This window comes from Carya illinoinensis, chromosome 16 (assembly GCF_018687715.1).
Source record: "Carya illinoinensis cultivar Pawnee chromosome 16, C.illinoinensisPawnee_v1, whole genome shotgun sequence".
In the NCBI taxonomy this organism is placed as follows: Eukaryota; Viridiplantae; Streptophyta; class Magnoliopsida; order Fagales; family Juglandaceae; genus Carya; species Carya illinoinensis.
This window is the reverse complement of record NC_056767.1, coordinates 26799572-26871660: the sequence shown is the minus strand read 5'-3', so window position 1 is coordinate 26871660 and position 72089 is coordinate 26799572. Positions and strand designations below refer to the sequence as shown.

The following is a 72089-nucleotide window of genomic DNA, read 5'->3' as shown; positions in this document are numbered from 1 at the left end:
GAAAGAAATTCGGTAGATATCATGTATATGCAGTAAGAGTACTGACCATCTCTTAGTACTATATATATATAAGTTAAATTTCATCCTATATATTGTCAAAATAGTACACCCACATGATAATTGATCTGTACACCATACATCCAAAAGGAAATTCCAAGTTAAATTTAATTTTACTTGTACTTCTTTGAAGTGAAAATTATTTAATTTCACTTGTACTTTTTTCAAGTGAAAATGATTTAATTTCACTTGTACTTCTTTCAAGTGAAAATTATTTTTACCTTTTTTTTTTCGACAGCTTCATCGAAAAACAAAATAAAAATTAAAAAACGTACATTGATAGTTATCAAGAAAAAAAAAATATATATATATATATATATATATATATTATTTTAAAAAGATATAATATTGTTTTCATTTTAAATTTTAGAAATATGATATTTATAGTCATACTTAAAGTGTATAAGTCTCATGCACTTTCATTAAAAAGAGTGGATAAATTTAAGATTTTTATGAAAAATTTATTTTTTTAATAGTTGATCTTACCTTCAAAATGAGTGCACATGAGATTTGTATAACTTAAAATTAACTATATCTAGTGCATTAATACTCTAAATTTTATTAAGAATAATCCTAAACGTGCTTAATTACAGTTTTATTTACTATTTTAGTACTTATACGACTCATGATTTTGTCATTTTTTTTTTTTTGAATTTCAACTTCTATTATTGTTAGGATATTAACAACTGACAAGTAGAAAAATAAGTATTTTTGTAAATCTTTCTTAAATATAATATTTAACATTTGAGTAATGGTATATACTAATGTTATATACTACATAACCATCATCTCATTTACATCTTATTATATATAATATGACGTATTTATCATTATTTATTGTCTTTGTTTTGATTCTGTGATGATCAGCAGGCCGATTGTAGCATTTTTCAGCCTCCTAATACGTTAGTAAAATTCTAATACACTGTACTATCGTCTCACTAATATTCTATTAAGTAAAATATGATACATTTATCATTATTAAATGATAATTTATTTAATATTTGAGTAATACTATATACTAACCATCATCCCACTTATATTTTATTATATATAATATGACTTATTTATTACTATTTAATAATAAATAAATATATAATAAATTATTATTTAATAATAATAAATATATCATATTTTACTTAATAGAATATCAGCGAGAGTGTATTAGAATTTTAACGTATTAGGAGGCTGAAAAATGCTGCACTCGGCCTGCTGATCAAAACAAAGGCAATAAATACTGCAGCGGGATGTAATGATTTTGATCACACGAGGGGTACTATATATGGCTGCAACTTTTTGGGGATCAAGTGGTTGTAGGTAGCCTTCCACTTTCCTCTTTTAAAAAGATATTTTGCTGTCGGTAATCCAAGCTAAGAACAGTACTAGCTCCCACGTGACATTAAAACGATTAATCTTGATCATATATATATATATGTATGATGATCATGACAAGCTAGCTGGTAATTAATTGAATATCATATGCATGTTAATAAAAGAGACAAGTATTTATGATGAGTTATTTATAATGAAAATGATTATTTATGATAAAAATTAACTCATTTAAAAAAAATTAATCAGTTCCATGACAAATATTTATAAGATAGGAAATAAATATTTTTCTTGGCGTTATCTTTCTCTTTTAACAATCATGATCAAAGTTTTCAAAACCAGCACGCACCCCATGCATGCATGATGCAAAAAAGTGATAAAAAAAAAAAAAAAAAGTGTCGAAAGTCGAAAACTAGTATTACTTTTACATGAGATTGTGATCATCGTCATAAACGCCCAATACGTGAGAAAGCTGCAATAAATTTATTTCAAATGCATGCTTGTAAGATTATATATACATACATATATATATATATATATAATTATGAAGTACATAAGTATCGTGTAGTCATTTTAAAAAAAAATGTGATTTATTATTAAAAAATTAATTTCTTTTTATATAGATCCTGTATTTATTCTTTTTTTCAAAGTGATTAGTATACGATATTTGCACACTCATGATTACAACTATCATTTCATATATATATATATTTCAATATTATTCTAGTTATGTTACGATGATGAAGAATTTATTTCTTTCATGTTTTGCATTAGGGTTTGTAAAAATCAATAAATAGATTGAAAAACTATTTGAATATAATTTTTAAGGTATGTAGTTAATTTTTTTATTTTTATACCTAATAAAGTTTTACTTTTCTGTACTGAAACCTAGCCAGTAAATAATTAGATAAAAAATTAAAAAGAATTTTATTGTTTTGAAGAAAATATATATTTTATTGGATTGAAGCTGAATTGTTTAAGTTTTAAAAGTTTTTCATTAAAGAGCTTAACCAAACATGACTTAAGAGTACTCTAGGACAAGAAGCTGAAGCTTAATTATTTTCTGACTTTAGTATCATACATACACGACCCTTAGAGATCTTTATAATTATCATGATTATTATAAAAAGAAAAAGAAAAAGAAATCCCAATCTAGAGTACTTCAATTACCACAAATATTGTTTTCTTTTACATTTATTTGGGTAATTTTATTATTAAAATTACGTACTGACAATATTTTTGTTAGAAAAGCGATGGTAAAATGACTATCCACGACGATACCATAGAAGCCGCTAATTTACTCATTTACTTTTTGACAATTTTCAGTGGAGGATAATTGTATTCATTTTTTTTAAAAAAGAGAGAAATTATGTATATGAAAAAACACTACTTTTTGAAACAAAATAAATAAAATAATATTTAATACAGTCATAAGATGTACAAATCCCGCACGCTCATTTTGAAAAAAAAAAAAAAAGTGAGGTCCACAATTTAAAAAAATAATTTTTTATGTAGGTCTCATTTACCTTTTTCTTTTTAAATAGAAATGTTTGAAACTTACATATCTTATAACTACAAATATTATTTTTCAAATAAATAAATAGATAGGAGAACAGTGTGAACAGCTTGTCTATATCACAATTACTAAATAATAATTAATCGCTATATCGACTCATCTCATCATAACAGTATTTTATTTTATCTTATCTCATCATTACAACTTTTTCAAATTTACACATAAAATATAATAAACAATTTAACTTTTTAAAATTTTAAAATAATAATAATATTAAACTATAAAATTCTAATAATATTTTATTCAACATTCATCTAAACTCAATATCCAAATAACATGTAAGTGATAATTAACATCTTATATTTTTTTTGCTTTCGATGGCATATCTTATTTTATGTATGATCACAAATTAATATTATTTTAAGCAGAGACAGAAGATCAGGATATGAAAGTTGTTAGCCAACAAGCGTTCGCTCATATGACCCTTAAAATGTGAGGGAAGTAATGGGGTCAGGGTTGAACTGAGGACCTCATACTTTGGTGTAAAAAATATTAGATTTACATATGTGTTTAGTTTGAAGAATGAGTATTCTTATTCTTAAGGAAATCATGCTCATGCACATTCATATTTCTCTAAGAGTAAGAATAGATATTTCTATTCTTTTGTTTGCTTGCAATCCATTATGTGTTTATTTGAATTATATCAAAACTTCTCAAATATTCAAACTCCACTTAAGAAAAATCACCCAAATTATTAAAAAAAAAAAAACCTAAGAATTACTTACTAATTATTTCAATGAAGCAACATTATAGGAATAAGTAATTGACCATAAAACGAGGATAAGTTCTCATATTATTAATTAGAGCATTTTCTTTCAAACTCCCTAGAATGAAGGGAAAGGATAAAAACCGTAACTGGTTTTCACATATTCAACGAAAAATTAAGACAAATAATTATAAGCTAATTAAAATAAGCTTAGAATTACAATGAAAAGATCTTTGAATGGAGAAAATAAGAAAATAATTGAGCTACACGTGTATGGTGTTTAATATAAGATATATATATATATTAAAGAAATGATATTTGCAATCATAGAGTGCACAAATATCGCATACTCATTTTAAAAAATTTAAATAAATATGAAATTTATATGAAAAAATTAATTTTTTAATAATAAATTTCACTATTTTTAAAATGAGTACGTATTATTTGCACAATACATAACTGTATCTAATATTATTATATGTATTAATATATATCATATGTGTTATATTATATCTTGGCGGGAGAGGGAGAGATTCTGTACTGTGTATGGTGTTTTGTTTGTTTCAGCCAATAAATACGAATAGAAACAAAAATGAAATGGACAAAGGCATCGGGAAATAGTGTGACAAGGGGACCATTAATTATATGTCTCTCTGCCATTCCCCCCATCGCGAAATTATTTGGCTGGCAGAAAATATATACCATGCATTATTCACCCAACATTCATACCCTGATCTCCACTATATATATATATATAATATTAATTCTCCACCTAGTCCATTTTAAACATGTATGATCATAAACCCCAAGCATGGCCGCTAGCTTCCTTAAAAAACCGGCATATTTGCAATATTTGTAAGGTTATTATTCCCTATTCACTAATTCTGATGTGGTTAATTAATATATAATTAGGTTATTTAACCTACCAAAAAGTACCCCAAAAGAAAAATAAAAATTTCATCTGCTTGATCAAATCATACCATTTAAGTTATGTGGATGGTGTGCTCTACATGATACCGATCTTTTTTATTTTAGATAAAACATATTGTATTCATTAATAATGGATGTTACAATTTTGACCTGAAATATATATTACAAGCCAACTATAACATAATAGCTCCCTAGTGCACAATTGTGACTGACATGATTTATTCTATGCTGCAAATGGCCTTTACATACCGACTTGAGAATATAATAACTCATATATACAATAATTAATACTATATCTATAATCGTTTAATAATGTTTGATCATCTCATGCTTCTGAATTTTGGAAAAGAATTTTGATATTTATAAAACTATTTTACCATTTATTTTAATTTATAGTCAATTCAATTAGAGTGTAATTTATATATATCGTTAGTAATGAAAGTTTTTTAATTTAAATTTTAGATTTTACATAAATTGCATATACATAGTTAATTTTAGAGTTTTTTTTAACTAGATATATATTTTATTTGAAACCTGTATTATGCAATTTATTTATATAATACAGGCTGTATAATTATATATTTGTTATTAATATTTGAAACCTGTATAATTATACAGGCTGTATAATTATACGAAAAAGTATTATCAACAAGAGTTATTTGTATATCATTATACTTTTTTTATACATGGAATATCTCTTTTAATTCTAATAATTTATGGACCAAACTAGTTTTTACCATAAATTAGATTCGTGGAAAAAATTTATTTTTTTTCATGGAAAAAATATTTAATAACAAAAATAGTATTCGCCACTTATTATATGTCACGAACTGTCCCACTAAAGATTTTGGTGAAAAAAAGTTTTTTGCCACTTAATCCTAGCTTTTTCCAACCACTCTCTCGTGAAAAAAGTCACAAAATGTTGTAGTGTTGGATTAATGTAATTTTTTTCCTTAAGAAATTATTTAGTTTTAATTAAGATAAAATTTTAAATTCTAAAAGTAGGAACATGAGTTGATTCATCATGATCATTTACAGCCAAAAAACAAGTTCTCTATGCAGTGCCAAATTCCCCATCACAAAGACATGATTTTTAACAAAAAACTGATTACCATAAAAAGCCAAATTAGAAGAAATTAATGCAGAAAATTTAGGATTCTCCAAACGTCAACTCTCGACAAAACATGAGTCACTAAATAATATCACTCGATCTAATTCCCATGTCACATGACATACGTTCGAGAAAATATTTGCGATTGGCCAATTAATTAGCATCAATAAATTAAAAAGTCATCGATCGCTAGAAGTCATCAATAATTCTTTGTGATTTCGTGGCAAAAGTTTAAAGTATTTGTGAGGTGTACTTCAATTTCTTCATTTTGGTAAAATTGTAGTAGTTTTTTTTTGTAGTGTATATTTCCTATATATATATATATATAAGAAAATGTTGGGGGACCAATGAATTGAATCTCCCAAAAATATTTTTATAATTTAATGATTAAGGAAGTGTTTATTAGTGAATTGGTGTTTTTTCTTAAAAAACAAATATGTTTATAAATGTTTAAAAAATAAGTAAAAAAAGAAAAAAAAATTACTCTTATCGGTCCAGCTATCGGCACCATTTATTGGTATTGGCTGTAGCATGACCCTTTCATATATGAGTAGTGCTAGCTATGTGTACTTATAATTTTAATTATCAATTATATTTTATACAGTTACTTTTGCGTACTCTTTACTTATTTTATTAATATTAGTGGTCAAAGTAGTTATTTTATATTAAAAAAATAATGTAACTAATCACATTAACAGAGTATACAAAGAGTAGGCAAAAATGACTGCATATAGAGTTTTTATAATTTTATATACAAGACTCAGTTCATCAGAGTTTTCTTTTTAAATTCAAATTTTAAATTTTATAATTTTTAACATATCAATAATTAGCTGACCTGTCAGCGTATATATTGTTATATAAGTAAAAATTATAAGTACAAGTAATAGTATTATATATATATATATATATGTTTATATATATATATATATATATATATATTACTTGATCATATATAGCAAGATGCACCATTAATTCTCGACTTATAATGATGATTGTCAAAGCTTTCCATTTTTATAAACGCAATTTTTAGTGACTTGATGTGGTAGTACTTGTCACCTTCTTAGCCATGATTCTCACCCCAAAAAAGGGTACTACGGGAGGGAGATGTTTAAACAGAAACAATGAGAGTTGTCTGCGCCCTTTCTACACAATGTAAAAAGAACAATGATTTACAAAGGAAATTAAAGAGAGAGGAAAAAAAGAAAAGAAAAAAAAACAAAGCTGCCTAACTAAGTAGGTACTATTTGTTTAATATGAAGCTGGAAGAATATTGGGGAGATGATGGGAGTTGGATTCTCAAACACATGCAACATCTTGAGAGACTGTCCTTTGCAATCATCTTCCCCAATTGTTGTGGTCTGTTCCGAATCTAATCATACTTCGTTAAGACTTCAAATTACAACTTTTGTATATATATTATAGCAATTAACTCAACCTAACTACATCAAAACCAATCAAATCAACATCTCTTAAAAATACTCTCTCTTTTTCCTCTGTCTCTCCTAACATGCATGCATGAGAGATTATTCATGGGTTGATGACGGATTATAGTAATAATTAATTAATTATCTTTTTATGGGACCTATTGGGTTTCATCTTAATTAATCCAAATATAGATAGATAGCTAAGGGTGGTGAAAATTATGTATGTATGTGCAGGCCGTAGGGTCTGATTGATAGTAATGGAGGTCCTACTTCTTTTTGAACCCGACAGCCACCAAACAGGAGTTCTCTCTTTTATTAGATTCTTCTGTGACTTGAGGAATAATGATATCATGTTGCAGCCATGCATCATGGACTTGATCTCATGAGTGCATGATCAGAACTTCGATTGATCATGATTCATCTTAATTAATTTTAGCTATATATTATATAATATATATATATATATATATTTATATATATGACGATAATACATCCATCAAATGCATCATCATGTTAAACGTGGTTTTTGCAGCAAAGAGTTTAAACAAATGGATCAGAAATGCAGGGAATATGTACAAGCAGAGTCCCATATTATATATTTCTATATATGTGTGTATGATGGGGTGTCTGTGTGTGTGTATATATGTGTGTGTGTGTGTGTGTGGTACTGATGACTGCCATATATGCAATGATGCGAAGGACGTTGAATGCTACATGCCTTGATGTGTAAGCAGCCTCGCAGATCACAAGGCCGGTCTCTGACTTAAAATCATTATGTGTTCTATAATTTCATGCTATTGAAACTTGAATTTCAAATAAATATTCATTGCAAAACAGAAAGGGATCGACAATTCAGAAGAACTGAGATGTAGGAAATTAAAAAATATATATATATATATTAATCAATTAAGAACTTGAGCAAGAATGGCCACTTATTAATTATTAAGATTCTTTTCGATTTTGCAGTTTGTTTTCTAAGCTTCTTCTAGTTTATTTCTTTACAACATGATCACTAGTCCAACTCTAATATATGCGAGCACATGTGGCCGCTCGACAAGCGTCATGTGTTGTAGTCAATTTTTCATTATTACGATGAATATATATCTAGCTAGGAGAATTATTTTTCTTCAAAGCCTTGATTTATATTTATATTTTTTTCATGAATTTTTCCAAAACTATCCTCTAATTAACAGTTTTAAAATTAAAGAGAATTAATAAGATAATTAAAAGATTGTAATATAAAACTAGCTTTTCAGAAGCTCAATATCATTTATCACGTACAAATTTATTGTGTTGTTCAAATGATCTTCAAGACAGTACTCTTTTGTCGGTGTAAAAGGATAAGAAATATGAAAGGTCGGTACATCAATGAGTTAGAATTCTAAGAGGTGGAATCTCAATGGTTATTTACCAAGTTCGTCATGTTCGTTTAAGATTATATATAACTACGAAAGTAACTATTTCATCCTTGAAGAACACCCGACTAAATAGGAGAGATGTGGACACAAAACAGCAAAATCAAATTTGATTGCTAACTGTCTACTTTTATTTGTCAATCGTTAATACATTGTCCGACAATTCTTTTATCCTTTTATTTATTTATTTAATTTTTAATTTCAGGATGAACATGCATGTGCCCTAGCTAGCTAAGAACCTTGGTTTTCACTTTCAGCTCATCAAAGAATTGCCTTTTGACTATAATTAGGCTAAGATTAGATGGTTGTGGGAGCCATTTTTTAGGAACCCTACCCTCGATAGAGAAAACCTTTTTTTCTCAATGTCTTCCTCCGTGGGTAGTTGGCCCTTACCAAACCACATTTCGATCCTTTTGTGTACTTTGTAATGTGTTAATCATTCTATGAATAGTATTATTATTTACAAACATTCCTTAACATTTGTATTAACTCCATCGATCATTAATATAACATCTAATTCTTATAACATTTGTATTAACATTTGAAATCCTAAAATAAAAATTATATTCTAACCCTCTTAACTTTATAGTTTTTATATTCAATTTTTTCTCTCTCATTTTTCAAAATCTCATAAAACATCTTAATTCAAATTAGGGGTGTAAATTTTAACCGGTAAACCGGAAAACCGGCCTGGACCGGTTGTGTCGGTTTTGAACCGGTCCGGTCCGGAACCGGTTTCATAAAATGAAAAACCGGCTGGAACCGGTCCGGTTTCGGTTCCGGCCATTTTTAGACCAGACCGGCCCGGACCGGATCGGTACTATTTAATATGTGTATATTTTTTTATTTATTTAATGTTATATGTTATATATTTTATATTATATATAATTTTTTATATATAATATATAATAATATAAATTATAATTATATATAAGATAGTGTTATTTTAATTTATAAAATAAAAGTTTAATCTCAAACATGAAAATTTAATTGATCATATGCTTTAAATATATAATATTATAAATATATATTATTTATTAATAACATTTTATCATAGATTCATAAGAAGTAAGAACCTAAAAAGAAAGAAAATCACTCAAATATTATTACTAAATTTTAATGGCCTAATACACTTAAAACTCTTTATATTTTTTTTGATAAGTATATAAGACATTAGTAAATAAATATAAATTATATATATTAGCATATAATTTATATAAAGCCATACCAAAGCTATACTAATAGCATAAATTTTTTACATAGCACTTTTTTTTTTGCATAGTAGTCTTTTTATATAGTAGTTTTTTTTTTAAGTAGAATTTTTTGACATAGCAGTTTTTTTTTTTTTTTATTTTATAAACAGATTTTTTTTATAATAAATATATATTTTATTAAAACCGAAAAACCGGACCGGAAACCGGTAAAATCGGAATACTGGTTTAGGAGGGTAATTGGTGCGTAATCGGTTTTGAAAAATATAAAACCGGTATCTACCGGTTCGGTCCTAGATTTTGTCTAAAACCGGACCGAACCAGACCGGTTACACCCCTAATTCAAATCATTTCATTCTTATTTACAAAATATCTAAATACTATTTATATATTTTTCATCTCATCCTATCTAATGATTTAATCTGTGTAATTAAACGATGACTAGGCCTTAGCTATGGTTTGCCCCCTCAAGTTCAAAATCATCAAGTCAAGCATCATATTGAGTGTGCTGATAAAGATAACTATAAATGCTCAAGACACAGAGAATTGCATGAAATGAAAAACATGGAGGCAAAAGGTAAGTAATTATTGTTCATGCATAGTTCACAACAATGCATGAACAGTAGCTTACTTTTGCCCTCCATATGTTTATTTCTATGCCGTTCTCTTGTATATGTATAAAGGGTTAAGATATAAAATTAATAATAATATCTATTTCTTTCCATCAGTTGAAATTTTCAGGATAAATGGTGATTTCACAGGTTCTAAACACGACACTTACACACATATTGAACTTAATTAACACTGGAGTAGAATATATACAAGAATGAGAAGCCAAAAGGACTAGAGGAAAAGAAGTTATAACGTAGACTCTTTTAGCCCGACCAATCCCTTGGGCACAAGTAATCCCCCTATATATCTTATACATAGTGGTAAATCTCTAAATCACCCTTATGATCAAGTGGCTCGAATTTCCATCCAAGCTCTTAGGTCTTAACCTAAACTAAGTCATGAGATCGATCAAGTGAGGTCTCAAATACCGACTAATACTATGCGAGATCGATGCTTACCAAAGCTCAACCAAACACTTGAGCTAATTCCCTTTAAGGGTTATATCATCATGATTAATTCAATCTGGACCTTTCTTCTAGACCTCATAATCCTTATCACTGGAGACACATGGTGAGGTCGACGTCCTTATAACTCTTGTTTGTTTGTGCAATTGATTGGAAAATGTTGGTCGTTTCACTAATAGTCAATAGCTCTATCCTCTTTGAGTGATCAATCGGTACAGAATCCGATCGACCACTAATGGCCGCCGGTTGGAAGACTAGAATCAAGAGTACTATTAGGTACGCAGCCCTAGGGACAATATAGTCAACTCGACACCTTCGCTTTGAAAAGACAATCGTGCCACTTTATCTAGCTATAAAGCTATCTTCCTCACCCCAGGTCCCCAACTCCCCAACCTTAAAAAAAGAACCCAAAAAAAAAAAAAAAAAAAAAACATCACTGCTGTTCTGATGCAACTAGTTTACCATAAAGTAAGCATCTTTTGCACAGAGAATTATGAATTGATTGACCACTATACCCTTGAGGGTGACTTTACATCCAGTTTTGCCTTTTAGAAAGGCTGCTTCAAATTTAATTAAGCAGTCTGCACATAAGTTCCGGAATAAGGGGTACTTCGGTCATTATGGATGTTTATCTCCCTCGTTGTTTTGGAAGATCTTATAATTAGAAGATGAGTTTCCAAAACGGTGTTGTGTTTGGGAGAGGGAGACTGATCAGACAAGAATAGGAAGCTTACGTGTACAGTACTGTACAACGGAGAGAGGTCTCTGTGTTTTTTTTTTTTTTTCCTTTTTGCATGCAAAGCTGTTTTTTTTAACTGTTCGATGAATTATGAGAGTGGTTTTGTTTCTTTGTGAGGGATGATTTTTTTTCCTCTGGAGCCCATTTGCTTGCTGCTTGTGGGATCAAGTTTAAAGCATCGTGATTGGCTCAAGTCCTCTCTCTCTCTCTCTCTCTCTTCTCAAGAAGCTTAATAAGGAGATGAGATGACTCTACGAGAATACCTGTCGAAGATGAGGGTTGGAAGAAAGAAGGGGAACAGAGAAAGCTGAATGAAAAGGCTGAAAGTTTTAAAAAGCTAAGTTTATAAAAGAAAGCTGAGGTAACCGAAAGGGAGGAGCTTTTTTTTTTCTTCCTCTATGTCCTAGCTAGCTAGGGAAGGCTTTTTGCTGTATCTTCTCTCTCTTTCTCTTTCTCTCTCTCTCGCGGCTCTAACCCCAATCTCAAGCTGCTTTAGTTTCTTACAAATTTTTAAGCTTTATATAGAAAGTGAGGGTGTTTGGTTTCCTTCTTAGGTTATATTATTGAAGGTAATCGAACAAAGAGTGAGAATTCACCATCCATGTTAGGCAATAATTCTTCCTCTGTCGTTCCTTCTTCCGAGCCATTTTCTTGCTTGGAAAACGGTAATAACAACAAGAGGAAAAGAAGGCCCGCAGGAACTCCAGGTATAGAATAATTCGTTCCATACTTGGGAGCCCCTTTTTTTCATTTATTATCATGATGGTTTTCCTCTTGGTTCTAAATTTTGGATATGGTTATGTGTGAAATTCATTGCAATAGATCCAGATGCAGAAGTGGTTTCTCTCTCACCCAAAACACTATTGGAATCGGATCGCTATGTCTGCGAGATCTGCAACCAGGGATTTCAGAGAGACCAGAACCTTCAGATGCACCGGCGAAGGCACAAGGTGCCATGGAAGTTGCTAAAGAGAGAGAATCCAGTGGTGAGGAAGCGAGTTTTCGTGTGCCCAGAGCCAAGCTGCCTGCATCATGATCCGTGCCATGCTCTGGGTGATCTTGTTGGGATAAAGAAGCATTTCAGGAGGAAGCACAGCAATCAAAAGCAATGGGTCTGTGATAAATGCTCTAAAGGTTATGCAGTTCAATCAGATTACAAAGCCCACCTCAAAACCTGTGGCACTAGAGGCCATTCTTGTGATTGCGGTCGTGTTTTCTCAAGGTTTTCCTCCAAATCTCCAAACACGTCATGTTAATTTCTTAATTACCTTCATGTGTTTGTTGAAATAATACTCATTCCTTCAAAAAAAAAATTATCGTTTGCTTTATATTATGATCATTCTCTTACCAACAAAATCAATTCGATCTGTATTGGATTTTGGGTTTTCTGGGTAATATTTTTTTTGCTGCCTTCTTCTCATTGCATATTTGGATATAAATTTGTCATTTAAAAAGCAGGACCATCAACTGAACCGGCTTTCATCAATCCCATAAGTGATCTTGGGTTTGACTCAAAAAGGAAAAACTATTTACTCAGAAAAGCTTTGATTTGACTGATGGAACCTTAATCCAGTTTTAACAACCGTTCTGGGAGTTGGAACACATTTCCCAAAGATCAGTTTCCCTTCGTCGCACACAGCTAGCTAGCTGTTGGTTTCAATTCCTTTGGGCAGCAAGATCCCAACAGTAGCTCTTTTGTAACTATTTGCTTTAATTATACACTGTTGTATCCTCCCTTTTTTCCACCCTAAGCAAACATTGTGGTTCTCCGGTGGGTGATATGGACCATAGGGAATATATTATAAATAATTAACGTGGTTTTGCACCATTATTTAATTGATATGCATATATACCATTTAAATCCCAGTCAATTCTTTGTCAAAGCATTTATTTATGTATATTTTTCTTGTTTATTATTCTCTAGTATGCTAATGCTCCCTTGATCTCTTCCTCCCACGTTTTTAATGCCCGTCTTCATCACTCAATACTTTCAGAAAATAAAAATCCTTCGAATCATTCCATGCACTTCTTTTGCTGCTACGTGTAGAATCACAGAAAATAGTTGAATGGTTCTTTTGTCTTTTACAGGGTGGAGAGTTTCATTGAACACCAAGATGCTTGCAGTTTGGGACGTCTCCGGCCGGAATCAGTACAAGCACTACAGCCGGCATGCTTGTCTCGGACGGCTTCAAGTCCGAGCCCATCCAGCGAGACCAATTTTGGCACAGGTCCTTGGCCAACTTTAGTTGTGCCAAAGCCAAAACCACCAGACACGACATTCTTGAACCCTACTGCAGGAGGGAACTCATCCAGGAATATAGCAAGCTACCACAATCTGGAGCTTCAGCTCTCGACCACCTCGAATCCCAATGTCGATTCCTCGGTTTCCCCTAAAAGAGATCATGACACTCATTCTACCCAACTTCAGCTCTCAATTGGGTCATGTGAATTTGGAGAGAAGAATGAATCCAACATCGCTAATAGAAACTCACCCAAGGAGAGCATTAAAAGTGATCAGAAATCTGTAGTGGCTGCGTCAAGGCTCAAAGAACAAGCACGCGAGCAGTTAAAGCTTGCCATTGCCGAGAAGGCTCATGCGGAGGAGGCTAGACAGCAAGCAAAGCGCCAGATTGAACTAGCAAAGCAGGAATTTGAGAATGCAAAGAGACTTAGGCAACAAGCGCAGGTTGAACTAGATAAGGCTCAGACTCTGAAAGACCATGCAATCAAACAGATTAATTCGACAATTCTTCAAATAACTTGCCATGCCTGCAAGATGCAATTTCATGCACTGACAACTGTGCCTTCCGATGAGAATTCTCTGGTACTGAGTTACATGTCGTCCGCCATAACCACAGAAGGCGAAGTAGTAGAGATCGACAATCGAACTGATCATGCAAAATCAGCTAACCCTTAAGATCTCTCTCTCTCTCTCTCTCTCTATCTCTCTCTCTCTACTTCCATATCTCTGTCAACCCTTTCTTTTTTACCCTTAATATTCTGTCTACCAATATACGAAGTGAGTTGTTGTGGCCATATTAGGTTTTGATTAGAAGAGTGATCATGATGTATCTTGCAATTCATGGTGTTGTTTCTTGTTCATAATTAATTTGGTAAATGCGGACGATTATAATGGATTTTGGTAATAAGCTTTCTCCCATATATATATGATATAGGTTTCACTTGTCATTTAGTTGATCTTAATCTCATGCATGTCTTCATTTGCTAGTTTATTAACACACAACAGTACTGCAATTATTTCATCGGAAAAGCTTGTTTGCTGCGTGGGCTTGACCGCCCTACTTAACTGTTGGTCAAATTTTTTTTTTATTTAATGATTAAAGAAGTGATTTTAAATATATTGATATATATTTTTTTTATTTTTTAAAAATATTTAAATATACTAAAAAAATTTTTAAAAAATTAAAAAAAAAAAAAAAACTAGACAGCACGCCAACCAGAGCTGGGCAGTACAGTGGCCGACTCTTATTTCATTAATGAATTACGACCTCAGAAACTTTTTTATTTTTTTAAATAAATAGTGATGCAGTATTTATTACTCATCAGAGAATGTCTTATTATTAAAAAAAAAAAACTCCCATATATAATCATATATTTTTGTTAATATAACATTATGCTGATAATTACTGGCATTAATTTTCTGGATCGACGTTAACTTTTGCTGTTGTTAGATTGTCTTTGGACTATTCGAGCTAGAAGAGAGGAGGGTCTTTGCAGGCCAAGACGGTAACATAATTGAGATGACCCTAGCTCTTGCAAAAGCATTAAAGAACTGTACTGAGAATAATAATAACTTAGTAGCTTGAGAGAGAGAGAGGGTGAGGAATCGGATCGACAGTCCTTTTTCCCACTAGTATAAGGGTTCTGGACACTTATAAATGTGAATAAAAAGCAGCATGTTTTTCAGTGCCACTGTTGTAAGGGACTTTAAAGACAGGCTCAGTCGTCCCTATCAAACAACAAAAATATTGCAAGCGTCTCCCACCTTGCACAGCTTAGACACAAACAAACCCTTATCTGTGATTTCTTTTCACACCTCTCGCACTCACATAAGAATCAGCGCCCGTGGCAGTTCGTGCAGCACAGGAGCACAGCATCTTTTCCAAATATGCAGAGACCATTCAAAGCTTTTGGAGTTGGGAGGAGGAAAATGGCATTGTGCTCGTGAAACTTGATGTGGGTTGGTGTCATCTTTCATTGCTATAACCAAAACAAAAAGAGCCAACAAGCAGCCACAGTCATGACTCATATGCATGTTAAAAGGGCCTTTCTTCCTTTGCTTTTTTCTTCGACCATGTGCGCTTTCTTTTTACCTTCAATGTTACTGCTACGAGCCTCCTAACCTTTTTTTTATTCTGACACATGCATGCTGTACAATTATTATTTATATCTCCCTTTATTTATTAAGCAGTAAAGAGCTGAGCTGTATGAAGAACCCTCGCCTATTCATGGGCCTTGCGAGTTGATATTATATAAGACCGATCGCCAGCCCAGAAAACAAAAAGGAAAGTGAAATTATATATAAAATTTTAAATAATTTTTATATGATATTTTATAATTTTTAAGTAGTTATATAAATTGAAAGTAAGTAATTATATAATTTTCACCTAACTAAGTATTTATGCTTGGATTATACCAGATATTAAAGGTTAAGAATTTTAAGACCGGGCATAATTAACTATTATTTATTGGCAATACACATAGTACTATTAACATAATTAATTTATTATACTCAATTAAAATACTTAAATTAATTAGTTAAGTGTATATTTAGTTTGAAGACAAGATTAAATCATTCACTTAATTTTTTATTTTATATAATTTTTATTTCCAAAAACTTTAAAAAAAGGAAAAAAAAAATGACTTGGACCGAAACTCCGATCCCCATATAGCTAGAGTGACTAGATCAAATCAAAACGGTCTGGTCCAGTCCAGACTTTTGGTAAATTCAAAGAATTGGTCTGGTTCAAAATTCTCTTACAAGACGACCGAGTACGATCGAACCGAACCAATTACATCTGTAATTCTACGTATTGTGCCATCATGAAAATTATGCGGGCCATATATATTGACGTCTGATATGATCCGAGCGTGGTGCCAATCTAGACGACGTTCATCATGTTGGACCTCACCATACAAAAATATTATGTTGCTTTTACTTCTTGATCAGTTCTTCAACATAATTAATATTAAGGTAACAGGACAGTGTAGACAGTGCTAGCTCTAAATAATTTGATGAAGGTGTTCACCTTATTTTTTTATGAACCTGATTTTTAGTGGAAACGAAATTCTTGGTCTACATATACAGAAATAAAATTTACAAACGCCTGAAACACATTTGCAAGTTCAAGTGCGATGAATAGGAACTGAAGCACAACGAGAGAGAGAGAGAGAGAGAGAGAGAGAGAGAGAGAGAGAGAGAGAGAGAGAGAGGAACAAATTAAGAAAACCAAAAGAGGATGTGGATCGAAATACATGAGCATCCCACTTTCGAGATCAGGACAAGATGATCAGGATCACAATTTTTATCGCTTAATTAAACAAATCGTATAAGGTATATATATAGGCATCACCATTAATACATGATTACTAGATGGAAAATGTTAAATATATTTAAGAAAAACTTATAAAAAATTTACTTTTTTACATATCAATTATTGATATGTTAAAAATCATGAAATTTGAAATTCAAAATTTGAATTTAAAAAAAATAACAAAATGAGTCTAATAAGTAAAAATATAAGTAAAACTGTAAGTATATATAACATTACTCAAGCTGGATGGATTATTTGTGAATGTCTTATGGATGCTTGGGGACAAGACGATATTGGTGACTTAACTAAGACCATAAGACTTAGGAGTCTATTCACTAGCAAGGCTAACATGCATGCAGTAATAATACGTACAATATTTTCTATATCTCTATTTAAATGAAGGGCGGCAGTGATGTGAGACTTAAAATTTTTTAAAAATTAATGTTTTTAATTATGAAGTGAAATTATTACATTAGTAATTTGTTGCAAAAGAGTAATAAAAAATTGATGTAAATATCATTATTATCTACAAAATTAAAGTTTCTCATAAAATAGGTTAGATATTCGATCGCATGATAAATTCATAACTCCCATGTCACCTCTGAGCTTGACGTGGGTTTTAAAGTCAGGTTTGGGTAAAAATATATAAATATATATATATATATATATATATATATATAAATATATATATATATATATAAATATATATATATATATATATAAATATATATATATATATATATAAATATATATATATATATATATATATATATATATATATATTTATAAGCCAATGCATGAGTGATAATATTGTACGTACGTCTCCCAAATTACATATAAAAAAATAATTGTTTTTGGGTAAATCAAGTGTTTTAATATTCTAACAAGAGATCCTAGCCACCAGTAGTACTTCAACAAGGCACTGCATGACTTCAAATTTCTTTTCAACCCAACTGAGGTGCTGAATTAGTCACAAAAGGACCAAGCTAGCACCTGTTCATCACAGTTGCTCACCACATCTTATACGGTCCTACAGTGCCATTAGGCGCTATCAAAATGCATCTTATTTACGTTCAGCAAGAAACTTCAACTTTCATTCTCATTCTTAAACTCACCATGTATTCCATGAACAGAGAGTGTGATCGATGAATAATTTATTTACAATGTTATATATAGTCATAGAAGGCATAAGTGCTATGCAATTATTTTGAGAAAAAGTAAAGTTTATTATTAAAAAATTTATTTTTTTCATGTGAATCTAATATTTATTTAATTTTTTTAAAAAAATTACACAGTACTTACACACTTTAAACTGTAAATATTATATATATATCAGTGTGTGTACGTGTGTGTCCCCGCACGCGCATGTGTGTGTTTGTGTGTGGACGGTCCATAAATAAGACATGATCTGTTGATTTGTCCTCTCAATTCAGGGCACCCTACCACTTAGAACCCAAAGTTGTGGTAAGGAGGAAAACTGGGAATTTGCAGAAAAAGATCACACAGATCGATCATATATATCTGTCCCTGCATGCATGCATCATATCATAATTCTGAGGTTTCCGCCATTCAGTGGTCCCTAATTAATTTGCAAGAGAATAATCTATTACATCTGAGAGAACGATGAAAATACTCGAGCCCTAAAATATCTGCCATGCCATCTAAATATATACAGGCTATAATTTATTGCTGCAGCTACAGATTCAGTACTTACTTTACAGCTCTTGCCGTTGACTACAAATTAAACCAGAGGGTACAAAACAAAGATGATGATGATTGATTCTCCTCAACTCTACAGTACAGTACTAAATATTTTCCACTAATATACTGATGAGATGCATGCGTACTGCGTAGATACTCCAAAACTCATCATCAATTTTCCTTACAAATTTTCCTTCCCTTTTATACAAAGGTCAAGGTTTAATTAGGAACTAGCAGCTAGAACTAAATGATTATGGCATATTTCTTATACCGCCAGAATATAATCAAGTGGCCATGGTCATGTTTATTAGATGTATATCAAACACGTGATCATTATTAAGCACTTTGTTATTTAGTTCTTTTCTGGTTTTAAGTATGCACATGATGTAATCGTGTTATATTTTTTGTTTATTTTTTTTTAATAGCTTGTGTTATAATGTATATATATAAACAGAGGGTGGCATTAAGGGAGTTGCTGACGTGAATAAATTCTAATTTTGGCTCGATCTGCTAGGGTTTCCTTAGTTTGTGTGTTGATGGGTGCTATAACTGTTGCCAGGGGCCCCTCCGACTCTTCAGCTAGGAGGTTACGGTCCTTTGTTGATATGGTGGCACAATCCCTACAACCACTTCCAATGGTTGATGGTGAGTATTGTGTGATTTTCTCTAAGGAGGAGGTTGATCGTTCGGTGGTGCCTTTCAAGTATTCTATGGTTCTGAAATTCCTACGGCAACATCCAACGTTAGATGCTATTCATTCTTTTATTCAGAGTCGTTGGGGGTTGGAGTTTAAACTTGTGGTGTCGGCCATGCACAGGCCTCATAACATTTTCGTTCGTCTTTCTAATGAAGTGGACTTTTTGAAGGCATTATTGAGGAAAGTCATTGACATTGATGGGGTGCTGTATAGAGGGTTTCACTGGTTTGTAGGTTTTGATGAAGAAAAAGAGCCTTCGATGGTTCCTGTCTGGGTTGTTCTAGCGGGGTTACCTCCAAACTTTTATCATGAATCGTTTTTGGAAAATATTACAGCTCCAATTGGAAGTTTTTTGCATTAGGATAATCAACTAGATGTCCCACGAGAACTAATGGGGCTAGGGTGTGTTTAGAGATGGATGCGGCCAAAAAACCTTTACGTGGGGTCTAGATTGGAATTTCTCATCAGGTATCTAGTTTGTATGTTGAGATTGAATATGAAAATCTTCCTGCTTTTTGCCCTTGATATAATATCCAGGGGCACAATTCTAAAACTTGCCATTGGAAGGATGGAGGAAAGAAGTGGTGGATCAGAAACAAAAAGAGGGGGAGGAACTGACGAAGGGTTGGATGCCAAAAAGTCAGGATCAACATGTGGAAGAGTCAGGTGGGGCGCTTATGGGTTTATGTGATCATGTTTCTTTGCCAATGCTGGAGTCTGTTCTGGGGTCCCTTTGTAACAGCCCGTTAGAAATTCAATGATGAAATTTTTATTAGCTTTAGGAATCTTGTGAAAATCCCATATCCATTAATCATATATGTTTTATTCTAACTACATAGTTAGTATTATTAATCACTATGGTATCAAAAGTGTGTTTTTGATTATTGAAGATATATAGTTAGAAAAATTTTAATTAGACACATGGAAAGATCTTAGCCACCTCACTCTTCCAAGTCTACTCTCCACCTTTAAAAAATAGCTTAAGCTGATTTTCGTAGATATTATTAGGTAAAAATATCTTGAATTGATTTTTGTAGATATTATTGGATAAAAATATCTTGAACTAATTTTTGTAGATATTATTGGGTAAAAATATCTTGAGCTGATTTTTTTTTTAAATATTATCAGGTAAGAGAAACCTACACTCAACTCTCACTCCAGCCTCATCATCTTTCATATTGTTTTCATAAATACCTCCAGCCACTCCCTGCGAAATCATCTTCCTTTACATCTTTCATTGAAAGAACACCAAACACTCTCTCAGACAGCTTTTAGGTATTCTTTTACACGCCAATTTCGAAGATTTTATAAGTGTTTTATCATAAAATCTCTTTCATACAAGTTGTTCATTTTTTAGTCTAGTTTATGTTAATATCTTATTTGTTTCATTTGAAAATTATTTGGTCAGTAAAATATTATTTAAACTCTAGAAAGGTCATTCTGGGAGATAAACTGGAGAATATGTTGTATTTTGGAGTTTTTAACTAAACTAATGGATAGATCTTGGTCCGAAATTTTTATGGAGTATTGTTAATATGTGTATATGATTATTGGTTTAGGATTTGTTGCATGATTAAAGGTTTTGATGAAATATTTTCTTAAATCTAGAAACTTAAAAACTGGAAGAGGAAAAACAGTTTCTGTTTTGAGAAAGTCTAAATTTTTGGTGGTTTAAACCTATTCTAATGGCTTTGATAATTTTATTGAAGGATTCTAATCCTCTTATATACATGTTATAATATTTTTTGAAGATATTTGATGTTAGTTTCAAAAATATGAAATTTTATGCAAAGAGATATTCGGATAAGCCAAAGTGTAGATGTTCTTAGCTAAATTTATATTTTGGTTAATTTTTAACCATATGATCTTGAATTAAAAGCTTATATATGTTTTAGGACATTTTTTTAAATCATGTGATGGTTTGTTTTGAAAATCATATCTTTATAAGTCATATATCAAAAGGTTGATCAAAACAAGTTAGAAACAAAAATCAATGGAAATAGCATATGGAAATTTCGGCCCTATGGAATTTTAATAGTTGTGATTAGTTTTAAATTTTTCTAAATTGATATTTGAGTTTAGGATAAAATTTACATGAGACATGTAAATTTTGGTGACTTTTGGAGTTAGCATGCAAAATCCTTAAGTTAGGGATAAAACGGTCATTTTCCTACATGCAGAGGGTAAAATGAAAATTTTACTCTTAAGTTAGTATTTTTCTATATTTCAAATTATTAATGATTTATTTCTAACTTTTAGAATCACTAATTACAGTTCCTCGTGATCACGCTTGATCTTTTATAAGAAACATGGAGATCAAGGTAAGTTAGCTTTTAACTTACTAGTAGTCTACTGCATATGTGTACTAAGTAAAGGAACTACAATGTATGTATGTGTGTTATCATATATGCCATGCCATGCTAAGTTATCACATATTTGTCTATTACACAGAATTTATTATGTCATGAGTTTCATCTGTTACACAAGATATATTGCAAGTACATAATGTTAAATATGTCATCTATTACATGTATGTCATGTCATGTTTACTGTTGCAAGTATGTCAGGTTAATTATGTTTCCATTACATGTGATATCATATTATGAAATATTGTGTGTTACATGTTTAAGTCATGTTACGATAAAATCCTATCTCAAGTTAGCCATGTCTTTCAAGTTATGTTCAAATCACGTTATGTTATGTCAGGGATTCTGTTCTTTCATATTCCAGTCACATTTCATCTTGAGTTACATTCAGTTTCATGGGGTCCACAACAACTGTGGCACACGAAGTATGGGGTCACAGTAATTGTGACGCATACACTACGTGAGATACAACAATTATGACATGTAGAATATATGGGGCCACAATAACTGTTGAGTATATATTTAACTGCATTGTGACACGTAGAATACATGGGGTCACAACAATTATGGAGTATGTATTTAAGCAGTTAAAGTCAAGTTTCAGATTAAGTTCATGTTAAGTCAAGTTTCAGATTAAGTTCATGTCAAGTTAAGTTCAGTTCATATTTTAATTTAAATTATGTCAGTTAGACTATGTTGTACATCAAGTTATGCTTTAATTACTTATGAATTTGATTATGCATTCATGCTTTTACTGTCACCCATGCATCATTAGCCTGCGTGAAAGTTTTTTGTTAACTTACTGAGATTTGTAATCAAATCTCACTGTGGTAGTCCTAACTACCATTCTTTCCGAATGGTAGATCTTGTTACAGGACCTGAAAGAGAATTAGGAGCTAACCAACTAGACACAGTTGATTAAGCGACGATGCGATATCAATATTAATATAGTAGTTAATGTAAATTATTACTTGTACGATGGAGTTGCATCTCCAATACTTTTTGGATCATAAGCATTTTGGAATAGTGTTGTGATCTTAGTTGTTCAATGGGTCTTTATATATTAAATATGTTTTAAGCATTTGTGATATTTTCAATTTGGTGCCTAGTATTGCTAAAGAAAAAAATTTATCCGCTGCGAATATTGCATAATGTTAGATATATTTAGGAACATTGCATCTTATATATCATGAACGGGGGCAAGTAATCTTGTGTTGCATGTCTCGACGCTTTAAATATCTGTCCAATCCCAAACGAAATTTGGGGACATCATACCCTTGATCTTGCGGGTCCAAGTAATATTATTGTGGTGGAACAACAGGAAGATGAGGATGAGGAGGGAGATGTAATTGGGCACAGACGGTGATAGTGATTAAGCCTGCAACTGTGTTTGAGCTAGTGGATATGGTTGGGCATGCAGTTGTGGTTGAGGTCGTAGGTGTGGTTGAGTCTGTGATTGTGGTTGAGCATGTGGAAGTGGTTAAGTTTGCGGCTGTGGATGTGATGAGGGTTGACGTAGAGGCTGGAGATGGATTTGAGAGGGTCTCGAAGAATCCTGTGCCTCTAGATCATGTGGTGACTGAGGAGGTGTGTTTAGTGGTAGAAAAATGTCTTTTCCTTCTATTGAAATGTCGATTGCTAATGGGCAGGAGGTCTTTGCAAATGAGGAGATGGTTAGTGATGATATGTGGGATAATTCGAATAAGGTGCAATTGCTTAAAAAAGATGGTCTAGACAATTCAAAGTCACGTGTGATGGTTTTGCATGGAGAGTATGCTTCAGATCCTAAAGGTGATGCTATAGAGTATTTGAGTAATGCAAATGATTGTCTTTTGGATGGAGATTCTTCGAGAAAAAAGAATGTGGTTAAGGGTGGGAACTTACTCAGAAGCTCTACTCAAGTTCCTAGCAGACCCTCTCTCTTGAACTTATGACATGCAAACCTTTTTTTTGGAACATCTGTTGGCTACGATTGTCACGGAGGAGGTTATGTAAATTAGTTGGGAAGTTACGTTTGAATTTTGTTTTGGAGGCAGCCGTTTGTTAATGAGTCGAAGGTCGAAACCTTGAAAAACTCTTTGAAGTTTGATGAATGTTTTTCTAATCAAAGTGTTGGAGGTAAATTATGGTTGCTTTGGGCGCGAAGGGGGGGGGGGGGGGAGGGTTGCATGTATCGGTTATGAGTGTTAATGCCCAACATATCATAGTTTCTATTGTATTTGAGTCTCATCAGCTGTTTGTTTCTGTGGTCTATGCGAAATGTAGCCATATGGACTGCCGGGAGTTGTTAAGGTTGCTGCAATAAGATATGCTGCAAGATGAGCCATGGTTAAGTCTTGGTGATTTTAACATTATTTGAGAGGATGTGGAGCGATGTGGGGGTCATCCTCAATTAAGGGTGGATATGGATGAGTTCAATGAATTTATTGATTCTTGTGGTTTGTCTGAGATGAAGTCAATTGGGAGTAAATTTACTTGGTTGCAATCGTCAGCTAGGGTTGGCATGAAGTTGGTTGAAGTTAGATAGTTGCTTGTTAAATCCGGTGTCTACTTCGCTATTACTTGATGTGGTTTTGATGTATTTATTCTGCTCCAACTCAGATCATGCTCCAATGTCTTTTATGCTGTTAAATTTAGTTTCTCAGTATGGTCCATCCTTCTTCAAGTTTCAACATATGTGAGTTTCTCATGAGAGTTTCAAAGATGTCATAAAAGATGTATGGTAGGTGCAATTGGGGACTGCAGACTTTTTGGTTTAGTAGGAAAGTTGAAGAAATTGAAGATGGTCCTTAAAGAATGGAACCATAGGGTTTTGGGCACAGGGAGGAAAATATTCAATGCTTGGAGAGGAAAATTGAATGCCTGGAGTTCCAGCTCCAGCCATGCTTCTTTGAGGAGGTTGAGTTGACTTTATTATTGGCAAAGAAGGAGCTGGCTGTGTGGCTACAAATAGAAGAAATGGGATGTTTTATGTTCTTTAATTCTTGATGGTTTTTCTTGTATTGGTTAGTCTTTCATAAGTTGGTTGTTTTTGTAACTACGGTTTCCCTCTACCATAAGTGAGGTTTTTTTGATAAAGTGTCGGATGTGCCACCCTCCTTTTTTGGCCAAAAAGTTAAAAATAAAAAATAAAAAAAAATGTGTTGGATTTTTCGCTAGTTTGATTCGGTAACCTATTTCCACTGATCCTCTATTTCCTACTTTGGAGCACTGCAATAACATGATTTTATCATGTATCATTGATTCTGTTATTAAGAATATTGTCGTAAGTGGGATCTATGTTGAAACTGCTCATGAGGTATGGTTTGATCTTAAAGAACGCTTTGATCAAGGTAATGGCCCTTGTATCTTTCAATTAGAGAAGGATATTTTTTTTTTTTTTTATCTCAAGATAATTTGTCTGTTAGTTCATACTTTACATGGATAAAAGGGCTTTGGGATAAATTACAAAATTATTCTCCCATTCCACATTGTTCTTGTGGAGCTTTGAAGGTTTTAACTAATTACCAACAACGTCAATATGTTCTTCATTTTCTTATAGGTTTTATGAGAGTTTTTCAAGTATTAGATGTCAGATCTTGCTCATGGACCCTTTGCTTCCCATCAATAAGGTTTTTTCTCTTGTTTCACAAGAAAAAAAACAACGACGAGTGAATCATATGACCATTTCATCTTTGGAATCTTCCATTTTGTTTTCCAACTCAGTGAATAATAATCGAGTCCCTTCTGGAAAATGATTTACTCGTAAGGATCAACCAACTTGTTCTCATTGTGGAATGACTGGCCATGTTGCAGATAAGTGTTACAAACTCTATGGTTACCCACCTGGTTTTCACACTAAGCCTAAGACATTTTCAACAATTCAGGTTCCAGTTCAAGATCCAGATCCCACACCTTCTATGGCTCCAATTCCTTAGTTACCTATCTCTATAGATCAATGTCAAAACTATTGGCATTTATCAATTCTCAATCTCAACTTAGTGTTCAATCTAATTCTGGTCATGTGCCTGCTACTGTGGCCTCCAATAACACCTTGCCTAATGCCACTCAACATTTTTCAGGTAATCAAAATTTCTCTCTTGACATTACACGTTCTGTGTTTTCTAGTAATATTCATGCTTTCTAGTAATATTCAATTGTCTCATTTGTCTTCTAATGTCTAGATCATTGATATAGGCCCCATTGATCATATATTGTCTTCCATAATTTTTTTTTTTCACTTCCACATCTTCTGTTGTTGATTTTACTATCAAGTTACCAAATGGCTCTTTTGTTCCAGTTTATTATTTTGGAACAATACAATTCTCTGGTTTATTTGTTTTTACAAATGTTCTTTGTGTGCCATCCTTCTCTTTCAATCTCATTTCTGTCAGTACTGACTAGTTCTTTACATGGTTGTTTCTTTTTCCTATCTCAACATTGTTTCATTCAAGACCTTACTTAATGGATTGGATTGGGTAGCAAATATAGCAATCTCTACATTTTGTAGCAGCCAGTGTATCACAAGTCTTTCATTTCTGCTGTATCTCCTATTGTTTTCCTTATTTTTCACAATTCTATTGACTTTGGCACCATCGTTTAGGTCATCCTTCATTTTCTAAATTTATTATTCTTCATGATGTTGTATACGAAATTCCTTCTTGTAATAAGTAACATCATTGCTCAATTTGTCCTATTGCTAAACAAAAGAAACTGTCATTTCCTACTAGTACTCGAGATACTAATTCAATCTTTGATTTGGTTCATTATGATATTTGGGGTCCTATGTCTACTCCTACAATTGATGGATTCCAATATTTCTTGACAATTGTCGATGACTATTTATTTATTGAAATAAATAAATATTCCTATGTCTAGGCATACTTGGATTTATTTATTGAAATATAAATCTAAAGTACACATATTGATTCAGTCTTTTTTTTTTTTCCTTTGGTTGAAACTCAATTCCAAACTAGAATTAAAACCATTCAGACAGACAATAGTGCAAAATTTTCTATGCATGATTTCTTTGCTCTGAAGGGTGTTGTTCACCAACATAGTTGTGTGCAAACACCTTAACAGAATTTCATTGTTGAACGTAAACATCAGCACATTCTATATATTGCTTGTTCTCTCAAGGTTCAAGCTAATCTTCCTATTTGCTTCTAGGGAGATTATATACTTACTGTTGTTAATCTCATTAATAGGCTTCCTACACTTGTTTTGTCCAATAAAACTCCTTTTGAAATACTCTTTCATGTTGTTCCTTCTTAAACTCATCTTAGAGTTTTGGTTGTCTTTGCTATGCTACAACCCTTTCTCATAATCAAGCTAAACTTGATCCTAGATCTCATCGATGTATTCTCTTTGGTTATCCTCATGGTGTCAAGGGTTACAAGTTTTTAGATCTCGAAACTAACTACATTTGTGTCTTGCGATATGTTTTGTTTCATGAATCCATTTTCCCATTCCATTCTTTTAATCTTCATACTTCTTAGCATTCTCCTGTTTCTAATTCACAATTTTCCTCTTCTGTTTTACCTTTCTCAATCTCTGATCCTACCACTTCTAATTCTTCATAGTTTTCTTCAAATTCTAATTCAGCTTCTATTCCTTCTTGTCCTTTGAGAAGATCCACTTGTGTTTCTCAATTACCTAGCTATTTGCATGATTATAATTGTAGTTCTGTTTCAGCTCCTACAGTCCTATCTCCTCTTGTAGGTAAACCTTATAACCTTTCTCATACGCTTTCATATTCCAAACTATCTTTTGCCCATTGAGCTTTTTCCTTATCTATTTTTGATCAATTTGAGCCCACTTTTTTTAAACAAGCTATGATGCATTATAGTCACTGGAGAGATGCAATGACAACTAAAATTGCAACTTTAGAAGAGAATTTAACCTGGTCTCTTATTGATTTATGTGTTGGGAAGCAGCTTATAGGCTATAAGTGGGTTTATAAAGTTAAACTTTAAGCTGATGGTTCAGTTGAAAGGTTTAAAGCCCACTTTGTTGCAAAGGGTTATACATAGTGTGAAGGTTTGGATTACTTGGAGACTTTTTCTCCTGTGGCTAAAATGGTGACTATTCAATGTTTACTTGCTTTGGCTACTGTCAAGGGTTGGTTTTGAACCAATTAGATGTTAGTAATATCTTTTTGTATGGTAATCTTGACGAATAGATTTATAGGACTCTTCCACCTGGTTTTGGCAATAAGGGGGAGTTTCGGGTTTTTCGATTACACAAATTGCTTTATGGATTAAAGCAAGCCTCTCGCTAATGGTTTGCTAAATTATCCTCTATCTAGGTTTAACATAGTTTTGTTCAATCTAAGAATGATTACTCTTTGTTTACTCAGGTTCAAGGTTCTTCTTTCATTGCTCTCCTTGCCTATATTGACGATATTGTCATTGCCAGTAATGATGCTCATGCAGTTTCTGTTTTGAAAGATTTTCTCAAAAGTTAGTTTAAACTCAAGGATTTGGGGCCTCTAAAGTCTTTTTAGGCTTTGAAGTTGCTCGCTCAGCTAAAGGAATTTTCGTTTGCCAAAGAAAATATGCCCTTGACATTCTTAAAGATACAGGTTTTCTTGGAGCTAAACCTATCAATTTTCTTATGGAATAGCACTTGAAACTGAATAATTCTAAGGGTGAATTATTATTTGATCCTAGTGCTTATCGACTTTTGATTGGTCATCTATTATACTTGTGTTTGACTCAACTAGATCTCACATTTTCAGTTCATACCTCAAGTCAATTCATGGCACATCCTCATGTTCGTCATCTTCATGCTGAACATCGTATTTTATGGTACATTAAATCCACACCTGATCAAGGCTTATTTTTTCCATCAGATTCTCCACTTCATCTCAACGCCTTTACTGATTCGGATTGGGTAGCTTGTTCTGGTATAAGGAAATCCATCACTGGTTTTTGTGTATTTCTTGGTACGTCTTTGTTGTCTTGAAAATCTAAGAAACAGCCCACTATATCAAGATCTTCTGCAGAGGCCGAATATCGGGCTATGTCTCTATAGTTTGTGAAATTACTTGGCTTTATTCTTTGCTTGCTGACTTTTTCCATTTCTCACCCACAAGCTGCTTTACTTTTCTATGATAATTAGGCTGGACTTCATATTACAATAAATCCTATTTCCATGAGTGCATGAAACACATAGAATTAATTGTCATCTCATTCGTGAGAAGATGTAGGCTAGATTACTTCGAACATTACATGTTTCTTCTGCTTCTCAGTTGGCTAACATTCTCACCAAGGCACTTGGTTTTGAATCATTTTCTTCTTTGTTACGCAAGATGGAAATCTTAAACATTTATTCTCCATCTTGAGGAGGAGTATTAGATGTATATAAATCACATGTTTTTATTAAGCACTTAGTTATTTTGTTCTTTTCTGGTTTTAAGTATGCACATGTAATCGTGTAATTTTGTGTTTCTGTTTTTTAATAACTTATGTTATAATGTATATAAACAGAACATAGTAAAGTGAATTTACTTTCTGGATGAAATTGGAATCAATTTCTCTTCTTGCAACCCAAGTCTCTGAACTTTACGATGTTCACGAAAAAGTTACAGATCTGATATTTTCCGAGGCATGCATGCAAGTCATGAAGCATAAGAGTGAGCGGTAAATATATAACATGCATATGATAAAAGTGTATTTGGTTGTCCTAGCTATCTTATATTGTCATGCATGCACGCGTGAAATAAACCTGACTAAAATGGAAAGGATACAACATAATTGATTCCACTTCCATTAATGAAACTCCCGATTATCTAACATGAATTCAAGAATATAACGATGATCATGAAAAGTAAAGTTAAATACTCGTATATAGATGCTCGTGTGAATGAAGATATAGAAAATAACACATCAACTAGTGGACCAAGAAGAGATTTTCCACGCATAACTTGCATGTGAATGATTAATGCTAGATAAAAGCAAGTGTAAGAGTTATATTACGAGACTCATCAGGAAATGTGGTAATGGTTGCATCAAAACTTGAATCAAAGGTTGAAGAACCAAAAGCAATTGAACTATTGGCAGTCTTCAAATGCCTTCAATTGTGTTCCACTACGGGTATTTCGTATATGGAAATAGAAAGTGACTGCTTGTTAGTTCAATCTTTGCAGCAAAATAATATGATGGATTCCATTCTTGGCAACCTATTTACAGAAGTACAGAGATTGTGTAGTTGTTTTGGTAGTTGTTCTTTTACTTATGTACATAAAGATCAGGGAAATATGGCAACTCATCAGCTTGCCCGTAATGCTTGAAAAGTTAAAAATATTAAGATGTAGTGGGATTGCATTTCAGACTTTCTTTCTTAACCTTATGGTTTAATAAATATTTGCAATTTTTAATCTCGAATGAAGATGCTTGTTTTTATTCAAAAAAAAAAGTATGCAAACTTTGCGTACCATTTTTAAAAAAAAAATGACGCCTACTTTTAAAAAGATAATTTTTTCCATTTGGATCTCAGATTAGTATTTATCTACTTGTTTGATTTTTTAAAAAGACTGCAAGATATTTACACACTCAAATATCATTTTTTATTTTTCAACAAGAGAAATGATATTTGGAAATGATATTGCATGCAATGCGCCTAAATTAGAACATATATCATTTTAGTGGATCAAACTTCCTAATTAAGGCAGTCATGTAGTACATGATTCTGAAGTCACCATAAAAACGAGGCATAAATATCGTACAACATCTAACTTAGCAATAGATCATCGAGACGTCGAGTCCCAACTAAAATCTTTAACGTCCATAGCAGTCAAAGTTTTGATCTCTGAACAACGTACATTCATGAATTACAAAATGCACGGGGACAGGACCACTTTCTGAATCATGAGGAAAAGGATATTATATACAAAAGTGATCACTAGACAAATTATGATCAAACAAAAAGAAAACAACTTATAATTAATTACTTCGTCAAAAAAACAGTATACATGATGCAAAATTGCACGTGGCCATGATTATGTTATTAATATTCAGACAATATGTTGTGTTTTTTGGGTGCTCTAGCTGTTAAAAGCATCATGATCTCTGCAATCAAGACCAGCTTAATTTGCCAATATTACCGGAAAAGATCGATGATCATGACTCAAGCTGCTTTGCCTAATAAATTCATCATGATCTTCTCCCCGGAATATTAGGCAAAGTTCTTGATTGTATAAGCAGAGACAAATGACAATGATTTATCATGCTAGCTAGCTAGCTGTATAGGGAATAAAGACCGGATTCCTTTAATTGCATGGGAGAGCTAGCTAAGGCATGGCTTGATGCTACGTAGATCAATAAAATCAACGTTCTCATGATGCTAGCTTTGAGTCTCCTAACTTATTCGATCAATGGAAAACTGGTCGGCTTATTCAAAGACGTACGTACGTCCATGGGCCTGTGACAAGGATCGCTAGATCCTTAATTTATTCCCCGCGCGCTCTTCGTAAATGTCAGATCAGGTATTGAGTAGAATGTAAAGTGATCGCTATAACGGCTGGGCATGTGCATCTTTGCAGCAAGTCGCCAGAAGAGCTCGGACTGGCCCATTAGACAGTTGCCCGCCTCCACAGGTACTACTCAAGCTGTATGGAAAATAATTTACTTACTAGGCTTTAGCCCGCCGGCCACTTGGTATATATGCTATGCCACAGAACATAGAAATTAATAAGAGAAATAATTTGTATTAAGTACTCATTTCAAAACGTATAAAAAAATCCATCATTTTTTTATTAGAATTTATTTATTTTTTTTATAAAAAATTTCTATAGAATTTGTCTATTTAGAATTTATACCTATCATTACTCAATTAATAAAGCCGTACGTGGTTGATTGAAGGTTGACAACCTTGCCTCTACGAGAGTAGGGACGGGGCCTTTTCTCATATCAGGTACTGTTCCGGTGAGCTCATAAATTCTGAGTGTCAGCTCGTTTGATTGCACGGCACAGGACATAATTAGAACTATTTTCACAATTAATTAATTAACAAAAGTTGTAAAATTGAGGCGTAAAAAGGCAAGTTTCTAATTATTTCCTAAAAATAATTAAATGCGTACCGAAATAACAATCCTACAAAAAGAATCTAGACAAAATCAGAATAAGATCCAGTCTAGCTAAATTTAGTTCCTAAATCTCAAATTTGTTGTAGTGAAAATTCAAAACGAAATATTTCTTCATCAAACCCAAATCCCCGCATCAATTATGGATGATGGCCAGCATTTACTAGTGTCTTCATAGGTTTTGAAGCCGTATCAGGCTTGAAGGATCAATTTGAGCAAATCGTAACTAGCTAGCCCCACTTAGGGCAAAGAATTCTTGTGTGGAACTTTACTTGATCATTTAACGAAGCACTCTAAGGCAAATAGTAATTATAGCACTAAAATTAATTTGTGGCAATCGACTACGGAGGCTGCTAAGTGAATATATATATATATATATATATATAGCAGTTTGTGTTAGGTTGCATGTGGAGACTAGTCTAAGAGTAGAAAAATCAAGAAACAAAGAGTTCGCTCGACTATCGTTTGACAGTGGGATCGAGAAAAGCTCAACCTGTAAATTCGCTCAAGTCTCGCTTGACACTAGGCTTGAGCAAGACACAAACCCTAGTTGTCACTCAAGCTACACTCTGCACATGACTGCTCAAGCCAATGTTCATTGATTGTTCGCTCGAGAAGTGCTTGACATGCCACTCAAATGAATGACATGTTTTTTGGCCAATTAGGGTTTCCAATGCCGTTTCTATATATATATATATATATATATATATTTATGTGTGTGTGTGTGTGTGTGTGTGTGTGTGTGTGTGTGTGTGTGTGATATTCTCACTTGTTGGTAAGACTTTCAGCATATTTTGAGTGAAAATAGTTGTTAAGTGAGTGCATATTGTGTGAGAGAGCAAAAAGCCCAAAATAGTGTGAGCTGAAATTGAATGATTGTAATCTCCTCTGATTAATAAGCTTTCTGTAGTTCTGTAGATGTAGGCAATTTTCCTAACCACGTATATTGTGTGTCGTATTTGCCTAATCGTGCTTGTTTTTACTTTGTTTGTCATCATCGTTGTGTGTGTTTTGCACAACAACTAGTATCAATAGCCAACGTCGGATTTGAAGGAGAACAATGGCTAGAGATAAAGTGAAAGCACCATCTTCCACTATTGAAAAAGAAGCCAAAGAGCATGGACGATGCTGAGTGGACCCAGTTAGATTGACAGTTTCTGGGGATTGTTTGACTAACCTTATTCAGAATAGTGACAGGCAATGTCAGTAAGGAAAGAACCATAGCAGATCTCATTGCATCTTTGTCAGGTATGTATGAAAAGTCATTAACGAATAACAAAGTGCACTTGATAAAGAAATTGTTTAATCTGAAGATATCAGAAGGTATGTCTATAGCTCAACACCTAAATGAATTCAATAGGATCACAAATCAATTGTCTTTTGTGGAGTTTGAGTTTGATGATGAGATAAAAGTGTTGATTGTGACGCTTCCAACTCCCACATACGGACACGTGAAAATCAAGGTGTCGAGATGATGACAACACGGATCACACATCCCATCATTAAGTACCAAGTGTGTTTATAAGTAACACATGTACAATAAAAATAACGCAGTGGAATAATAAAATCAGTCGACTAAGTACCAGTATCATGATAAAACCAAAATACATAATTAAAGACAGAAATAATTTTTCAATAAATAACCAAAAGCACCAAATCAATCATTCGACAGAGCCGCCTCCTCAAGATCAGCCTCATCATCTTCTACATCTAAATATATGGTACCAAAGATGGTACCGTAGGTAAGTAACAATCCAAAAAAATCTCAAGATAAAAAATACATTCATGTAATAACCAAATGTATGAACATGATGCCATATGCATATGTCCCAAAAATTCACATTTTTTCACGCAAGCCAAAATTTCATTTTGGTCCAAAACATTTCCTCGCCATTACCCATATAATGGCCCAAAAATCCAATCTTGTCATTTTCTCAGAAAATAGCCCAATAACCAACTATCAGAGTACTGTAGGCGGGAATTATAGGCGGGACTCTACCACCATCTCTATACGTGCACCGTAGGCAAGAATCACAAGTGAAATTCTACCACTGTCCCTATTTACTACCATCCCTACAAGTTTTCCTGTAGACGGGAATCGCAGGTGGGACTTTACCATCATTCCTGCTTCCCATCATCTCTACACATGCACCATAGGTGAGAAACACAAGCAGGACTCTACTACCGTCCCTGCTTACCATCATCCCTACAGTGACTCTCTATCCAACCATTCAATTAATTCATTTAAAAAAATACCCAAAAATCATTTCTCGCATAAAAACCTAGTTTTCAATATTCAACACATGTACATGCATGCACAATGTAATGCAAATGATATGACACAAAATATCCAACAATCCAAATCATCTAAATATAAGTAACTCCATCCTCAAATACATCCGACCTCCGACTTCTCGGATTCAGTCCGGCACAATCAACCAATCACAAATTATTGTTAAAGTAAAAATATATTTAAATCTTAAATGAAGTTTGAAAAATACTTACAGTGCTATAAAATGTTTTCTGAATGATCACGAAAAGCGACAGCAAGGCAATGTAACAGTGCAAAATGCAATATGGTCATGGGTCACAAAATATCCAAATTTCAATGGAGGCAAACAAAGATTAGGGAAAGATAGTATAAGGCTTAGAGATGTCAGTGAAACTAATGAAAGTGGGGGTTGACCGTGGGTGGTGGCACAACCAGTGGTTAAGCGCCAAAAAGTCTAAAACGGAAAGTGGGTTGGTTGAGTTTCACCGGTGACAGATCGGAGCTGGGGTTGGATGGGTTAGGTATCTGGAAGGCCGGTGATGATGTGGTGAAGAAGTGGTTGCTAACGGTGGAGGCACGGCGACGCAGGGAGCACAAAATCTTGCGGCTTGGGTGGTGCTCGTGGCGGTTAACAGCGGTATTTGGAAGGCTAAAAATGGAGGGTTGAGGTTGCTGGTGGGTGGGGAAGAGAATGGAAGCAACAATGGCAGTAATGGATGGCGCACAGCGGAGCTAGAAGGAAACGATGTCGTGGCTTCCAGCCGTGCGTGGCGGCTAACGGCTACACGAGGTGGCCTGAAAATGGAGGGGAAGGTTCACCAGCTGGAGGGGAAGAGAATGGGAGGGGTGGTGTGGTACACGGCGGCGTGACAGCGGAGCTGGGGGCTGACAGAAAAAATGACAAGGAGAGAAGGAAGGGGGACGTCACCCGGGAGAGAAGCAAGGGAAAAAGAAAGAAGAAAGAAAAGAAATAAGAAAAATCAAAAAAGGAGAAAAAGAAAAAAAGAAAAAAAGAAAAATAAAAAGGAATGAAAAGAAATAAGGTTCAATCCTCACATCTTGGGTCAAGAAACTGATCCAACGAAAACTATTTTCAAAACAGTAAATTAAATAAAATAATTCAAACGCAATAAATAAATAAAATAGAATAATAAAATCTAAAAACACAATAATTTTAAAGCCCAAAAATAAACTAATTTAAATTAAAGAAAAATTTAAATACAAAATAATAACAAATAACAAGAAAGTCTAATAAAATAATTTCACAACTTAAAAATCATAAAAATAATACCACAAAATTTACCTTTAATTTAAAACAAGAAAATCACTCATTATAATAATTTAAATAAAATCACTCAATAAAAATACACGTAAAATAAGGATATCACATTGATTTTGATGGTATCGCTGCTAAATAGTTGGGAGGTCATAAGGATGGTTGGAGGTAATTCAGTCGGCAAGATGAAATTGAACTACGACGACATACGTGACATGATCTTTACTAAAAAAGTATGTGGAAGAGACTAAGGAGAGTTCTCGGGTTCGAGATTGGCCCTGAATGTTGACAATCGAGGCAGAAAACATGATAGGTCAAGCTCCAAAAGTAGGAAGAAGAGCAAGATGAGATATGGGTATCAAATCACGTGCTGGAGTTGTGGCAAGCCGAGTCACACCAAGAGAAATTGCATGAATCAAGAAAGTGCTAAGGATGATGATGTGAATGTAGTGGCAGAAGAAATTCATTATGCCCAAATTCTTGTAGTGCACAGTTCGATTGATGATTGATGTTGGATTCAGGGGCTTTGTTCCATAGCACCTCACTTCGAGAGATCATGCAGAATTTTGTTACTAGTGATTTTGGAAAGATGTATACGGCTGATAGAGAGGCACTGGATGTAGTGGGAGTGGGTGATGTATGCATCACACTTCTAAGCAGGCGTGTGTAGACTCTACAGCAAGTTAGACACATTTCAAATATGAAGAAAAGTCTGATCTTTGTGGGATAGTTTGATGACAGTAGTTATGGAATAGCGTTCTCTAGAGGAGCTTGGCAAATCACTAAGGGTGCACTGGTTTTAGCTCATGGTAAGAGATCTAAATCTTTCTATTTAACATCAGGGTCTAGTGATGTGCAGGAAAATACATGAGTGCAAAAAGGCTGGCTTGTCTTGCGAAACATATGAGGAAGCCAAAAGTAGTCAGCTTTGTCGTTTCTCATGTAAGCCTTGAAAAGTTGTTTGAGGTTGCCAAGATTGGTTCGAGACTGGATTCTCTTAGTGCAATGGGAGTTGTGAGTCGCCTAGTAGATGTACTGACTAAGGGCGATGTACATGGGAAACTGAAGTTGGGCTCGACTTCAATTCGTCTTCAGGCTTGAAGACGGGATCTGTGAGCTACAAAGATGATAGGGCTTGGCTGGAAACAGTGACTGGCATATAGTGACCTTGTCTCCAAGTGGGAGATTATTGGGTTGCATGTGGAGACTGATCTAGGAGTAGAAAAATCGAGAAATAGAAAATTCGCTCGATTGTCACTCAATAGTGGACTCAAGCAAATCTCAACCCGTGAGTTCGCTCAAGGTGAATTTGACAGTGAGCTTGAGCAAAGCTAAACTCATTAGTTCGCTCAAGTCTTACTCGATACTGGGCTCGAGTGAGATACAAATCTTAGTATTTATTTGAGATGAGCTCAACACACCGTTTGAACCAATGTTCATTAATTGTTCGCTCGAGGGGTGTTCACACGCCACTCAAGTAAATGACTTGTTTTTTGGCCAAATAGGATTTCCAACGCCATTTCTATATATATGTGTGTGATATATTCTCATCACTTGTTTTGTAGACTTTTAGCATATTTTGAATGAAAACAATTGTCAAGTGAGTACATATTATGTGAGAGAGCAAAAAGCCTTTAAGAATGTGAGTTGAGATTGAATGATTGTAATATCTTTTGGTTAATAAAATTTTTATAACTACGTGAACATAGACAATTTGCCAAACAATATATATATATATATATATATATATATATATATATATATATATATATATATATGTGTGTGTCGCGTTTGCTTGATCTTTGTCATCGTTGGTACGTACGTGTGTTTTGCACGTACAATAGTCTATGGAGTGAGTACGTACTGGGCTACGAAACTACTGCATGCAGCTTTCTGTTACTGTGAACACCAATATCTAGGCTAATTAGTACTTTAATTTCATTTAAGATAATGCTACAATCACTGTTAGCAGCTACTGCTAGTTATTTAATGTGTTTTTTTTTTATTTTTTTTATATGTATTTTTTAAATACTTTTAAATATTTTTTTAATTCTCAACATTATTAAAAAAATATTTTTAATCACGAAATTAAATAAAATAAATAAATAAATAAAAAACAATGAAGCGGTACAGCGGTATCACTAGCATTATTCTAATTTCATTTATAGCTTCACGAGTTTGTTAAAGTTATGTGAGTGCATGTTGCGTACGTCGAAAGGTTAAGATCAACATGTTCGCGTCATGTCTTGTATGATGTTTCATTAATGTGGCTTTCATTGCCAGCATTAACAAACGACTGGCCTGTCTCGCTGCCGGTACAGCAACTAGCCGTAGATCTCTTGGTAGGGAAAGCTAGCTCTTCCCCTACAATATTGCCCGGTTTTTTACGCCAAACCTAACACATTTTCCGAACAGTCTTTATCATCTTGTTGGATTCCATCTCCTTAATAAATAGAGACTAAATCGATAGAGAAAAAGATGAAAAAGTCTATATTGGCCAGTGAAGATGTCATCATGCATGCACCTGACAGATCATAGGTGAGCACACAATTTATTTATGACAGCAACTCTCTCTCTCTCTTCTCTGAGCTTTCGGCTGAGGTCCTAAAATGCCCAAATCCAATGAACACTTGCATAAAGAATCTAACTACATTAATAAATAAGATTATATCAAACTAATTAACATATATATTGCGGCTGTGAAGGTCAGCTTAACAAAACGGTTCAGTGTTCGTCCTACAAAATGCCAGTTTGGTGTTTGATTCTGTAGCAAAGTCCACAGACAACCGTGGATTTTCCAGCCAAGCTATGTCCCTGTTCTGTCCGATGATCAGCAAAAGACAGCTTTCTTTCTCCTTCGATCAACGGTATATTTCTTCTGAACCAATCAGTACGTACCAAACACGAACACATAAAAATAAAATCAGGGCTGCTTGCTGCATGCATCTCCCTGGTTTCCTGGCTGGCCTGCAGCAACGTACAGTCATACATATATAGTTTTGAAAAAAAACACAAAACAAAACAATGGCACCTAGTCCTTGATCATCTACTTGTCTAAATCTTTTGCTGAGATTCAGCAATCTTTCTTAATCTATGATCTGGTTGTGTAAGTACTTAATTAGTTCAGTTAAATATTGAGCAGCTTGTTCCATGTGGGAATTGTCTTAAAACGAGATAGGTTCGGTGCATGAAACACATCCACGATGTGCTTAAAACACGTGTACACATGCAATTAAGAGCATGGGTCAGTAATAACAACAGACAATTAGGATAAAAACGAGACACGATATATATATATATATATATAAAGAGTCTAGACTTAATTTGACCGAATGTGAAAGAGTAACGTGAAAAAGTAATTTTATATATAATTATGAAGTGTATAAATATTTTATAATTATTTTGAAAAAGAGTATGATTATTATTAAAAAATTTATATTTTTTACATCAATTTTGTATTTATTTAATTACATAAATTTAATTGCATTAAATTTTATGTAAGTTCAAAATAATTACTTGACGCTTCCGCACTGATCACGACTGTAACTATCATTCTTTAATGTTAAATGCTTTTGTCAACTAATTTAAACTTGCATTTTGGAGCTAAACTACCATCACAATCTCCATGTTTGGTTTGTGACAAGTTATTTACAATTAAAAAATCACTATTTATTATGAGAATTGACTCATTTTAATTAAAAAAAAATGATAATTTTTGTCTCAAATAACTAGTTACATGTAATAAACATTTTTATTATAATACTCTTACAATTTTCTTGTAATTAGATTATTATGGTAGCAGGAATTTTTGTTCATCTATCATATGCAATTAATTAAATGCCCTTAATATATGATTAAGAGCATAACATATGCAAATCATGAACTGGATCCCTTATAATATATAGTCGAACGACCACTTTAATTTGGTGTAGTACTCAAAGCATGAGGTTGCAATATTCTGTAAAATAAATAAATATAAAAGGAAAAAAAAAATCAGATTTGAGTTAGGTGCATGAACTCGGTCATAGCTGGACGTAATTTGTTACCGAGTTATGGGTGAGTGGTGACCGGCCATAACAATATTAAGGAGCAGAATATTAAGGGTCTTGTTGATCATGCGATTTTCAAGTATGTCTGTTGCATGCCCTAATAACCTACTACTAGAAAGGTAAAATTCGGAGAATGTGGAGGATGCCTTCAATACTTAGGCTGCATTTGGATGTTAAGATCTATTGGTTGAGCTAAGTTGTAAATAGTATTATTTTGTAGGTCTTATTAAGATGAGTTTAACTTTTGTAGGTTGAGATATTAATGGGTTTAACTTTTTAAATTGAAATGTATGAATTAGTAGGTTGAGATAATGGCCTTTGGTTATGCAAAAGATTGAGATTGCGAGATGTTTTAGTGGAATCGGATTCATCGTTGTCATGAATTGACTTGCATCAAGAATTTGTTGACTTTGGTTTCTTTGGAATTTTTGGGAGGAGATCAAAGAGCTTGCTCATGAGATCAACACTCGTTTTAGGCACATTTTTCGCGAAGTGAATATAGTAGCAGATTTTTTTGGCAAAAAAAGGTTCTCATGGAATTAATTCAGAGTTCAATGGTTCAGAAGTTTTACAAAGCCGTTTGCAAGGTTTGATTCGTATGGATAGTTTGGGTATGCCTTACATTAGAGAGAAATGAGTTTTATTTGTTTAGAGATACTTTTGAGATTTTTTATGGAGGGCTTGGTCAGATTGTATTTATTTTAGCATCTGTTTCTCTTTAGTTGTTTAGCACCTTGGTTTTGGGAGTTTTTGTTTCATTTTGTAAATTTAGGTGATTGAGATTTGCTTCAACGGTTTTCCTCCACCTAAGTGATGATTCTGTAATAAACTTGAGGTAGAGGCCACTATTGGACATGGAGCTCTGACTTTTTTCAACCAAAAAAAAAAAAAATTAGGTTTAGATAAGTTTAATTCTTTTTTATGAAAAATTAAAATAAGTTATAGGTCTCATCAATAATTAGTTTGAGATGAGTTGAGTTTGATTCAATAATCAAACATAGTCTTAAGTTAGTAAGGCTATTTATAAGTGTGAAGATAGTCCAGACTCCACTATGATGGAATATTTCCTTGAATTACACGACTCAGTTCCAAGTTTGATATGTTATCTTCTAAAGTACGATTCGATCGTAGAAAGTGCCCATATGGTGTAGACATCATGCATAGTCTTATCTTTAGAGATCTGTATACCATTGAGATACAATTAGTTAGGATTCCATGTAGGTAACACCCTTTTAGGGTTTATCTTTATGGACTAATCCCGATATTATATATTTTTTTTTGATATTGGGGGATATGGAGAGGGGGATCGAACCCAGGATCTCTCTTATGGAGACTGAGTCTCATGCCATCTGAGCCACATGCTCTTGGCTAATCCCGATATTATATATGGAGATATGGGTGGTTGACCCATTATATGATGCATTTGGTGTAGTTTAGGCCTTTAATCGCTCTGTGTCATGTGAGTCTCACTTAACCGTGGCCTTTAATTAGTCACCTCAGCTCTTTGGTCATTACCTACTAAACATATTTATCCCAATCAGGTCATATTATAATAATAATGTTCATCACAAGTTTAATTTCTCTCTTAATTCAATTTTCCCAAGTGAGACACACACACATACACGTAATATCCATATATAAATATATAGATATATTTTTTAAAAATATTATGTGACCCCTTTTTTATGTTCCATTTTTACAAATAACTAATTTATGGTGTGTTTGAATTAAAATTAATAAGTAATCATCTCCTTCATGAAAAATACTTCTTTTTACCAAGTCGTAATAATTGTGAAGGAAGGATTTAAGGCTTTATTAACTACAATTCAACTTTTTCACCCCCTTTACAATTAAGTACCTCAGATTAAAAACTTAAACAGTATTTTATGCAATTTTGGGTATATAGTCCTCTCCACGGGAAAGTCAATGGATTCAATGATTAAATTAAAACCTTTTTCCCTCGAAAGGAATTAAAGAAGAAGGATCATCGTGATTCGATCTGTAAGCCAATTACTTACTTTTCGAGAATATTTATCATGATTTAATTTCTTTAATATATATATATATATAACTTCTTTGAGAATAAGATGATCATTTAGAGGTGCACGGAGCAACACGTAATTCACTATAAGAAAATTGAATTTTTTCTGACCAAATTATCAATTTCGACAATCACCCCTTGAAATACTAAAAAAAACGACAATGTAAACTCTCTATCAAGAATTTTAGATAAATACCCTTGATAAAATAAATAAATATATATATTAGAAAATTGATTAAAAAAAAAGTGTAGAACATAAAAGATGATACAGTAAAATAAAATAAATTACATGAATACTTTTAAAAGATTAGTTTAAAAAAATTATAACATAAGACCTCTAAAAGTCCTCTCAAATTGAAGAATCATAGACCACGCGTGCATGGCGGTAATGAGAAATGATCAACTATGCATTTCAGTTTACTGTTGATCATGATGGTTGCTGAAAGTCTAGCAAAATGGAGACGAGAGTTGAAAAAGAAATCCATCAAGAACGCTAGGTCTGTTTGATGGGGGCAACACGTGAGTGACTTTCACGCATCGATAGATGAGACCACAAAACTGGTAAGACTGGCAGAAAAAAAGTGGTAAGAAGTTGGGATACTCATGAAAGATATTTGGTGTTGCATATATAGATCTAAAAGAACAAACAAAAAATGAAAATTACCTTGGAGGGAAGAAGGAGAAATTGGTAGGGGACGGGGAGCAGGAGAATCGAGAGCATCAAACATTGGGTGAAAAAAAGACACAAAAATGAGGAACAATGAAGGGAGGTGGAGTTCTCTCCTACCTCTCGGGTGGGGGGTGGGGGCCATTAGTTGGAGTCTGTAAAGCAAATTTGTCTATTTGCCAAAGTTTGGAGCATCTCAGTAACCCCACCACACTACCCTCACGAGGGAGGAAGGGAGGGAGGCAGGCAGGCAGAGAGAGTTGCAGCCTTAACTCAGCTCGCGTCACTGTTCTACTTTTGCAGAGTCTTTCAACTGTACACAAAATGTCATGTTTTGCAATGACAAGACACTGAGAGAGTGGTGGAGAAAAAGGAAACAAGGCAATGCTTCAAAAAGACAACAGTAACATTATTATTCCGACACATCAAAAGCTGAATACCACATCAAAATTTTCAAAAAGAAATTAAAGCTTTGCAATTGCCCCCTCCTCCCCAGTAGTATTTCCCCCACTCAAGATCAGTAGTTTCACACACGCTCTTCCACTCCATCTGCATCCATCATGCTCATACCCATTCCTATCCAGCTCACACCTTTTGTCACCATAAATTATCTTGTCCTTTACATAGTCAGCATATAATATAATTGATCCCAGCTCTCTCCCATCTCCATATTGACTATACCCACTTACAAGATATATAATTGGAGTTCTTTAAAAAATCATAATAAAGAGTAAGAATTTCTCTTACATGAGATTGCTTTCATTATCTTTATCGTATTAAATCATGTCGGGTACTTAATTAATCTCTTACCTAGATGGTATATAGTTCGCTAAAGTTAAAATTCTATGTGTAGTAAATTTTACGTATTTTTTTATACATTCCACTGATGTAATTGGTTGTGTATTAAAAAAAATTTAATCTAGCTAATTATATTAGCAGAATGCACAGAGAATACATAAAAATAATTGTACCTAACATTACTCTCGATAAGTAGATCCATTTGAATTTGGACCAAAAACGTGAAAAGCATACTCATTTACTGTATAATCGATGAATATAACTCAGGATTCCAAGAATTAATAAGATTCTTAATTTCTCATGTTGATCATCTTCATTACAAGCTAGCTAGGAACCTTCGTGCAAACAACACTAGCTAGGTTACATTACATGCAACAAGACCCTGATGGTATGCAACATAGCAGCAGCTAGCAGTACTGTACGTACGTATGAATTGCAGTAGTAAATGTTGTTTAGCAGGGAACTTCTGAGGCAAATGCAAAAGTACCAAAAAAGGAGGACTGGGCCGCATGTGTTTAAATTATGAAATTCCCGACGACTTTTGTTTTGTTTTTCAGCATTTCCGACGTGAGTTTTAAGCAAACCCCCTCGGCCCACTGAAATAGCTAGTAGCTAGCTTGAGCTGATTATTTCACTGGACAATGGAAACCAGTGTTTGCTTTGGATTAGGGACGATGGATTCTGTAATGAGAGAAACATTGCCGATCTGCATGCCACCCTAAAAAAGGAGAAAATGATTATGTTTTATCTTGAATTTTCTTATTTTTCTGTTGCATGCATGTATATATATAGGGTTCATGAACCAAAGAGACAATCCAACTATGTATATTCCCTATGTAGAAAGCTCATCTAATATTTCTCGATACTCCAAAGTTTATAAAAACAGACCATGTGAGGGGATGCTAGCTAGCTAGGATTAGCCACAAACTACTTTGACTAGTACTGCCTGATGATCTGCCGCCATAAGAAAGATGAGATCCATTCATTTGTTTATTCTAATTTATATAAAACAATCATAGCTATAAGGAAATTAGTAGATTTTAAAAGTCTATGGATCGAGGGTTTCCCCACTAGGAGATGAAAAGTTGATTTCAAAAGTCTATGTGATCAAATATATTTAATGGAATGGTATTTAAATTCTTTATTTAAATACATATGTGATGATGAGAATTTATTACCTATCTTCTAGGGAAGATCATATAAACACGTTTGCTTCTTGAAATCTCTTTTAAAACTTCCTGCTAGATGTTTGAGAAAAAGATAAAAAGTATATTTTGTATGGCTGAAGAATAATGCTATTTAAATTATAATAAGGCTTCTTTTGGTTACAATTTACACTATTGTTATTCATCACTAATTGCTATATATATATATATATATGATAAATGATATTTGCAGTCGTAAGTGCGCAAGCGCCCTGCAATTATTTAAAAAAAAATGAATAAATACGAGATCTATATAAAAAATTAATTAATTTTTTAATAATAAATCTTTTTTTTTTTCAAAATAACTGCATGACGTTTGTGCACTCCAGGACTATATGTGGCATTACTCTATATATATATATGTGTGTGTACATAAATGATAAAAATGCATGCATGGGGTTTGGCTTGGGTATGATTTCTGTTAGAATTTGATTCGTTTGCCGATATGTGACATGTGTCGACACATAACATAACTCAAAAGAGAACATATTGTACATCTAATGAGTCCAATTTCAGCATGAAGTAGACCAAGTAGTACCCCAAGTCTAGTTCAATAAAAGAATTGTAAAACTACCCAAATGGAAAATAAAAGAACATGCGGGATTATAAATTAGATAATCCTTCGATCCCACATTGAGTTAATTACCATTGATAATGATACAAATTAATTAAGAATGAAGTGCATGGTCCTATTGCTTGTCAAGAGTCTAACTTCACATGACCAGAAAATTGCCCTCATTGCAATAATATTGTACCGTTCTGTGTAAAGTGTAAAAAGACTTTGGCGTGATGTAAAACTTACTCCAACTTTGCTTAGTGAGAAGAACCAACCATGATGTTACACAGCACAAATGTAGAAAAAAAAAAAAAAAAAGAGTAAAGAAGCGACAAGCGTGGGCAGTTTCATACATCCTAGCCACAAAAGAGCATCATTGTAATTTCAAGCCCTCCTGTACACCCATTATATAGCATCAAAACAAGAGAAGAGCATACAGAGAGAGAGAGAAAGAGAGAGAGAGCGAGAGAGAGACGCAGAGAGAGAGAGATGGAGATGGAGATGGAGATGGAGACAGAGAACGCAAACGATGTATACAGAGAGTGTCAGAGAAACCATGCAGCCAGCCTCGGTAGCTATGCCACAGACGGCTGTGGAGAGTTCACCCTCGACGACTCCTCTCCAGGCTCCCTACAATGCGCAGCATGCGGCTGCCACCGCAACTTCCACCGGAAGGTCACGTACGTACCCACCCATGTGAGAGGAGGAGGAGCGAGCTATAGCAGCCGCGGCGGCCGAGAAGTCCCAGAAACCACGGCCGAGCTCATGGATTACACCGGCGGCGGACGGCAGGCGGTGATGGTGGACTCTGGTGAAGCTGCAGAGAGAAACTTCAGCAAGAAGAGGTTCAGGACCAAGTTTACACAGGATCAGAAGGATAAGATGCTGGCTTTCGCAGAGAAGTTGGAGTGGAAACTGCAGAGAAAGGATCTGGACGATGAGATTGAGAGGTTCTGCAGAGGAGTTGGGGTAAGCAGGCAGGTCTTCAAAGTGTGGATGCATAACCACAAAAACGCTTCCTCCTCGTCTTCCGCATCTACAGGCAATGCCTCATCCCTTACCCAGTAGAACTAGCATCGGGGACAGTCGACGCACGTACGTAGTGGAAAGAAATTAAGTTGAATAATTTTATTTTTATTTTATTCTATTTAATTTTAGGGGAATATACTTTCAGTTTCACCCTTAAATTTTACCCTTTTTTCTCTTTTTGTTAATTTGCACTCTCAAATTATTAAAATAGTAATTTAATTTCACATTTGCTTTAGATCTGACCGTTAAAATTGATGAAAAAAATAGAATATCTATTATAATTTCTTTTCTTAATAATAATTTAGTATGTTTGGTTGTAACTTTTGCTTATCTTCCAAGATGGATGCAGCCATGTGTTAGTTCTTTTAATTAGGTCATGTATAGGTCATGCTTGTCTTCATGTATAGGCCCAGTCAATATGACATGAAGGAAATTAGACGATGGAGTATTTTTGGTAGGGCTAATTAAACACTTAAAAGTCCATTAGGGTTTTCAAAATTTTACGAAAATGCCACTTCGTAAAAAATATTAGGATTTTTTTTTTTTTTTTAATTTTGAGTTTTCAATTTGATTTAAATTTTTAATTTCTCGTAACCTTCTTTCCTTTTAGACATGTAAAAAGAGTGTACTACTTTTTACATGTACTACTAGCTTAAGATGTACTACTTTTGGAATGCTATTTTTCAACCAGCTAGTCATGAGGTCAAATGTATCCACGATGGAGTTGAAAACAACTGACTTTGTTTGTTCAATAATTGACTTGTAATATTTGATAGACTTAGAATAAAATTGAATAAAATATTATTTATTTTATTTTATATAAAAATTTGATAAAATTATAATAATTAGAGATGTGAAAATATATGAGGCGGTTCTTGTATACATGCTGATTTTTTTGTGTCTAAAGACTAAAACAGTTTAATATATATATATATTTATATATATATATATATATATGAAGTGCTTTTATAGTTGTTATTCTTGTTTGGTAAAATTAAATTAAAAAAATGCTTCAATATGCTATATATATTAAAGTGAAAATTACACAGCATATATATATATGTTCTCCTAATTACACTTTTTACAAAAACTTTCAAATTGAAATTTTGGTCTAAAACTACGTACTTTTGTAAAATTTACCAAACAAAAGGTACTAGAACTGCTTCTTGCCCTCTTAAATCTGTTAAACACAATACCAAACAGGCACAACAATCACACACCATATTAAACCCTTGATATTCAACTATAGCCACCTAAGCCTCTACTTGGCACAACATTAAAGAAGAAAATTTGCATCTGTGGTTTAAATGGTTCTAAATATGATAATTTACATTTATTAATGTAAAATGATTACAGCTATGTTTTTTTTTTTTTAAGAAGATCATGACCTTTGTCTAAAGGGGAGAAAGAGAGTCGACGTTACATCTTTAAGAGAGAAGATAATAGTTCTGATAGATAGTTTGCAAATAAAGTTGCACAAAATGGATAGCTAATTGACATAAAAGAAATCGCTTAACCTCTGGACATGAACAATACATGAACGGTATTAGGGGTGTTCAACCGGGTTTCGGACCGGGTATCCGGGTATACCCGGGCCGGAATCCGGATTCAAAATCCGGACCGGGTTCCGGTCCAGTTATATCCGGGTTATGACCCGGTCCGAAACCCGGATTAATCCGGATTTTTACAACCCGGAAATCTGGGTTCCGAATCAAAAACCGGATTTTTTTTTTTTTCAAATATTGCAACCTTTCGGATCGGATTGCTGGTAGCAGTCTGAACAAGGCTGGGCCTCGGAGCAGGACACGGCTGGCATTGGAACCAGAAAGACGAAGAAGAAGCTGGGGAGGGAGGCGAAGGAGTTCATCGTAGTCTTCGTAGAGCAGAGACCGAGAGAGAGAGAGAGAGAGAGAGAGAGAGAGAGAGAGAGAGAGAGAGAGAGAGAGGGAAATCAGAAGGGGTGGGGGACGGCGCTAGAACTAGGGTTTTTTCTTTTTGGTTTATAAAACCCGGGTACCGGGTTTTAAACCCGGATCCGGATTTAAAATCCGGTACCCGTACCGGATTAATCCAGTTTTTCAAATCCGGATGCCGGCCCGGATTTGACCCGGGCCGAAAACCGGAACCGGAATCCGGTATAACCGGATTCCGGGCAAGGCCGGATAAAATCCGACCCGGATGAACAACCCTAAACGGTATTTAAATTGAGTAATACTATACATCACATTTACATCATATTTTCATCATACTAAGTAAAATGTGACACATTTATCATTATTGAATTATAAAGAAGTATGCAATAAATGATCATTCAATAGTGATAAATGTACCACATCATATTTAATGCATTGGATGAAAGTAGGATTGTAATATGGTATATAAAATTTTTCATATATATATATATATTAGGAGTTTTGAAAAATATAATTGACATAATTTTACATAAAGAGTACTTAGTCTAAAGTTTTAATGGTTTTTGACACTCGTGAAAGGACATTAAAATTATTATTGGAGCGTGACACCTTTTGGGTATTAATATTGCAGTTTCTTAAGTCTTTCAAAGATGGATGAATAAATTTTCAAAAGAGCTTAAAGAATTAGTTTTTCTAAGTAGTTTATATTGATTAAGTAGCAATCATGACATTTAATTCTCCCCCTTTCAATGCGATTATCTTGGATCGAATACTAATAACCTCAGCCTCCTTTTTTCGAAAAGGAAATAAAAAATAAAAAAAGGGACTTAAAATGACTAATTAGGTGCCATAATGTGCGCTATTAGAACTGATGATGGGGGATGCAGATAAGAACCCTTATATAATTTTATGTTATAAAATGACGTGTGAGGGTCATGTGGACCTACCTACCTACCATCTCTGTCTATTTTATTGGCCAAATATGAACGTATTAATGGTTCAAATTGATATGTGTGTATATATGTGTATATATATATATTCATAACAAATTTTTAATCATTTAAAAGTTCTGCTACATAAAATCACTTTTGAGTACTCTTTATACACTTAACTAATGTGATTGGCCAAAGTAATTATTTTATATTAAAAAAGGTGACCAGCCAATCATCACATTAGTGGAATGGGCATAGAGTATGCAAAAAAGATTGTACAAAATTTTTTGATTATTTAATACCCACTTCACGAGATGGTGAGCGAATGATAGTAATATCGATAATAAGTAGCATTAGTCTTTTTGATCAGTACATGAAAGTGCAAAATATTGCAATACAGTAATGCAAATCTTATAGGAATAGGCCAACACAACATAAACAGATTAAAATTCAGTAGCTAATTCCAAACAGGGCACAGATTCCTTTAAGTACGAGCAACTTTGTCATGTGAATCTTCGTGAGACAGTAACAAAGGGAGTTCCAAAGCAGAGTTTATGGGCACTCTGCTCAACAAACACTATACAAGAAAAGGATTGAATATAGCATTAGCTTATGGCCGGTATCCCCATTTCTAACATCCGTAGGCACCAACTTTTGCAGAGATACACCAGTCAATGGTGCTATTAATATTCTGATTTTCGCTCTTTTCTTGATTTTTCGAAGCATTACCAAAGAAATCATACCACACAGTGAATGGATACAATCATATTAGAAAAACAAACATTCAATCAAGCAATAAGACCAATCCGCATCAGCATCAACGCCAACGACAACGACTACTTTATGGTCAATACAACAAAGTCTTAAGCAAGATACCACTAGTAGTCCTACATTAACCACTTGTGTCTCATATCCGTACCTTGTAAACAAGAAAACAACTGCCAGAGATCACTTAGCAAGCATCATCCTCACAAATTCCTCATAGTTCACCTGACCATCGCCGTCTGTATCTGCTTCGCGGATCATCTCATCCACTTCTTCATCTGTCAGCTTTTCTCCAAGATTCGTCATTACATGTCGGAGCTGAAAAATTACAAAACCATTTACACTTGAGTTAGAAAACAGATCTCAAAAGCAGTAAAGAACCAGTGGCTGATGGAAGCAGTTACACTGCAAATCGAAAATTGTTTTAATCATGTATAATCCTCCCCCATACAACGTGAAAACAGCATCAAAGAGAGAAGCCAATATGTTTTAATTACCTCTGCAGCAGAAATATAGCCATTCTGATCCTTATCGAACACCTTGAAAGCCTCTTTGAGTTCTTCCTCAGAATCAGTATCCTTGAAGGAGAAAAGGAAAGTGAATACAACCGTGTATGTTTTTAATTATACAAACCGACAGTTTGAAAAAAGTAGAATCAAAATTTCTTTCACATCCAAAAATAAGGAAAAGAAAATGTGCTAGAAAATACGCCCAAGCAGGCAGAGCAAAATATGAATTTTATAGCTCCATATATTCAATGAGTTTGGCATGGCAAAGCAAAATAAAGGGCTGAATTGAGCCAACAATAAAAGGTTGTTGCCGTTATTTAGGAATAAAACTAATAGGGTTTCACAAATCTAGGATCAGCTAAGTAATTTTCAACCAATAGTCTGACGCATTGGCAGATAAATAAAAAATAGAAACAAGTATCGCATCTACATTTCCACTCTAAATTTTCAAACAAGATAGTTATGGAGAAAATTACCAGTCCAGCTAACGAACCGACCAAAACATGGACAGATGATAAATAAGATGAAAATGCAGCACATTGATTGGAAAGACATCAATTATGAGTCTACCACAGAAATCTCATCCCAGGAAGGGAAACTTTAAATTGTAGCAAGCACCATAAAGTAAGAGTCAAGTGGTCTCTGAAATGAGCAGAGTATGACATTAACATAAATATAATTGGCTGACCTTCATTTTCCGTGCCATCAAATTTAGAAACTCAGCGAAATCAATTGTGCCATTTTGGTCAGCATCAACTTCACTGATCATATCCTGCAGTTCAGCTTCAGTAGGATTTTGCCCCAAAGATCTCATGACTGTTCCCAACTCTTTTGTTGTAATGCAGCCTATAGAAGCAAATCATCAGAACAAAGGTCTTCTCTTTTAAAATTATTGTTTATGTCATTTTTCAACTCAAATGCTAGGTGTTATATAAGAGAAAGCACCCAAGAAGGGAAAAGAAATACCTTATATCCCACTGTCACAAATCTATTCAAGACCTTCTATGTTTCAGAGAAATATGGGAAATTTTACAATCACAATGCTAAGGCGGCCAGGAAAAAAAAAAGGATAGAGAGCCTGTGACAAAAAGGATCTGCACAACTCTCAACTCTATAACACAAATGACCTGCACGTGCTCCTTTTGCAATGGCTCACTACATATTCTTTTATATAAATCAGCAAATGCTCCTATCCGTTATTTTCAGCAATATTATGGCCATTCACTATTGGTATAACAGTACACTCAGGAACAAGTGATTATAATGCGAAACATGACATCTCAATAAAAAATATTCTATACCCAGACCAGGTGAATTTCCATGTTTATATAGATGCACGATTTGTCTCGAGTTCTATACTAAAACATCAGTGGGCTAATGGCCTTGGGGCCAGTTTGTAAAGCCTACAGCTTTTAACTAATGCAACAAACTCAGCTTCTCTGAGTAAAACCTTGGACTGCTTCATAAAATTGTCAAAAATCTAGAAGTCCTTGGTTTACTAATGGAGATTTGCAAGTAGCTTCTACTTTTTAAATGATCAAGCACCCATGGAAAAAGCCCACCAAAAACCAGGGTTTCTGATTCTTGGATTACTCCTCCAAAGTAGCTTAAGAAAATTGGTGAAAATCTAGACCATCTTTGGCTTACGAAAATTTGATGCAAGCAGCTTCTGCTTTTCAAAAGCCTCACAAAGGGTTGCTTCTCAAAAATGGCAACACCAATTTTTTTTTTTTTTTTTATTGGCACCGGGTGTCCGGAAACAACATCATGACTAATCCCAAGGGTGCACAGTCCACAAGTATCCTCTGGTAATTTAGTCCCCAAGTATCCTCTGCTAATTTAAGTGAAAAATCCACCAATTTGATGACCCCTAGAAATTGTTTGCATACAGTGGGATTCAAACCTTGGATCTTGGAGGACGCATACTACTAAGACCAAGGCCACTTGAGCCAACCCCTAAGGGTTAAAAATGGGATCACAAATTAATGATAAAGATAAAAGTATTTGGATTTCTATATGTGATACTAGTAGCATTTTCTTTTCTAAACTAGATCACCCTTAGCAATGCTAGGACTATTTCTCAATAGCCAAACAACTTCGTGTTAGTAAAAGATTTTTCAGCTTTTGGCCAATTTTATGAAGCGGCTATGCTTTTTAAAATGAAACACACTCGGAAAGTCCAGCCAAGAAGCAACACTTCGGCTGCTTCTCAATAGCCGTTAAAAAGTTGAAACACCCTTGAAAACCAAAAGGCAGCGCTTGGGCTGCATCTTAAAACTTAAAAGCAATTTATAATGCAAAAGCTACTTCCCAAAATCGATAAAATAATAACTGAAATACTCTTTTCTAAACGCAAAGTAGCTTCTGGCTTTTTAAAACTGAATCAACCAAGGAAAAGCCCCGTCAAGAAGCAAATTTATAATACATGATAGAAATCTCAAAAGCCGCCTAAAAAGTAGCTGCCGTTTCATAACGTGGTGGCATTAAAAAACAAAGCAAGATTAAAATTAGCGGCCGTTTCATAATTTTTGTGGACATGACGTTTTAGATTGTCTTTAGGAAATGTGTAGGAAAAAAATGAGCAAAAATGTTATTCTAAAGCCTACACGCTGCACAACTTGATTTAGAAGATAAATTTTAAAATATAAATCTTACAAATAAAATCTAATGTGATGTGGAAGGTGTGCGGCATAGAATGAGTGATCGAGTATGAAGCAAGATTAAAACAATTTCAATATAGATTAACAAAATTAGATTCTTACAAAAGACAAGTCCAGAAAAAGACAAAAACACATCATAATTTGAAGGATGACTAACAGTACTGGGGAAAAATTAGCCAATTCTTAAAGGTGTATCCACAGACAGATGTGAGTTTCATTTCCTCGAGGTGAGAAACTTCACAAGACAATTGAAAAAAATTACATGAAGATGAGAGTTGAATGACAAACAATGGTCAGAGAACAAAGACGACTAGTCCAATACAGTCAAATAAACAGCCGAAAAATTATAATAAACTAAAAAGAGAGAGGAAGGCAGAAAAAAAGGAATAAGTTCTAGAGCGTAAGAAAAGATTCAAGATCCAAGTAAGTCATGATCTACTCTGGTATAGAAATACGACTTCGATTTGCAAATGGAAAGAGAAAAGAAACGGAGAGAGAGAGTGAGATAGAGGACCATCGCCATCCTTATCGAAGAGGCTGAAAGCTTCTTTGAACTCAGCGATCTGCTCCTCCGTGAGTTGCTCCGCCATCTCAAAATCAGAAGTCTAGTCCGGTCTTTGTGTATGTGTATAAGAAAAGAACGAGTAATAGAGACTGAGAGAGAGAGAGGGGTTTTTATAGACGTGTTGACCGTAATCTACACCTAAATCCGCTCTGTCCGTACGTGTGATATTTGGGATGGAAAGTGCTACGACGACTTCCAAATAATGTTTATTTATATTTTTTTAATTTTTTATATATTTTTTTAATAGTTAAAATAAATTATTATTAATGAATTTATATATAGTTTTATTTTTTTAATGATTAAAAATATTTAAAAAATACTTAAAAGAAAAGATAATGCTACGATGCACACAAAATGTGCACCCCAAATAGGCAAATATGTACAATAGTATAAATGATTTTTTTTGTTTTTGCTTTTTTTTTAAAAGCATTGTTAATCATTAAGAAAAAATAAAATATAAATATAAATATAAATTCACTAATAATCACTTCTTTAACCATTAAAAAAATATGAATTGATACATTTAATAGACATATTTAAAAGTCATATTATCATTTTCCTAAAAGAAATTAAAAAAAAAAAATCAATTTGCACTTGTATGCACATTTGGTGTGCTGTGTGCACCATAGCATTGTCCATTTGGGAATGAGTTTTTTTTTTTTTTTTAGTTATAAGCTTATAGTGTACAAATTTTGCTTAGACCTTTTTACACTTTTGTGATGGAGTCTACTTTTTTTTTTTTTTACAAGATTAATAATTTATACAAGCTCCAACTACAAGCCATGCACAATCCTTTTGTCAAAAAATAGATCAAAGTATAAAATAAATTATTCTTTTTAATGAGACTCTTTTTTTTTTTTTTTACAAAAAGCCTACACAAAACTTGCACACTTTAAGCATCTATTGACTAAATGTGGCAGCATTTTCCATCAACCATTAGATTTTTCTTTAAAGAAGTTTAAAAAAACTTATCTAAGGAATAAAGAAGGATTATGAATTATGTTTGTTGAACTACTTAAACTGATCGTACTAATTCATTAAAAATGAATTTTCAATTTTATAAAACTACCCTCAATTTTACGTAGAGTTATAAGAAAATTTATATCTCATTTAATTACATAGTACAAATGAGATGAGATAAGATATTTTGAATAATAGTATGATTTTTGAGTTAATGAAATGATATAGTTGGTAAAAAAATATGTGTTTGAACAATGAAAAGAGATAAGATAATTTTTACATTTTAAGATTTGATAAATGAGTGGGTCCAACCAATAATTAAAAATTATTGAATAATAGTTATAAATATTTTAAATCTCAATTTTATATATTAAAAGGGATCTTATGTCAAGGCAAGATAAGGCAAATATGCAATATAATGGCATTAATTGTGTGTGTGTAAGGGGAAGGGTAGGAGTAAAGGAGATGAGATATATGGGCGTCAGAAGGGGGTTTTAAAATTGTCTGGATAAATATGTAGAGTGTAGAAATAAAGCAAGATGAGTTAAAATATATGGTTTTAACCGTTGGATACACAGATAAAATAAGTCGTAAAACTCAGATGAGATGGTTTGTATTTTATCTGTGTATCCAAGCCCGCCTTGAAATCTTGATCATGATTCCTACAATTTTTCTGCTTAATGGTTAGTGTTAAAATAAGTGTAATGTTATACACAAGCTTAGGACATTCAACCATAATATTCATTTAAATTATAATTTAAAAAAATAATTTTTAAAAAATTAATCAATAAAAATAAATAAAATAAAAAACTAAAACTAAAACTGAGGAAATAAATAAAATAAAAAATGGCCAAAATCCATCACTTAATATTTTGATGGAAGACAAAGCCACCACACTAGCCTCTTGAAACAGGATGGAGCATTTAGAAGAGTATAACTCATCCTAGACCTAAGTATCATCAGCAATCGTAAAAGAAAAAGACATGATTCAGGGGTTATTTAATGCATACAAAACAATCTAACATAGGCCATTAAAAATCACATTTTTGAACCATTTCAATTACACCCATATGCTCAGATTTCAATGCCATATTATTCTGTCTTGTAGTTACCAATACTCATCAATCAAAGTTACATTTTATCTAAAGAGATGCATGAGTCTGACTCGCTCTCTCGGCTTTATGCACAAAAAGCATAAGCGGAGAGCCTAACTAGTCCGAATACCGTAAAATCATGAGCAAAACTTCCGCAGCAAAAAAGGAGCAGGAATTGCTTGAAAAGGAGCAGGAATTGCATGAGGAGCTAGATGCATTGGCTCATGAAGAAGCCCTGTACTTCTCCATGACAGCTACAGCTGCTGCTCTGTACCACGAAGCTGCAGCCATTGCTCCGGGATCTGGAACTGATGCAAGGATCTCCCCAGAGACATAAGTTGAACGGCCAGCCTACCAAATCTATCTTATCAGTTCCCCATTAAGGTGAATACAATGCATAAGAATGCGGACACTTTCTACGTAAAAGATTTATCGAAGCATGAGTATTATGTGGGCTAAAACATGTCACCTAGTGTAGTGCACTAGGTAAACCCCAAACCCATGTAACGCAGCTCCACATAGATCAAGTAAATCATCGACTTCTTATCAATAGGACGTGGCCCCCAAAAAATTTTATACCTAAAGGTTCAAACCTTAGACTTGGGGAGCATACCCCTAAGACCAAGGCCCTTACCATTGGTGCCAACCCCTAGTAACATAGTCATTGAGTCACACAGGAGATGATTACATGTAAGAAAAGTTGTCACAAGTACATGAATATCGAGCCTGCATGACATTTCTACAGTTATTTTGGGTGTAATGACTCTACATTGAACTGCAGGGAACATAAGATAACCAACAGACTGATCAACTCCGTGACAAAAAAGGGCCAACAGGCACAAGTAGAATTGGCGAGGGCCAAACATGTGGACCCTGGTTCTGTAGTAGCATGTGGGCCATGGTCAGGGACTACATTGGTGATGGTGATTGTGTATCTCATTCTCACAGGCCTTACAAAGCTCACTTTAGTTTACCTATCAAGAGTCACCTCCGGTAAGCACCATGTAGTAACAATCAGTACCAAAAGCCCAAGCCACTGACTCCCATACAACTCAAGTAACCCCACAGTATACAACTAAGCAGAAGGTCACTCATGAAGGTCTAAGGTTAAGACAAGTGCTTTAATGCTTGAGTCATCTTCTATACCAAATATGCACCTATTATGACAACCATGTAGGAGTCCATGTGATTGACAACATTAACACCCAAAAGTGTAAATCTTTTAGAATACATGGCTTGATTCCAATTAAAATGAAGGAAGAATAAAAGAATCTAACAGTCTGGATCTTGAAAGTATTGCCAAAAGAACAGAAAATGCATAAGCATGATCTTCTGCATATGTTTAATTATTTTTCCAAGTAAGGTATGTTTTCGCGGGAGATGTTGCTAATGTGGAGAGCTTGGCTTCCATCTTGGGATGTAAGATATCTCATTTGCTGATGAAATATCTTGGCCACCCTTGGGTGCACCAATCAAATCGAAATCAATTTGGAATGATGTATTAGAGAAAATGGAGCAGAAACTGGCTAGCTAGGAGGACTGGGTATAAGTAATTTATGGGGACCTTGTGGAAAAACATCATAAACTTGAAGTACAATGAAGTATGGGGAGGTTGGAGCTCAAATGAGGTAAGCGGGCCATATGTGGGGCTTTGGAAGCACATAAGAAGAGGATGGGATGCCTACTTTAGAAACACTCGGTTTGTGTGTGATGGACTCAAAATCAAATTTTGGCATGACATATGGTGTAGAGATAGGCCGCTCAAAGAAGCTTATCCAGAAGTCTATGGCATAGCAAGAATGAAAGAAGCCTCGATTGCGGACATGTTGGTTACATCAAATGGTGCACTCCTCAATGGAATGTCACTTTTTTCAGAAATGCACATGATTTGGAGGTTGACACAATATTGGAATTTTATGATATCATATTTTCCACCTGCATGAGGAGAGAAGTTGATGACAAGATTTTCTAGCAGGCTAGTTTGGATTTTGAGATGAGATGATTTTAAATGAAAGATAAAAGTTAAATAAAATATTATTATTATTTTGGGATTTGAAAAAGTTGAATTAGGCTTTGAAAAAATTAAATTGTTTATTATATTTTGTGTGGGAATTTGGGAAAGTTGTAATGATGAGATGAGTTGAGATGTTTTCCAAATCTAAACGGGGCAGAAAGGAAGTTCACTGTCCGCTCTTTCTATCAAGCCATGCACACACATACAACTAACTCATTCCCAAGGAAGAGCATTTGGAAGACAAGGGCACCATTAAAGGCACTCTTCTTTGTATGGACAGCTTCATTGGGGAAGATACTCACACTTGACAACTTAAGGAAACATCGATTCATTATCACGAAGTGGTGTTGCATGTGCAAAAAAGTGGGGAGTCAGTTGATCAATTATTGCTTCATTGTGAGATTGCCACGACATTATGGAACAACTTCTTCACTCAGGTGGGACTAATGCCAAGAAGGGTGATCGATCTCTAAGCTTTTTGTTGAGGCCTTAAGGGTAACTCTCATATTGCAACAATATGGAAGATGGTCCCAATATACTTATGGTGGTGCATTTGAAAGGAAAGGAATGACAAAAGCTTCGAAGATTGATAGCAATCAATGAAAGAGCTTAGGACATTGTTTATCAATACTTTACTTCATTGGTTGGTTGTAATTGATTTCAATGAAATGAGTTTCCATGATTTTCTTATATCACTGAACTAGCACGCTAAGGCGATGCTTTTGTATATGTCCCGTATACCTAGCTTTTGCCTATTCCTATGATCAATAAAACTTTGTTTAACAATATTATAAACACATTTCACGTTACCAAAAATATTATCAATATATTCATCAACTAAGAGGGATATATGGTACATGTTTATGATAGTGAAAAGATCGGAAATTATAGATAGCTGAAAAATATATATTCAATGTTACTCTTTTAAGTTGTGGATGGAGAGATCAGAGAAAAAAAAAATGAAAGGAAGGAAAAATTGAACCGTGTTCAGGTCCTAGTGCAAAATTGAACAGAAGACGCCTGTGTCTATAGTTCATCTTAGTCCTGCCTTTAACCACAAGGCTGCATCCTGACAGGTTTTTGAGAATCTTTTGGGTCAAAATATTGAAAAAATCCAATTATTTTATAAGGGTTGGGGCTAAATTGTAAAATATATAGATTTTTAGAACTTTTTCAAAATAATAAAAAATTTTCAGAGTTAAAGGGGTTATTGTACTTCTGGGGTCTAGAAAGAATTTTTTAATAGGGTTCAAGGGTCGAGGAAGGGAGGTGGGGAGGGGTGGTCCCCATCCCCCTAGATCCACCACTGCTGACAGGATTCATTGAAATCGTTTCCAACTTAATTGAGGGTCATGTAAGGAACATGCAGATGCGTTCAAAGGCTGCTTGTTTTCATGTCCTTTGACAAGAAATAATGCCAAGACAAAGAGGCTTAATCCCAATGAAATAGGAAAAGAATCAATAAGCATATCACCTGTGCTTGCATGTGCTTGGTTGATTCAGCTCCAGCCAATGCTGCTTCAGACGAGAGAACAAAAGCAGTGCAAGGATCATCCCCAGCATTTAACCTCTGTATGCAAAGTTTACTATATTAGTCCTTAAGGCCACACTGATTATGAAACAGATGCTAATGATCATTGGTAATGACCTCCTGAAGTATTGCTGATGCTGGAATAAGGGCATCTAACAATGTGCGATAACCAGCACTAGCTCCCCCATATTTACTGACTGCTGCGATGGAAGCTTCAAGTGCTTCAGCCCCTGAATTAAAAAAATAATAATAATAAATGTAAAATATAAAAATAAATAAAAAATAAAAACTCAATGAGTGAATGTGCAACTCTGAAGATTATGACAATGGGATGATTATCTCACATTGTTTTGCAGTGACAACTGACTGGGAGCTTGCTGTCAACTGTGCATATGCAGCCTTGCAAAATATACTATATCTGTTTCAAAATGAGAGATGAAATGATTTTTCAGACTAACGTGAATGAATCAATTTGTCAAAATCAATCAAGTAAAGATCCAGATAAAGAAAAATACAGGATCCCACTAGTTCCTCCCATAACTCTTCTAATAGATGATCCAATTTCGTTCACTGTTTCTGCAGCATCATTCAGAGGGTAACTGGGAACAGAAAATAGAAATTAATACACTGAATTTAGCTTATTTTGGAATGATCATAATCTGGGAGAAAAATAATTAACATTGTATTCAGTAACTGCAAATATGTGCAACCTCTGAACTATGATGATGTGCGTAATGAAAATACAATACTTCACCATCTTCCATTTATCCTTTTCTTTCTTTCTTTTTTTCTTTTTTTTAATCTTAAGCCATTTTCGATTTATCCACTTACTTTTTTTTTCTCCTTTTTGCTTTTTTTCCTTTATTGGGTGCTGAAGAAGATAAAATGGTCTTTGAGGAGAAAGGCAGGCTCAGGGTAAGGCAAACACATGACAAACTTTACCACCATATCTAATGGCATCTTGGATGAATAAGTTTGATACTTCTAGCCTCTTCTCAATGATAAGATTGCAACTGTGGATTTTGTCTTCTAAATCTAGTCAAAGTGAACAACTTACTTTTTTATTTCCGCCAGAATTGCTGTTGCACCTCTATACATCTGCAGAAGCAGATAAATTAGACACGGCATGATACATACTACATAATGCACAAGCAATATATCGGAAATGGTGAAAGGGCTACTAAGGACTCACTGTTGACCCACAGTCACCATCACCTACTTTGCTATCCCATTCATTCAGACTTTCCCTAAGATTGACAACTGCGTTTGCTGCTGCTTCAATAGCAACCTCAAGAATCTGGCCTTGTTGATTCAATTGCCGTGGTTGACTTAATGCCTAATCAAAAGCATCAGCAGACAGATTTAATAGAATAGTCATGTGTAAACAGGAAAAACATAAAAAATAATAATAATAATAAATAAATAATAAGTAATTTAGAAATAGAAAATAAATTAAATCAGAGCATCACAAGAATGGCAATTGTGCTCCAGAATGTGACAGAAAAAGCAAAGACAGAAATGAAGACCAGTGGTGATAAATCGTTTTTGAATGTGACAGAGAAAGCAAAGACAGAAATGAAGACCAGTGGTGATAAATCGATTTTTTTTTTTTTGATAAGTAAAAATTTTATTCATCAAATGCAAGAGGTGAAGCCTATGTACACAGGATGTATACAAAATAAATGCCTAAATACATTCTAATGCTAGAAGAACAAGGACAAAAACTCATGGACAGCCCCTCCATTAAGTACAATACCCGAAAACCAACTAAACAAGGAACACATAAAAATTTCCAGAGTTCTTCTACATCGTGTTCCCTATTATTAAAACACCTCGCATCCCTTTCCAACCAAATACACCACATAATGCATGAAGGAATAATCTTCCACGCAGCTGCCACTTGAGAGCAAGTATTGAGTCTAGGCCAACATGCGAGTAAATCTACCACTGATTTTGGCATAACCCAGGTCAGTCCAGATCTTCAAAACACACCATCCCATAACACTTTAGCCACATCACAATGTAGAAGTAAATAATCCACTGATTCCGCAGCTTTCTCGCACATGAAGCACCAATCCATAACAATCATTCCGCGCTTTCTCAGAATGTCAATAGTCTGAATATTCCCAATAGCTGCTGTCCATACAAAAAAATCAACCTTTGACGGAACATGAGCCTTCCAAATACTCTTCCAAGGAAAAGAAATGTAATGCTGATCGGACAACATCTTATAATATGATCTAACAGAAAACTTTTTAGATGCTGTATATCTCCAGAACATTTGATCCCTGTCACGTCTTCTAATATCCACTGAATACAACAATCTAAAAAAATCAGTAACCTCCTCAATTTCCCAATCTTGGATGTGTCTGAAAAATCTAACATCCCAATGCACCTCTCCATTAGAGTAACTCGTCAATTCTGAAATTGAGGCCTGCTGATTAACAGCCAACCTGAAAACAGCCGGAAAAGCTCTAAACAGTGCATTCTCACTACACCAAACATCAAACCAGAATCAAACTCTTGAACCATCACCTACAACAAATTTGACTTGTTTCACAAAATTATCCCATCCTTTACTAATAAACTTCCATAAACTCACAACCTAAGACCCCCTACTCTCCTTAGTAAGCCATCCCCCCCAATCACTCCCATACTTCTGAACAATCACCCCCCTCCACAATGCTTCCTCTTCCCTATATATCTCCACAACCACTTTCCCAACAATGCCTTATTAAAACTACACAAATTATTAACCCCCAAGCCTCCGTCAACGATCGGACAGCATACTTTTTTCCAGCTTGCTAAAGGAATCTTATTCTCCTCTCCCAAAACACCCAACAAAAATATTCCCCTCTCCCAAACCACCCAACAAAAATGCTCTATACAACTTTTCAATACGATTAGCCACTCCAAATGGTAAAAGAAATAAATGGAAGTAATACCATTATCCCTAAAACCAGCCCAACATTCCAACATTTTCCCAACTACATCACATGTGCCTACACGTACTGACTGATAATATTGCCATATATTTCAAAGCGAGGATGCCGTATTTTTCTACAGAAACTCACGACAATCAAACCAGGTTTGTAGAGATAAAAAAATGTTATCAAAAGTGTCAAAGACAGTGAATAGAAACTTGTCTCTCATAGTACAATCATCTTAATCTGATTTTCCATGGGGGTAACAAATAAATTTCATACGCATACCTCATCACTCTTTGTTGAACGAGACGGTGGCATTGGAACAGGAATCTTGGTAGGTGGATGATTACCTGCCAGTAAAGACAATTCTCAAGTTCAATAAAAGTCAAGGTAGCGTATAACTTGTCTCATACATACATGCATACATAAATATATGCACTTACGCGTGTACACAACACACTCGTACACACATAAATAAGATGATAAGAATTTTACTAAAGATGGGAAACTCTTTCATTACTAGTTCAATATATATTATGCTTGCCATTATGGAGCATTTTATTAGTTTAGACAGAATGCTCAAACAATGTTCAAACAATCCCATATATAGAAGGAAATTTAGGGAAATTAAGAAGAGGAAGCAATGTTCAATTCACTGACCATCAACGCCAACAGGCCAATATGGAGCCTTAGTTGGAGCATCCAGACGTTGCAAAATAATTTCATCTGCCTTCATGATGGTTATTGAAAAACCTGACAAAAACACGATGCTGAGGAGAACCATAATATTAGTTTAGGCATGATGCTCTTATCAGCATAAACAAACCTGCCATATCAAGAGATGTCATAAATGACCCTGTATACACTCTATCAACAGCCAGTCCATGTTCAAGCTGTAATTTTGGCACTGCTTTTCCTGATGCAATCATTAATTCCATTATAGGGGTGCCTCCTAACCTGCAATTCAAAGGACAAATTTATCAAAAATAAGAGTGCCATGAGGATAGTGGAACATCAGATAAATTGTTGACCATCATAAGGAAACAGAGCAACTAAAGTCAGGAAAAGTTTATGTTTTGGAATAACATCCTATAAAGAGTCAATGGCACAACAAACAGCACATGTAACATAATAACTGAGCAGCTATACTAATTTTTTTTTATAAGAGAGCAGCTATACTAATTATCCATTAGAAACAAATAAAATGATTGAAGAAAACTAAAATTACATTACTTGGTCACTGTTCAGCACAAAATTGAAGTTTTTGATTTAGAAAACCAGGAAACTCTGAAAACATTGGCCAAGAGCAGCAAGTTCAGATCGATTTTTATAATCCTTGTATAATTATGTTCACAAATATCTAATATATTTTACTCTGTAATGTGGCAGAGGAACAGATTTGATCCAGATTGGACAATTGAAAAACATAGGATTTGTAATTTGAAATTAAAGATAGTAACCAAAAAAAAAAAATTGTAATGGGGGCAGGAACAGCTGGGAGTATCAAAAATGTAATGAGTTAAAAAGAAACATCATAAAAGGTTGTCAGATTTGTCAAATAATACCAATTTTCAGTTACCTTCACTTTGATTAAATCTAAAAGAAGTTGATTGTAGGCCCCTTCTTTATAAATAAGGTAGATTTTATTAAAGAACAAAAGGTCATTACCCAAGTACATAGAAAGCATACGAGAGGTGCACCGAAACAGAAAATGCAAAAAGATCTAGAAATTCACAGAAAAGGGTTTATAAGAAAAACAAGAAATAGGAAAAAAACACAATTCCGAGCAAAACTTCAATGGTAAAGGGTGTTTAGGAAGAAATAATGAGAAAAAATTTAGAGGTAGAAAACAGATCTTGAAGAATGAGGAATTAAACCAGCATCAGTGGTTCAAAGCATCAAAGCTTGGCCCAAACTTGTAACCTTTGGAAGGTCTAAGAAACAAGTAATCTGTCTGACATTCTGGTTTGAGTTGCACTGATTTGATGCTCACTTTATTTTTTATCAATTTGCAACCATAAAGCTAGAATCTAGAAATTCAATCCACAAAAACATGTATCTATTTAATATAATGTCGATTACTATGATGCTAAAGCACAAATAACAGTCAATCCCATAACTTGATAAGGTGAATTCTGATCTAAAGCACAAAAGAAGATCCAGGCACTTACCCATTGATCATGAGAACAACTCTATTGCCTCGTGTAATGGGAACATAGTTGGTTTCCTGCAAAGATTATATAATTTAGACTAATGGTCATCAACTTGAGCTATAAAATTTTCGGAAATGAGAAAAAAAAAGAACCTTATGCTGTAAACTTAATCACATACGGTGTGTGATTTTAAATTTTAAATATAGTCATGGTGCAAAGATATACAAGCTACTGCAAAGTATAACATATTCAGGATAAATTCTTTCTCGTTGATTGACATAATGAAGTTGCATAATAGTTAGGTGCCTCCCTCTGATATCTCTAATTGAATGCTCAGCTACATCAAATATATGATTATTTTTCTGTCCTTAAGCACTATAATAAGCATAAGTATGCAGCCTCCAAAACAACCAAGTTCTAAAGTAAAAACCATGCTGTTAAGAAACTCAAAAATGAACCAGATAAGTCCAATTCAGTCCAAAAAGAGCACAAATAGCATCAAAAGGATGCAGAAGATTGCTTTGAAGATTTTGTCCAGAAAGTCAAACTTCGAATGACTAAGTGCTCAAGGATCGTTGGCATAAAAATATACAGAACCCTAGAACGCGTCTTCATTAAGAAAAATTAAAAAAAAAAAAATCAGTAAGGGTGAGCATGCCATATATTAAAACAAGAGTTGAACGTAAAATGCTTTGGCATACCAGTGAGAGTATTTGATTAAGAACATGAGAAACCACCACATCCACCGGCTGAATGTCGGCCACAGCAGCACCAGGTTCACCATGCTGTACAGAAATGCATGTTTAGCATGCTTGATATGTAAAAGTGGAACAAGAATTTAATTACTCTAGAAGTAAAAGTATAACTGAGCAATTGATAAATAATATCAGCAAGTAAAAAGTAGTGGATAGAGCAAAAGTAATCAACTACAGATAAGCTCAGCAAAGAAACAGAACTCCAAATTGTCTTACGTATTAAAAATACAACAAATTTAAAATTATTGAAATAAATAAAGAGTGCATTTCTTATTTCAAAGACAAGGGACGGTTGAAAATGACATACAATTCCAAGGCCAAGTTCCATTTTCCCTGGACCCAAACGTTCTGATGTAACCTGCCCAGGCAGTGTGCAAACAGATAGAGCAACACCCATTGTTCCAACCATTTCTGATGCACATTTTGCTTCGGCAGCAACATCAGCAAGGGAAAGGCCAGCAGCAGCAGCAGCTCCAGCCACCTGTCTTTCACAGAGGGTAAGAATTTGTGTGACACATTTAGTAAGATGAAACATTAGAAAAGAATAATCTGGAAATTATATTGTTCAATTAATATAACAAGCCATGAGTCACAAGAGGAAAATAGAATACAAGAAGGATATTGTTGAAACTGAGATACAAGAATGTAATTTTTCTTTTGGATCTTTTACTGCCTCAAACAATGGATTACTTACAACTCATGCTCTAACTGCATGGTCAAGAAAAAATTTTGCTTTTCAATCATTGATGCAGGGCTTAAATCCTCATGCATATGTCAAACACCGAACATACAAGTCATCAGCAAAGGAAGAAGAAAATTAATAATACAAAAAGTTCTGCATAAAGAATAAAGAAAGACAGATAAAAAGAGCAACACAGATAAGGGAAAAAAGAGCTTGGAGTTGGTTCAAGATTGATGCAAATGCACATGCCACTAAGTTTCTTCAAGTGTGCAAGTTTTGTTTTGGTTTTTTTTTTTTTTTTTTTTTTTTTTTTTGAGGGGGGAAGAGAGAGAGAGAGAGGGAGGACCTTATGAACGAGAATAGTCCCTGCCAATCCTCTTCGTCCAGCTATGCCACGAGGTGGAGGTAAACCACAATCATCCCCCACAATTACAGTCTATAAGGTGCCAACAACAGTTAATATATATATATATATACATATATCTTTTGGGTCAAACCATGTAGAAGATGATTACGACCATAAACTTAAATGAAAGCATACCTCCACTTTATAACCTTCAGATTTTGCTTGCTCGGCAGCCAAACCAAAATTCAAACGATCACCAGTATAATTCTGTCAACAGCAGATTGTAATGCCTCCAATAATCAAGGTACAAAAGCTAGATGACTCCAATAATCAGAACATCCTTATACAGTTAACCACACCTTATACAGTTAACCACACTCAAGTAATAGACCATTCACAAAGCTCACCACTCTTTCCAACTAGGTTTCAGCCATCCTATAATGAAGATGTTATTGCTTCTTCTCTCTCTCTCTCTCTCTGTCTCTCTCTCAAACCCCCTTTTTATTTCTCTTTTTAACTGGTCTAGGGTTTCCCAGAATCGACATAAGCCATTAGACACCCAGAACAAAGAAGCAATCATAGACCATGATATATAAAAAATAAGTACTCGTTTCAAAATAATGTACCGTGACAATTAGAAGACATCCCATAGGACCTGTTACAGCACGGATGCCCTGCAGTAAAAGTAGGCTTGATCAGAGTCATCTAAGAGTGATTACAATTATTGATAGGGTGATGCATATGCATGTCCAATAATAAGAATAAATGAAATCATACAGCAAGAATTGAATCAACTGGTGGAGAGGTAAAAACATCCCCACAAATAGCTGCTGTCAGCATCCCCTCCCCCACAAATCCAGATTGTGCAGGCTCATGACCACTTCCACCTCCTGTATGAGATAGATCAATGTAACAAAAGGCTTCCGAGGATGCCCAATTTAATTGCAGCAACTAACAGGTGTAAGTATACGAACAACTGTATCTTAATGTATTACATCAAAAGACAAAAGAGGACTATAAGTCATGGATTAGATTTGTCAAGTATTATCTCCCACAAATTGCAAAGGCCAAAGGTCAATCACAATGATCCATACCATCGAGTCACATATTTATCCTTTTGGGTGATTAAGAACTACTGAGGTTGTGAAACAGTATTCAAGCAAATAAATAGAAGCAGGAAGAAAACACTCTCTTCAATATTAATTCTTAGAAAATAAATTAGAATTCAGTATAACATTAACTCACTGCTAACAGTTGTGTATTTAAAAAACGTTCAACCATTTTTTTTAATCATAGTAGCTGCTTTAGACAATAAGAGCATGATGGGTGAAACTAAAATGAAAACCGTGCAAAAAATTTCATGGTCTCTAACCTGATATAATTGCAACTTTATCGTATGTTGAACTAGAAACATCAGCACGTAATACAACCTTCACCTGTGTGTTAATATAGGAGGACAATGTCATAATAAAACTAATTTTATGTAAATAAGCTCCTTAACAAAATCTTAGAGATATAAATCACCTCAGGAAAACCATCTAAGAACTGCAGCCCAGGATATGTTTCCACAAGTCCCTCGATGAACTCAGTTACAACATCTGCAACAGTATGCAACCATAATAACAAGAAAACTAAGACCCAATTAACAAAGACTACATCGTATTACTCTTTTTATTGTAACTCGTTGCTTCACTTGCACGACCCAAAATATCAAAATAGTGATGTTCTTGCACAAGGGAAAAGACAAATTCCCTAACACTCAATCTATACCTCCAAAAGAATGACAGAAAGGAAATATTGCTTAGGAAAGGAAGGTTAATATAAGTTTCTTCCTTTCCCAATCTCGTCTCTTATAACATACGTAAAGTCAAAGAGAACCACGACTTTTTTTTTTTTTTGAGTAAATAGAACCATGACTCACTAATGAATAAGAATAGAACCCTTAAATGTTACGTAAAAAAGAACAACGCTAACCCTTATCCCAAAGTCATAAGAAGAAACAGATGAAATAGAAAAGAAGAATGAAAAGAAAACTCTTTTTTGTGTTTCAGTACTTTTCCTACTATATCTAAATAGTCTTTTTAGGTCAAGAAGCACTTGCATGTTAGTTAACTAGAGCTAGAATTTACTAGTGTGAATATTCATTATGATTTACTTCATTGTAAAATTATTCAACCCTAAAATAAGTACAAGAGGGAACATTCGTCCTATGAGGTCCAGATGCCACAAAACATTCCTTGGCCCTTTGTTTGTTTGAGGAGAAAACAATAGGGGCAGGAAGAAAAACTAAACCTCAATAAAATCTTACTTTACCTATCAAAAAAAAAAACTAAACCTTAAATAGCACTTCCTAGTAACTGTCTGACTTACAATTGCTATTCTCCTTAGAAATTTTTTATTTGAATGCCTTGGTCTGCCTCCCAAGGGACTCATTCTTTCTTTAGCCTTTGATTAACCTCAGAACCTGCCTTAACTCTCCATTTTTTGTAGGGGTCTATTCCGAGGACTAAATGTACCCAGAGAAAACAAAATATCAGATATTGGTTTTTCAGTGAATAAGAACAAGGGATCCTTATCTCGGCCTTAAGTCCCCATTCAGTTTCAGCAAACAGGCAAGAACAGAGAATCTCTAAATGTCATTTAACATTTTTAAGTTCCCAAAAACAACATGAAACAGAGCATTCGAGATTGTCCTAACTTTTCTCGGCAACCAAACATCAGTAAGCCAAAGTGGATTTCTCTCCAAAACAGACAGTTATAATAGAGTTGAAGGTGGAAAATATTCATAAATCATTACAGAAAACGCAAGTAAGCAACAGTTTCCAAGAAAACCACACAAAAATAATAATCGTAATACTCGCATTTTTTAAAATTCTCTCGGTAAACAAACAGATGATCACGAACCTAAATTCATAGCTACCTTCAGCCTAACGAACTTAAAATACAGAGCATCAACAACGAAATCTGAGCATGAAAATAATTATTAAGCCAATTGATATAACGCCAAAAAGTCAAAGATTTCGTGGAATATAAATAAGAACGAATTTGATCATAAAAAAACCAAAAGAAAGAAAAACAGCACAGTCGCATTTCCCTTCTCGTACCTGTTAGTTCTCCCCGGCCGGTTTTCTCGGCAACCGATCAGATAGAAGGAACTCAAGAATCGCACATAAATTTTACTATGCAAACCAAAAATCCTAAAAAATGTAGGAAAAGAAAATGCGAAGAAACAAGCGCGAGAGAGATAGATAAGGGTGAAAATGCGAACCGTTGGGATCGTTGATGAGCTTCTTGCCTCGGAAAGCCATGTCGTCAACGAGACAAGCTCTACCTAGCGAAAACTGTTGGTTTTTCGCATGAAAAATGAGAGAGAGAGAGAGAGAGAGAGTCTGCGTCACACACACATTGACACGCACCAGGTGCCAGTGCGGGTTTGTTGCTTGAAGGTCAAGGGGCACAGAGAGAGAGAAGATGGGGTTTGCTTGTCCGAGCAAGCCAACATCGCTTGTCCATTAATTACGGAAATGTCCTTGGTCTGGTAGTGGATAAAGTTACACCTCAAGAGTGATTGAGTCGAAGTGAATGAACTTCTCGATTACATTTTTTTTTTAATTCGTAACTTCCAAACCATACCAACTACATTTTGACAACTGACCCTCCAATGTGAAATTACAAGGTCAACCCTTCTCAAAATCTGAGTGCTTGCTTGACTTTGGGAAGATTCATCTCATCTCATTTTATCTTAATATTTTTTATAATTTTATTTTAAAAAATTATTTAAATATAAATACTTTTTAATTTTAAATCTTAATTTTTTTATCTAATTATTATAAAGTTTTCAAACTTTTAAACAAAATATGAAAAAAAAATATATTACTGTTTCAAATTTCAAAACAAATTAAAAAATTATACTTTAATAATATTTTAATTTTATAATATTTTTATTTAATTTTTTCTCTTATTTTTTAAAACTTAATAAAACATCTTAATTCACATAATTTTATTATTATTCACATAATTCTTATCTATCTCATTGTCTGACCGACCGTGATTTAAAAGATTGTTGGCCTTCATCCTATGTGTTGCTTGTTTTTGGGGACACACATTCCCTCTAAAGAGAACGGTCAGGCCTGATTTAGATAGTGAATTGAAATCGGATAAATTTAATGAAAATTGAATAAAAATATTATAGAAAGATTTGTACATCTAAACATATCCCACCACTTTCACATGATCTTATAAAATTTTGAAAAAAAAAAAAACGTTTTAATTAATATTCATAAACATTTTTGTACTATTTATGAAAATCTCCTCTCTCAACATCAATAGAGAAGTTGAAAGTTCTTTAAGTGGATGATATATTATACTTGCTATTGTTAAAAAAAAAAAATTGTATTCATAAGTAGGTATGTAAAACACACTTTTTAAAGTTGGTATGTAGAGCATACAATCCATATCAATTAAATAATAAAATTTAATTTATAAAATTCAAATTTTAAAAATATATTTCAAATCAAATTATATCATTTAAACAGTGTATGGTATAGAGGTCTTAAATAATAGTACTCTACTTAACATAATTGTATTCTTATTTTGAGAGTATTTAATAAATAGTATTTTCAAGAAAACCCAACACAAAATTAAAAAAAGAAATTATAACAACTTTGTTCAACACCATAAAATTAATGGTTTAACCATATTAATACTAAATAGCTTCAAAAATTGTAATCAATGACTAAGTTTATCACAATTACTATCATAGTAGGGTCATGTCAAGAATTCACATCTCAAAATATATTTTATGAACTATATTAAAATTAATCGAGTTTTGTTATTCACCATTCCACACCACACATTATATTTCTTTTTTTTTTTGTTTTTTTAATTTTATTTTATTTTATTCCTCCTAAAATAATTGAATTCTTCTACTCACCATCCATACACTACATATTTGATAAGGAAAAAAAATTAAAAAATTAAAAAATCATATACAGTGTGTGTTGTGGGTATAATGAAAAGAATTTTTTTGCTTGATTTAAATGAAGAATAATATTATTTTTAAGTCTAAATATTGTAATTAATAATATAATATATTTTAAATAATTTCAGGTATTATCCACTTAAGAAGGCAAAAACATTTCTTAACTTGGCTAAGGAAATATTTTTATTTATTTATTTCCAATCCTGCCCATCTATTTTGTAAGATTTAAATATTATTTTTAGTCCCTCTATTTTGCTCTTTTGATAGATTAATCCCACAATTTTAATTTTGAATTTCATAATTTTCAAACTTTTAATTTTGATCAAATTGATTAATTCATCAAAAAATTATTATAAATATGTGAAAATGACACGTCATCACCAATGAAGGTCTACCATATGAAGACAAGCACTGATACATAGCAACATGTACATCACACTCCCTCCATTTTTTTTTAATGTCAGGACCCATCCACCTCTCTCTCTCTCTCTCTCTCTCTCTCTCTCTCTCTCTCTCTCTCTCTCTCTCTCTCTCCTCGAAATTGGATTTCAATCTCTCCCCTCGAAATTGGATTTCAATCTCTTTCATTGAACCACATCTCTCTTTCTCACCAAATCCCCCTCTCTCTAATCAAGCTCTCTTGCTCTCACTGAACCCCCTCTCTCTATCTCTATGATTGAGCTCTCTCTTTCCTCAAGCTCTCTCTCACCAAGTCCTCTCTCTCTCTCTCTCTCTCTCTCTCTCTCTCTCTCTCTCTCTCTCTCTCTCTCTCTCTCTCTCTCTAAGTTTTGGGTTCGCTTCATTTTTACTTTTTTTTAATCAAATTTTCTACACACAAAGGCACAAAAATATGGAGCATCTTAAGCTAGTTTTTGTGTTTTTATATTTAATTGATGAACCTGGTCTACCACATTAGGTGTATCGTGTAGAATTTATAAACCAGCTAATGAGAAGATTTTCACTATGAAGACTCCGTCCTTTTGCATTCACGAGCAAAGAAATGACTCAATCTTGTAGAACCCATCTAGATGGGTCGAGAACTTTGCTATTTTGATTTTATCTAAAATATAAAAACTCAAGGTCGGTTGGATGCCTTTTATATTTTTACACCCATCTATGAAGATTTGACACGTAGGAGTTGTGGGAAACAACTTTCTACACCCACATGCATGACACAACTTTCTTTGCTCATCAGCAACGATTCATCTCCCTGTCCCTCACGCAGGTCATTTCCGATCCAGGTGGCTAAATATCTTGAAACCACAACTCCATGCATCCACTGTGGTACAAGTTTGGACCGAGCCATTCACAGCGTCCCCCTATTCCTTCCACACCATGTGTGAGTTAGCCCCATCAATTATTCTCTCTCTCTTTCCCTTGAATGCTCTAGGGATTGTGTGAATAGGCAGGTATTATTAAAGTTTGATTAAGTGGGTCGTGTTAGGGATTATTGATC

At 33.9% G+C, this 72089-nt stretch overlaps 4 protein-coding genes across 4 annotated transcripts; 2 read left to right on the top strand and 2 right to left on the bottom strand.

The window, feature by feature from the left end:
- Positions 1-11541: 11541 nt before the first annotated feature.
- On the top strand, positions 11542-14760 carry LOC122299703 (zinc finger protein SHOOT GRAVITROPISM 5-like). The gene is made up of 4 exons (XM_043110118.1): positions 11542-11932; positions 12126-12278; positions 12394-12793; positions 13660-14760. Exons 2-4 carry the CDS (start codon positions 12173-12175, stop codon positions 14486-14488), a joined length of 1335 nt encoding a protein of 444 aa, XP_042966052.1. The 5' UTR covers positions 11542-11932; positions 12126-12172; the 3' UTR covers positions 14489-14760.
- A 30435-nt stretch (positions 14761-45195) lies between these two features.
- Positions 45196-46081, top strand: LOC122298605 (zinc-finger homeodomain protein 11-like). The gene has a single exon (XM_043108425.1). It carries the CDS (start codon positions 45307-45309, stop codon positions 45883-45885), a length of 579 nt encoding a protein of 192 aa, XP_042964359.1. The 5' UTR covers positions 45196-45306; the 3' UTR covers positions 45886-46081.
- A 3378-nt stretch (positions 46082-49459) lies between these two features.
- Positions 49460-53323, bottom strand: LOC122298534 (calmodulin). Its single transcript, XM_043108325.1, has 4 exons — positions 53140-53323; positions 50654-50811; positions 49954-50034; positions 49460-49774 (listed from the first exon to the last, which is right to left on the bottom strand). The coding sequence occupies exons 1-4, from the start codon at positions 53213-53215 to the stop codon at positions 49640-49642; spliced, it is 450 nt and encodes a 149-aa protein (XP_042964259.1). The 5' UTR covers positions 53216-53323; the 3' UTR covers positions 49460-49639.
- A 1825-nt stretch (positions 53324-55148) lies between these two features.
- LOC122298533 (putative 3,4-dihydroxy-2-butanone kinase) lies at positions 55149-69198 on the bottom strand. The gene is made up of 20 exons (XM_043108324.1): positions 68921-69198; positions 67177-67250; positions 67025-67088; positions 66430-66542; positions 66279-66326; positions 65848-65919; positions 65653-65742; positions 64932-65105; positions 64571-64654; positions 63888-63943; positions 62543-62673; positions 62377-62469; positions 62002-62066; positions 59982-60125; positions 59847-59887; positions 59305-59388; positions 59134-59207; positions 58907-59019; positions 58733-58828; positions 55149-55595 (listed from the first exon to the last, which is right to left on the bottom strand). Exons 1-20 carry the CDS (start codon positions 68958-68960, stop codon positions 55467-55469), a joined length of 1785 nt encoding a protein of 594 aa, XP_042964258.1. The 5' UTR covers positions 68961-69198; the 3' UTR covers positions 55149-55466.
- Positions 69199-72089: the final 2891 nt, after the last annotated feature.

Excerpts from the sequence above, each read along its gene's own strand:
- LOC122298533 (XM_043108324.1), bottom strand. The coding sequence starts at position 68,960 with ATGGCTTTCCGAGGCAAGAAGCTCATCAACGATCCCAACG. Across the intron at positions 67,251-68,920 it reads GCTCATCAACGATCCCAACG|ATGTTGTAACTGAGTTCATC; the intron begins GTTCGCATTTTC and ends ATACTGTTGCAG. Across the intron at positions 66,543-67,024 it reads TAAAGTTGCAATTATATCAG|GAGGTGGAAGTGGTCATGAG; the intron begins GTTAGAGACCAT and ends TATCTCATACAG.
- LOC122298534 (XM_043108325.1), bottom strand. The coding sequence starts at position 53,215 with ATGGCGGAGCAACTCACGGAGGAGCAGATCGCTGAGTTCAAAGAAGCT. Across the intron at positions 50,812-53,139 it reads CTTCGATAAGGATGGCGATG|GCTGCATTACAACAAAAGAG; the intron begins GTCCTCTATCTC and ends TTGCTTCTATAG. Across the intron at positions 49,775-49,953 it reads GCTATATTTCTGCTGCAGAG|CTCCGACATGTAATGACGAA; the intron begins GTAATTAAAACA and ends GTAATTTTTCAG.
- LOC122298605 (XM_043108425.1), top strand. The coding sequence starts at position 45,307 with ATGGAGATGGAGATGGAGATGGAGACAGAGAACGCAAACGATGTATAC.
- LOC122299703 (XM_043110118.1), top strand. The coding sequence starts at position 12,173 with ATGTTAGGCAATAATTCTTCCTCTGTCGTTCCTTCTTCCGAGCCATTT. Across the intron at positions 12,279-12,393 it reads AAGGCCCGCAGGAACTCCAG|ATCCAGATGCAGAAGTGGTT; the intron begins GTATAGAATAAT and ends TCATTGCAATAG. Across the intron at positions 12,794-13,659 it reads TGCGGTCGTGTTTTCTCAAG|GGTGGAGAGTTTCATTGAAC; the intron begins GTTTTCCTCCAA and ends TGTCTTTTACAG.